Source organism: Megalobrama amblycephala, linkage group LG18, assembly GCF_018812025.1.
Source record: "Megalobrama amblycephala isolate DHTTF-2021 linkage group LG18, ASM1881202v1, whole genome shotgun sequence".
Taxonomy (NCBI): Eukaryota; Metazoa; Chordata; class Actinopteri; order Cypriniformes; family Xenocyprididae; genus Megalobrama; species Megalobrama amblycephala.
In genome coordinates this window covers 32787783-32857797 of record NC_063061.1, presented here as the reverse complement: position 1 = coordinate 32857797, position 70015 = coordinate 32787783, and the positions used below count along the sequence as shown (strand labels likewise).

General features: G+C 36.1%; 9 protein-coding genes across 25 annotated transcripts in view; 2 read left to right on the top strand and 7 right to left on the bottom strand.

The window, feature by feature from the left end:
* LOC125252636 (gastrula zinc finger protein XlCGF57.1-like) overlaps positions 1 to 18831 on the bottom strand; it is a 23207-nt gene extending 4376 nt beyond the window's left edge. Inside the window, exons 1-2 of one of the 7 annotated variants that reach the window (XM_048166095.1) lie at positions 18746 to 18831; positions 6953 to 7072 (exon numbers count right to left, since the gene is read on the bottom strand). In XM_048166095.1, coding sequence (XP_048022052.1) covers positions 6953 to 7010 — 58 coding nt within the window. In that variant the 5' untranslated portion in view covers positions 7011 to 7072; positions 18746 to 18831. Of the gene's footprint in view, positions 1 to 3042; positions 3744 to 6952; positions 7076 to 7285; positions 9392 to 14394; positions 14506 to 18745 lie in introns of those variants that run through there. The other 6 variants (XM_048166094.1, XM_048166096.1, XM_048166090.1 and 3 more) reach the window with 6 other exon arrangements.
* Positions 10580 to 14514, bottom strand: LOC125252637 (oocyte zinc finger protein XlCOF6.1-like). Its single transcript, XM_048166097.1, has 2 exons — positions 14395 to 14514; positions 10580 to 12702 (listed from the first exon to the last, which is right to left on the bottom strand). The coding sequence occupies exons 1-2, from the start codon at positions 14450 to 14452 to the stop codon at positions 11576 to 11578; spliced, it is 1185 nt and encodes a 394-aa protein (XP_048022054.1). The 5' UTR covers positions 14453 to 14514; the 3' UTR covers positions 10580 to 11575.
* Positions 18832 to 20963: 2132 nt separating the features above from the next.
* Positions 20964 to 24403, bottom strand: LOC125252642 (oocyte zinc finger protein XlCOF26-like). The gene is made up of 3 exons (XM_048166110.1): positions 24234 to 24403; positions 22725 to 22844; positions 20964 to 22064 (listed from the first exon to the last, which is right to left on the bottom strand). The coding sequence occupies exons 2-3, from the start codon at positions 22780 to 22782 to the stop codon at positions 21022 to 21024; spliced, it is 1101 nt and encodes a 366-aa protein (XP_048022067.1). The 5' UTR covers positions 22783 to 22844; positions 24234 to 24403; the 3' UTR covers positions 20964 to 21021.
* A 2603-nt stretch (positions 24404 to 27006) lies between these two features.
* LOC125252640 (gastrula zinc finger protein XlCGF7.1-like) lies at positions 27007 to 35472 on the bottom strand. Of its 9 annotated transcripts, XM_048166104.1 has the most exons (6): positions 35264 to 35396; positions 31646 to 31822; positions 29963 to 30148; positions 29204 to 29312; positions 28954 to 29070; positions 27007 to 27955 (listed from the first exon to the last, which is right to left on the bottom strand). In XM_048166104.1, the coding sequence occupies exons 5-6, from the start codon at positions 29009 to 29011 to the stop codon at positions 27135 to 27137; spliced, it is 879 nt and encodes a 292-aa protein (XP_048022061.1). In that variant the 5' UTR covers positions 29012 to 29070; positions 29204 to 29312; positions 29963 to 30148; positions 31646 to 31822; positions 35264 to 35396; the 3' UTR covers positions 27007 to 27134. The 9 variants fall into 9 exon arrangements, with proteins under 9 accessions (XP_048022061.1, XP_048022064.1, XP_048022062.1 ...); XM_048166107.1 differs by lacking the exon at positions 29204 to 29312; XM_048166105.1 differs by lacking the exon at positions 29963 to 30148.
* A 3412-nt stretch (positions 35473 to 38884) lies between these two features.
* Positions 38885 to 45972, bottom strand: LOC125252635 (gastrula zinc finger protein XlCGF57.1-like). Its single transcript, XM_048166089.1, has 3 exons — positions 45869 to 45972; positions 43457 to 43570; positions 38885 to 40620 (listed from the first exon to the last, which is right to left on the bottom strand). The coding sequence occupies exons 2-3, from the start codon at positions 43512 to 43514 to the stop codon at positions 39134 to 39136; spliced, it is 1545 nt and encodes a 514-aa protein (XP_048022046.1). The 5' UTR covers positions 43515 to 43570; positions 45869 to 45972; the 3' UTR covers positions 38885 to 39133.
* A 5716-nt stretch (positions 45973 to 51688) lies between these two features.
* On the top strand, positions 51689 to 53900 carry LOC125252641 (gastrula zinc finger protein XlCGF52.1-like). Its single transcript, XM_048166109.1, has 2 exons — positions 51689 to 52356; positions 52549 to 53900. Exons 1-2 carry the CDS (start codon positions 52299 to 52301, stop codon positions 53637 to 53639), a joined length of 1149 nt encoding a protein of 382 aa, XP_048022066.1. The 5' UTR covers positions 51689 to 52298; the 3' UTR covers positions 53640 to 53900.
* A 2872-nt stretch (positions 53901 to 56772) lies between these two features.
* LOC125252645 (gastrula zinc finger protein XlCGF8.2DB-like) lies at positions 56773 to 59053 on the bottom strand. Of its 2 annotated transcripts, none has more exons than XM_048166113.1 (3): positions 58944 to 59053; positions 58375 to 58542; positions 56773 to 58193 (listed from the first exon to the last, which is right to left on the bottom strand). In XM_048166113.1, exons 2-3 carry the CDS (start codon positions 58430 to 58432, stop codon positions 57211 to 57213), a joined length of 1041 nt encoding a protein of 346 aa, XP_048022070.1. In that variant the 5' UTR covers positions 58433 to 58542; positions 58944 to 59053; the 3' UTR covers positions 56773 to 57210. The 2 variants fall into 2 exon arrangements, with proteins under 2 accessions (XP_048022070.1, XP_048022071.1); XM_048166114.1 differs by having other exon boundaries at positions 58375 to 58494.
* A 1090-nt stretch (positions 59054 to 60143) lies between these two features.
* LOC125252643 (gastrula zinc finger protein XlCGF7.1-like) lies at positions 60144 to 62228 on the bottom strand. 2 transcript variants are annotated; one of them, XM_048166112.1, is made up of 2 exons: positions 61825 to 62228; positions 60144 to 61577 (listed from the first exon to the last, which is right to left on the bottom strand). In XM_048166112.1, the coding sequence occupies exons 1-2, from the start codon at positions 61880 to 61882 to the stop codon at positions 60652 to 60654; spliced, it is 984 nt and encodes a 327-aa protein (XP_048022069.1). In that variant the 5' UTR covers positions 61883 to 62228; the 3' UTR covers positions 60144 to 60651. The 2 variants fall into 2 exon arrangements, with proteins under 2 accessions (XP_048022069.1, XP_048022068.1); XM_048166111.1 differs by having other exon boundaries at positions 60144 to 61643; positions 61825 to 62218.
* Positions 62229 to 64880: 2652 nt separating this feature from the next.
* Positions 64881 to 69186, top strand: LOC125252638 (gastrula zinc finger protein XlCGF57.1-like). Its single transcript, XM_048166098.1, has 3 exons — positions 64881 to 65101; positions 65548 to 65667; positions 67106 to 69186. The coding sequence occupies exons 2-3, from the start codon at positions 65610 to 65612 to the stop codon at positions 68227 to 68229; spliced, it is 1182 nt and encodes a 393-aa protein (XP_048022055.1). The 5' UTR covers positions 64881 to 65101; positions 65548 to 65609; the 3' UTR covers positions 68230 to 69186.
* The last annotated feature ends 829 nt before the right edge of the window (positions 69187 to 70015 follow it).

Below are 70015 nucleotides of genomic sequence, written 5' to 3'. Positions count from 1 at the left end.
ATGCGTCCATTTAAACAACTGTGAAATTAGTCAAAGTGCGCATCCCTAATAAATTCCAGTCACGAACCACTCTGAGTATAACGTCAATGGTTTTCATCCCTTCCAAATTAAAGTAATTATGGCATGAACGCAGCATATCCTTGTTGTTTTGGTTCAGGAGGATTGTAAATGGTGGCTGCTGTTTGTTTTTGGCGCTCTGTGACTGATGTCTGTCTACACCTCTGCATAGCCTTCTGCCAAGTTCACACTGCACGATTTTCAAAGTCGTCAGATCACTGTACTTTTCACACTGCATGACTATCTGGGGTAGCATTCAGATACCACTGTCTGGTTCGCAAACTATGTTTCACAACCAAACACATGCGAGAAGTGGACACCGTTTACATTGGTGCCGTGTAAATGAAAACAGTCCTCGTCTACACTGGCGTTCCAGAAACGATCTCCGTCTACAGCTGAAAACGTGCGTACAAGTGTAAACAGATGCCTCTTGTGCATGTAGGCAGCTGCAGTATTAAAAAAAATGCACAATGCCTGCTATGACATGATCGTAAGGGTAGGCAAAGCGAACGTGTAGAATTATTTTTACATGCTATATTCATACTCAGGGGCGGAGCCAGACGTTGTGAACATTCGGGGCTTAGCCCAAATATTTTGCCCAGTGACATTTTAATTTTCTGTTAACAGCTTTACTGTCATTAAAGGAACTTTGTTGTAGAAAATGTTCATTATTTCCCATAATAATTTGTAAAACTATGTTTGGTGTACCTCCTCTAGGGTGGTCTGGGGGCATGCTCCCCCAGAAGAAAATTTTGTACATTTTAAGGTTAAATGCATCAATCTGGTGCACTTTGAGAGCTCAAAAGTAAGAGCTTCAACCCTATGTACAGTATGCAAATTGACCAAAGAAACAGCATTGACTTGTACCTGGACATGAAAGAAGGTTCAAACATCTTTTTAGTTGTGATATTGTCTCAGTCTACATTGTGTTTTAGGATGCCAAACAATTATTACAATAATATAAAAATAATAATATAATAGTGTTTTAGGCCTATATAATTATTCATATGACAGTTATATCCACATATTGTAACAAATGCACTCTAAATTCAATTTAAAAATAAAAAATTACACAACAGTAGACAAAAATTATTTTACACAAAAGTTACTTTGCACAACAGAATAGGGAATATATACAATAACCTACTTTTGTAGTAATTAATAAGATAAATCCTTGCGCTTTTATTTTGATCACCAGATCACCAGTTTGATCTCGAGCAAATGTGCGCACTTCTCTTTAAAACACGCAGCACAAACAGACTGTATACTTAATCGCTGTATTTTGCTGTTTTATAAAGGCACAAAGCCATATCACGGTTTCGATTTTAGTTCGTTGGCAAAATACAACGTTACAGACCAGCTATGTATATTTTAAATTTTCGGTTGATTATGAAACAATGGCGGCAGCACAGGGTCATTGATGGGAAACAATGAAATGAATATTTAGCTGGCATATGTGCTAAAGTTGTCATATTAGTTATATCATAACAAAAACCCTTCAACCGTACCGAACGAGCGTCTCGAGGCCTGCCGCTGCTCTGAGTGAGTGACAGGAGGCGTGTCTGTGTTCAGCTGCGGTGTGCGTGAACTCGCTGTCGGAGAGAAGAGAGAAAGCGCTGCCGGTGTATGGATACTGTAGAAAAGCGGTATTGAACTGCTTAACGTATTTTAATAGAGAGATATGTTTAGAAAATTATATTTTGACAGCACTGTTAAGAAACCTCAAACCTGAAAGATTCGGGGCTTTTGGAAAAACATTCGGGGCTCCAGCCCCCTTAGCCCACCCCTAGCGCCGCCCCTGTTCATACTTATTGGTTATAAAAATTTGGTCAATCTTTACAAAAACTGTTTCTGGAACAAATCGCCTACCCTGCCTTTAAAGGTACAATATGTAATAATTTTGGCCACTAGAGGTCGCTAGAAGCCTATTCAAAACAAAGGCGTAGCTTGATGATGCCACGTTTTGGGACATGTGGTCTCCATCTCAATGGACGGTGCAAAAGAATAGGGATAGGACTCGGGAACAAATCATGTTCATGGATGAGGTTATTTGAAGTAGAGCAGGACCGAGTGTTGTGGGAGCTGGAGCGATTGCGCAACACACGCCTCACGAGCAGCGGAACATTTATTATGATACAGTCATCGTTTCCGCGCTGTTTCCGCTTTTCTGGTCATGAGTATGAGCAAAGAATATACTCTTTGGTATGAGGTAACGTTAACGTAGCTCTGTTTATTATTAGATGCATTTGAGTGTGTTGAAAATTATGTTATAACGTTACTCTGTGCGTTCGCTCAGGTGGCTGCTGTGCAACACTGTTACACACTGCAGTAAGATAGATCAATTTTAGAATATTATATTAAATGCTGGATGGCTTGTGTTGATAAATGGCATGGAATTAATTTTAAAACTTATTGTATGATGGAGAAAATTATGTATTACTGTTAATTCCGTCTTTGGTGTTTCCATGGTTTCTACAAAATAAAACCGGAAACCGAGGGTAACGCGGGTATGATGCAATTGACAGGTGACTCCTCACACGTCACGGAGCCTTGGTTAAAATTGCAATTTTCTCATGATTTACAAATAGTTAGAAACATTTATTGTAAGTACTCAAGTGAACAAAATATATAACACTGGCCTAGTGGTTTTTGGATATTTTACTGCAAAAATATTACATATTGCACCTTTAAGTGTTTTGCCCAAACAACTCCTCTAGCTGATTTGTATGTTGCTTACATTAGATATGATTTACATGAATTGAAAACTGTTTATTGAGTTTCATTCGTTCATTACATAAAATGAAAACAAATCATAATATTCACAAACTGTAATATGAAAAACCAGTCAGTAGCGAGTTTCACGAGCGTTTACAATATCAGTCGGTTCATTTTGATTAATTTCTAAATGATTCACTGAATGAACCGACTCGTTTAGTCGCTTGGATTTAGATTTCTCCAAATAAATTATAAAATAAATCTACTCACAGTCTGAAAAACAGCAGATTTAGCGCAGAATGAACGGCTGTGTTCCACTTCTCATGTTTATGTTCCCTTCCCTCGCTCACTTCTCTTCTTCTCCTAGACTCGGATGTGTGTCATTGCTTCGGTTGCACGAGCGCCCTCTACTGGCAGAAACTAATCCCTATTAAACTATCTAACCTTCACAGACTAGTTGCAGATTATACAAGCACTTTTTATCTCCCCAAATATGTTTGATTTGGGATAAAGAATCAAACTTCAAATATCTGCTAAGAAGTTTGCAACTGTATTTACCTTCTGAACTCCTTCGACTGTTGTGTGTTGATGTTCGTTTTAATATAAATCTTGACTTAATTGTAAAGTTAGATGGTACAACTATTAATAATAAAAATGTGAGATATTAAGAGATATTAAGATTTAACTTAAAAGCTCTTAAAATAAAATTAATGTCCTCACAGTCTGATAAACAGTTGTTTAAAGAATCTCAAAATAAGTAAATTTTCATTACTTTTTTGAACTAAATTGTTTGTCAAAATATAACATATAACCAAATAATATAATAAGAGCCTAAATGACCTTAAACCTTATCCCCAGGCACGGTCTTTCAGAGATTTTATTTTCCCATAAAGAACATAAATGCACAAAAAGCTGCCAATAGCCAATATATATATATACATACAGGGAGTGCAGAATTATTAGGCAAGTTGATTTTCTGATCATATTTTTTTTCCAAGTACATTTTACCAATTCCAATCCACATCAATCTTAATAACTACCATTAATATTGTTTTTAATCATTTATAAGTGATACGTAATAGTTCATGAAGGCTGGAAATGAAAAACGCCTATTATTCAGGTGTGCAGAATTATTAGGCAGGTTTTCTTTTACAGGCCAAATGAGCCAAAAAAGAGATTTAACTCAGACTGAAAAGTCAAAAATGATTAAATACTCATGAGAAGGACGCAATACTAATGCAATACTAGAAATTGCAAAGTTAAAGCATGACCAATGGACAGCAAAATGCTCATTGGGTCAGCGGGGTCATACAAAAACAGGTGGAAAAGAAAAGACGCATGTTAACTGCAAAAGAATTAAGAATTAAGGTGAAGAATTAAGTGTGAAACCATCAGGAACCCTTTAGTCTCCAGCGCCACCATTTTCCAGAACTGCAACCTACCTGGAGTCTCCAGAAGTGTGAGGTGTCAGGATCTCAGAGACTTAGGCTAGCTAAAGAATCCTAAAAAATGGCCCGCTCTTAATAAAAATCACAAGCTGAAGTGTTAGAAAATACATGAAGACTGGGTTTTTATAGGCCTTATAGACAGACGGCTTGAGAGTGACTCTTGAAGGACCAGCACCACATCCTCTTGTACCACCGTTTGAAGAATTCATCTTCCAAAATCTGACAGTAAGTTTTAGAAGATCATTTTTAGTCCATATCTGCAAGACGGACATTTCAGGATAAGAGATGGACTAAAAGTGAACTCCCACATCTTACTGCCAGATTCTGGAAGATAAATTCTTCAAACGGTGGTACAAGAGGATGTGGTGCTGGTCCTTCAAGAGTCACTCTCAATCTGTCTGTCTATAAGGCCTATAAAAACCCAGTCTTAATGTATTTTCTAACACTTCAGCTTGTGATTTTTATTAAGAGCAGGTCATTTTTTAGGATTCTTTAGCTAGCCTAAGTCTCTGAGATCCTGATACCTCACACTTCTGGAGACTCCAGGTAGGTTGCAGTTCTGGAAAATGGTGGCGCTGGAGACTAAAGGGTTCCTGATGGTTTCACACTTAATTCTTCACCTTAATTCTTAATTCTTTTGCAGTTAACATGCGTCTTTTCTTTTCCACCTGTTTTTGTATGACCCCGCTGACCCAATGAGCATTTTGCTGTCCATTGGTCATGCTTTAACTTTGCAATTTCTAGTATTGCATTAGTATTGCGTCCTTCTCATGAGTATTTAATCATTTTTGACTTTTCAGTCTGAGTTAAATCTCTTTTTTGGCTCATTTGGCCTGTAAAAGAAAACCTGCCTAATAATTCTGCACACCTGAATATAAGGCATTTTTCATTTCCAGCCTTCATGAACAATTATGTATCACTTATAAATGATTAAAAACAATATTAATAGTAGTTATTATGATTGATGTGGATTGGAATTGGTAAAATGTACTTGGAAAAAAAATATGATCAAAAAATCAACTTGCCTAATAATTCTGCACTCCCTGTATATAGTGTGTGTGTGATGTGATATATATATATAAAAATCACTCACAAACATGAGGCAAAGTCCTGTTTTTTTTTTTTTTTTTTTTACATTTCTTTATGTATCAATTATAAATTTGTCTCTGTTACACTTAAATGGTTAGTTCAACTAAAAATCTTTTTTTTTTTTTTTTTTTAAATCATTAATTATGTAATGAAGGTCTTCCCACAGTCAGAGCACATATAAGGTTTTACACCAGTATGAATACTTTCATGCTCTTTTAAATGTTGCAGTCGTGTAAAACACTTTCCACAAAAATAACAAATGTGAGGCTTCACAGCAGCATGGAGTCTAAGGTGTCTTCTTAAGCCTAATTCCACAACAAATGTTTTATCACACTGATCGCAGCTGAATGACTTCACTCCAGAATGAACGTGCAGATGGTCATTAAGAGCGGTTTTGGATGTGAAACTGTTTCCACACTGAGAGCACGTAAAGGCCTCTCTACAGTGTGAATTCTCATGTGTCTTAAAAGGTTTGATTTTTGTCCGCAACTCTTTCCACATTGAGTGCATGTGAACATTTTTTCTATAGTGTGAATTCTCGTGTGTCTCTTAAGCTCTGATTTAGTCATGTAACTCTTTCCACACTCAGAGCAGGTGACTGGTTTGTCTCCAGTGTGAATTCTCATGTGTCTGTTAAAGTGTGATTTATATGTGAAAATCTTTCCACACTCAGAACAGGTTAAAGATTTTTTGACTCGAGATTTCCCAGCTAGTTTTTGTGTAAAATTCTCTTCAGTCTTTGAAACGGTCGCATTTCCATCTTCATTTTTTGTTTTTTGAAGCAGATGTTGTTTGTCTTCATTTTTATCTGTCAGTTTTCCATCTTCATTTTTGAAATGAGGATTTTGAAGCAGATGTTCATCTTCATTTTTATATGTCAGTTTTCCATCTTCATTTGTGAAATGATGCTGTTTGTCTTCATTTAATTCCATCAGGTCTAAAATAAACATATTCAATTAAATTTAAAATAGACAAATGAGAAACAAAGAAATAAAGTTCATTCTTAATTTAACACAAATCTAATTTACTTCTGTCTACTACTGTAGTATCTAGTTCTAGATGTATTCTTATGTCAGTTTTCATCTAAAGCCCAAAGTATAATTCACTTTTTACGCATACAGGAGGGTCAGCGTACAGTGCATGTGACACAAATTTCATCATCAGAAGAGTATGAGTGTACTGTACGCGCACCGCCTGATTTTTGTAACTGTGCATATGATTTGTTTTGAAGTCATTAATTTACCCACAAGGTGGCAACCGTGCCCTGGGGGCGTCGATTCACAAGGTAGTCAAAGAAAAACTGCATTAACAAAACAGACCGGACCGCATGCAAGCTACAGCAACAATGGAGGTCTACTTAGACAAGAGATTGTGCGAAGAAGTTAGAAAGTAGCCTCATTTGTACAACTCTAGCATGAAAGAATACAAAGATATTTACATGAGTTGTAACTCATACTGACAGATTGATCAAAACTGCGCATGTCGAATGCCTGTGTATGCGTACGAGTCAAATGAAGTATACTTTGCAAGGTTGTGCATTCGACTGTCCACGTTCATTAGCATACGCATAAAAAAAACCTAAGTATTCCCAGGGCTTTAATGTTCCTCATCAGTCATTAAAGAGAAGAAAGGAAAAAACCAACCTATTTGTTCCTCTGTATCTTCTTCTTTTATTCTGCAGGGTTCTTCCTTAAACTCCATCTTTACAATAGTATGTCAGTAGTTTCTCCTGGAGTAATTCCTCCTGATTGCTACTGCTTCTTCTCCTGTGGGAAGATGGGAATGAGTCTCGCACCGGCCGGGTATACAATCTAATATACACAAACTCGTCAGTCTTGGTGATTATTCAGAGGCGATGCCTAATACTTTTAGACGCCGCACCATACGGCTCATTTTGATTCATTGCTGATCACTAAATCAACCAAGTCGCTTGGATTTGAATTTCTCCAAATAAATTATAAAATAAATGTACTCACAGTCTGAAAAACAGCAGATTTAGATCAGAATGAACGGCTGTGTTTCACTTCTAATGTTTATGTTCCCTTCCCTCGCTCACTTCTCTTCTTCTCCTAGACTCGGATGTGTGTTATTGCTTCGGATGCACGAGCGCCCTCTACTGGCGGAAACCAATCCCTATTAAACTATCTAACCTTCAAAGACTAGTTGCAGAGGTTGTGAGTGGGGTGCAAGCTTTAACTCACTTAGAAACATATATTGTGCCCTTATAAGATCTGCAGTAGACTATGGTTGCATAGCATATGGGTCAGCATGTGAAACACTTTTAAAGAAAATTGATGCAGTACAAACTCAGGCACTTAGAATATGTTGTGGGGCGTTTAAAACATCCCCAGCTGCAGCGCTGCAAGTGGAAGTGGGTGAAATGCCTTTGTGAGAGCAGTGAGATGTCAACAGTTGTGTATACTGGGTAACATTGAAAGGGCATAAGGAATCACACCCTACTAGATATGTATTTCATGAGTGCTGGGAACATACTCAAGGAAATAATTGCAGTATAGGATAGATAGGTACGCAATTATTTCAAAATATCAGAGTACCATCAAAAAGAGAACAACAGATAATTTATCAGTATTCACTGTTGAATTAGTTGCAATTCTCCTTGCTTTACAGTGGGTGGGGGAAAAGAATATTGAGATGGCAGTTATGTACTGATTCTATGGCAGCCTTGGAAAGTTTACAATCTGGTCATTCTGATGGTAGACAAGATATTGTATTTGAAATTTTACAGTCATTATACAGGCTAAATAATAAAGGAAATGACAAAAGATTTCTTTGGGTTCCGGCACATGTAGCGGTGGAGGGCAATGAGGTGGTAAATATTCTGGCAAAGAACTAACTTAAAAGCAGAAATGTAGAGATTCACATTGATATGAGTAAATCAGAAGCAAAAACATGTATTCGTAAGGCGGCACATGACATCTGGCAGAAGTGATGGGAAAGAGAGATGAAGGGGTGACACCTGTTTCAGATTCAGAAAAAAAGTGGGGAAAGGATATTGGAATTCAAAATTAAGAAGGAAAGAATCATTAATTTTTAGACTTCACATAGGACACACAGGGTTAAATTATAGTTTACATAAAATCAATAAACATCCTACAGGGAAGTGCAATAAGTGTAATGAACCAGAAACAGTTGAACGTTCTCATAAATTGCATAGCATATAAAAATAAAAGACAAGAGTTAAAGGATAAGATGAAGGAAATGGAGCATAATACAATATCATTAAAAAATATTCTGGCAAAAAAAAATTGGACGAATTCCTATGCAATATGCAATATTAAGGTTTTTAAAGGAAACAGGAATTGATTTAAGAATATAGGGTTTTTTTTGTTTGGTTTTTTTTCTCATTTCCCATCGATGCTCCACACTCCAGTTCAGTTGGTGGCGGTAATGCACTGAAAGCTGGTCTGCCAACCGCCAATAAATTAAGAAGAAGAAGAAGAAGATGATGATGATGATGATGAAGACTAGTTGCAGATTATACAATTACTATTTATCTCCCCAAATATGTTTGATTTGTGATAAACAGTCAAACTTCAAATATCTGCTAAGAAGTTTGTAATTGTGTTAACTGATGTTCATTTTAATATAAATCTTGACTTCATTTTAAAGTTAGATGGTACAACTATTAATAATAAAAATGTGAGAGATATTAAGAGATATGAAGATTTAACTTAAAAACTCTAAAAATAAAATGTCCTCACAGTCTGATAAACAAATTGTTTCAAGAATCAGGATGGATTCAACTAGTACCCAAAATCTCAAAATAAGTTAATTTTCATTACTTTTTTGGACTAAATTGTTTGTTAAAATAACATATAACCATATAATATAAGAGCCTAAATGACCTTAAACCTTATCCCCAGGCAAGGTCTTTCAGAGTTTGTTGGCATTTCTGCTGTTTGCTTGGTAAAAACTAGTTTTTTGAATAAAAGATTTGATGATGCATACTATACTAGCAAGAAAATGCGACCAGAATATGAATCCAATGAGATTAATTGCATAAGCATTTTCCCATAAAGAACATAAATGCACAAAAAGCTGCCGATAACCAGTATATTATATATTATATATACATATACACACACACACACACATTAGGTCCAGAAGACGTCTTTTTGAGGTCTTGTCTCAGGTTGAAAAGACGTCCACTGAGGGGCCAGAATGAAAGTTTTTATGACGTCTTTTTTTGACGTCTTCTGAACATCCGATATAGACGAACACACAGAATCCTTCCAAGGAGAAAATCACAATTTTTAAGCCACCATCGTGGAGATGAGTGTTTGCTTTAGTTGGGCTCTTGACCCTTGACTTTTTATATTAGATTTTGTTTGGGCTGTTGTAACAGCTAGTCAAGCAAAGAAAAAAGATTATCAGGTGGTGGTTATGTTTTCACATAATCATTATTTTATCTGAATCCCTGAGCTCATTTAGAGCCCAATCTCTGAGTTGGATTTACAGTTATTGATTACAGCAGCACTGTGACTCTACAGCAGAGGACCTGCTTTTACAATATGATTAAAAAAAAATCAGAAAAGGTGTGCTGAACAAATAAGAAAAAAGTTTTTTTTTATTTTAGGCACACACAAACATCAAGGATCATCCTGTGAATCTCAACAGTGGTGACCATCAAAAAGCATGTTGCAGTGCATTCTGGGAGCCACCAATCAAAATTCACACATGGCTCCCATCATGCATTGCTTCATGAATAAATTATGAGCTTAATTGTCTTAGTAATTTCCTTTCCTTTGTCACCGTCATTGAGATTCACAGGCTGATTCTTGATGTCTGTGTGTGCCTAAAAGAAAGATTTTTTTTTTAATCAGAACACCTTATGTGAAATCTTTCAGATTATATTGATAAAGCTGATCTTCTGCTGTAGAATCACAGTGCTGCTGTAATCAATAATGTAAATCTAACTCAGAGAATGGGCTCTAAATGAGTTCAGTGATTCAGATCAAATAATGATTATATAAAAACATAACCAACATCTGATCATCTTTTCTCTTTACTTGTCTGGCTGTTATGACTCAGTTAACTGCCCAAACAAAATCTAATATAAAAAGTCAAGGGTCAAGAGCTCAACTAAAGCAAACACTCATCTCCACGATGGTGGCTTAAAAATTGTGATTTTCTCCTTGGAAGGATTCTGTATGTTCGTCTATATCGGATGTTCAGAAGACGTCAAAAAAAGACGTCATAAAAACTTTCATTCTGGCCCCTCAGTGGACGTCTTTTCAACCTGAGACAAGACCTCAAAAAGACGTCTTCTGGACCTAATTTGCTCAGTGGGAAGAGGCAAAGTCCTGGGTTTTTTTTACATTTCTTTATGTATCAATTGTAAATTTGTCTCTGTTACACTTAAACAGTTAGTTCACCTAAAAATCTTTTTTAAAAAGTCATTAATTACTCACCCTTATGTCATTCCAAACCTGTAAGACTTTCGCCTTTCACAAATTAAGATATTTTTTATGAAATCTGAGAGGTTTCTCTCGATAAAGGGAAATTATACATAACGTTATATCTTTATGACATGAAAGATTCAAAAATATTTTACGTTATTTTGCTGAAAAAATTTAAGTATTTTTACATTTTAGTGCTATAAATACGTCAAAATTGGATGTTTCAGCACCTTTCTGAACATACAAAAATTTACATTTTGTGTCTTTGAAAGTTACGTATTTATAGCGACGTATTAACAATGAGACCAGGCTGGAATGCACAACCAAACACACGGAACCAATATGATGAAACACATCTGACAAGTTTTCTCAACTGTTTAGGTTCACTTAAGACTTTATAACCAACTGTATAAGAATACTTAAGTTGCCTCTGCAGCACATGTGCTTTGAGTGTGTGTGCACAGAAAACAACGTGTGATTGTGAAATTTGCCTCTTCTTTTTGCATTTGAATTGTTTAAAAAAGCTTGAGTGTTTTAAATTGGTAAGACACAATTACGTGCAAACAATAAACTTTCACTATATAATGGCTAAATGCTGTTAATCCATGAATCACATGCGTTCTGAACCATGGGGCCTGTTCGTACGGATCACGGATCAACTGTGATCAGTTACACCCCTACTTAGAATGCAAAACACTACAATTTTGACCTTCCCCAAAGATTCCCCTTGTCAAACAATCAAATGTCACTACTAATTATAAATTACTCTATTTAAGGTAATTCCTTCTTTTGCTTAATCTAAATATAAAATTATTTAAAAGTCATGGATCTAAACATGAACATTTGCTAATTAGACAACTTTGGGCAACACTTTTTCTTATGAGTCCATAGATTAAATAATCGGGTGAAACTCTTCCTACATGAAGAGCACTGGTGTGGTTTCTCTCCAGTATGAACTCTCATATGATCTTTCACGTGTCCTGAATGAGCGAAACTCTTTCCACAATGTGAGCACTTGTACGGCTTCTCTCCAGTATGAATTCTCTGGTGTTTTTTTAATGCACCTGATGTAATGAAGGTCTTCCCACAGTCCGAGCACATATAAGGTTTTACACCAGTATGAATACTTTCATGCTCTTTTAAATGTTGCAGTCGTGTAAAACACTTTCCACAAAAATAACAAATGTGAGGCTTCACAGCAGCATGAAGTCTAAGGTGTCTTCTTAAGCCTGATTCCACAACAAATGTTTTATCACACTGATCGCAGCTGAATGACTTTACTCCAGAGTGAAAGTGCAGATGATCATTGAGAGCGGTTTTGGATGTGAAACTGTTTCCACACTGAGAGCACGCATAAGGCCTCTCTCCAGTGTGAATTCTCATGTGTCTTAAAAGGTTTGATTTTTGTACACAACTCTTTCCACATTGAGTGCATGTAAATAGTTTTTCTCCAGTGTGAATTCTTGTGTGTCTGTTAAGCTCTGATTTAGTCATGTAACTCTTTCCACACTCAGAGCATGTGAAAGTTTTTTCTCCATTGTGATTCCTCGTATGTACATTTAAGTCCTCTTTGCGACAGAAACTCTTTCCACACTGAGCGCATGTATAAGGCCTCTCTTCAGTGTGAATTATCATGTGTACCTTAAGGTGTCCTTCATGTTTGTAACTCTTTCCACACTCAGAGCAGGTGAAAGGTTTTTCTCCAGTGTGAATTCTCATGTGTCTGTTAAAGTGTGATTTATATGTGAAAATCTTTCCACACTCAGAACAGGTTAAAGATTTTTTGACTCCAGATTTTCCAGCTTGTTTCTGTGTAAAATTCTCTTCAGTCTTTGAAACGGCTGCATTTCCATCTTCATTTTTGAAATGATGAGTATTTTGAAGCAGATGTTGTTCATCTTCATTTTTATATGTCAGTTTTCCATCTTCATTTGTGAAATGATGCTGTTTGTCTTCATTTACTTCCATAAAGTCTAAAATCAGCATATTAAATTAAATTAAAAAAAGGACAAATGAGAAACAAAGAAATAAAGTTCATTCTTAATTAGCACAAATCTAATTTACTTCTGTCTACTAGTATATAGTTCTAGATGTATTCTTGTCAGTTTTCACCTAAAGCCCAAAGTATAATTCACTTTTTACGCATACAGGAGGGTCAGCGTACAGTGCACGTGACATGAATTTCATCATCAGAAGAGTATGAGTGTACTGTACGCGCACCGCCTGATTTTTGTAACCATGCATTCTTGTACGCCCAGGTAGTATATAATTTGTTTTGCAGTAAATAGTTTACCCACAAGGTGGCAACCATGCCCTAGGGGCGTCAATTCACAAGGCAGTCAAAGAAAAACTGTATTAAAGGTGCCCTAGAATGCTTTTTCACAAGATGTAATATAAGTCTAAGGTGTCCTCTGAATGTGTCTGTGAAGTTTCAGCTTAAAATACCTCATAGATTTATTTTTATTCAGGTTTTTTTTACTGCCTATTTTGGGGCATAATTATAAATGCGCCGATTCAGCGCGGGTCCCCTTTAAATGCCTGCGCTCCCCGCCCCCAAGCTCGGAACTCTATAATACATAGCATAAACAAAGTTCACACAGCTAATATAACCCTCAAAATGGATCTTTACAAAGTGTTCGTCATGCATACTTCATGCATGCGTTGGATCATGTGAGTATGGTATTTATTTGGATGTTTACATTTGATTCTGAATGAGTTTGATAGTGCTCCGTGGCTAAAGCTAACATTACACACTGTTGGAGAGATTTATAAAGAATGAAGTTGTGTTTATGAATTATACAGACTGCAAGTGTTTAATAATGAAAATAATGACGGCTCTTGTCTCTGTGAATACAGTAAGAAACGATGGTAACTTTAACTACATTTAAAAGTACATTAGCAACATGCTAACGAAATATTTAGAAAGACAGTTTACAAATATCACTAAAAATATGATATCATGGATCATGTCAGTTATTATTGCTCCATCTGCCATTTTTCGCTGTTGTCCTTGCTTGCTTACCTGCATAAAGTCTGTTGATTCGGCTCTGTGCAGCTCCAGACATTAATACTGGCTTGTCTAATGCCTTGAACATGGACTGGCATATGCAAAATTTGGGGGCGTACATATTAATGATCCTGACTGTTGCGTCACTGTCGGTGTTATGATGAGATTCGCCTGTTCTACAGAGGTCTTTTGCACAAATCAAATTTACATAAGAAGGACTAAACAATGGTGTTTGAGACTCACTGTATGTCATTTCCATGTACAGAACTCTAATTATTTAACTATGCCAAGGTAAATTAAATTTTCAATTCTAGGGCACCTTTAACAGAACAGACCGGAACGCATGCAAGCTACAGCGACAATGGAGGCCTACATAGACGAGAGATTGTGCGAAGAGGTTAGAAAGTAGCCTAATTTGTACAACTCTAGAATGAAAGAATACAAAGATATTTACATGAGTTGTAATTCATACTGACAGATTGATCAAAACAGCGCATGTCGAATGCCTGTGTATGCGGATGAGTCAAATGAAGTATACTTTGCAAGGCTGTGCATTCGACTGTCCACGTTCATTAGCATATGCATAAAAAAACCTAAGTATTCCCAGGGCTTTATTGTTCCTCATCAGTCATTAAAGAGAAGGAAGGAAAACACCAACCTATCCTTTCCTCTGTATCTTCTTCTTTTATTCTGCAGGGTTCTTCCTTTAACTCCATCTTTACAATAGTATGTCAGTAGTTTCTTCTGCAGTAATTCCTCCTGCTTGCTGCTTCTTCTCCTGTGGGAAGAATATTCCCCAGCATTTAAACTCATGAACGGCTGTGGGAGTGGCTTCATTGACTGAAGGTGTGAATTATGGTCGCTGTTGCTCATCACACTTACAATCACTCTCAATTATCCAGCTTTAAAAGTAGGGTAGGCAATTTTCGGAGAGTCTAGCAAATTAACAAATTACACCCCCTACCTTAAGTAACGCCCTATAAAGAAACAGACATTCGCATGTCATCAGAGCCCCTCCCTCTGGATTCGCTGACGTCACCACTACTACACTTTCTGCTTCACTTTCCTAGCTTTTTATGCTTCACTATCGCCACCTAGTGTTAAGGTCATATAACATTTCACCAGACCGTTTTCCTCAGCTTTTAAAGCATTTTAAATATTAAACTCTACAGTGAATCTTGATTTTATGGAAGGGTAGGTTTAGGGTAAGGTCTGGGGTTGGGGCTTAGGTTTTTAGCTAGAATTACTATGTGAATGTCCAGTGTATTAATCTGATTGTACAAACCCGATTCCAAAAAAGTTGGGACACTGTACAAATTGTGAATAAAAAAAGAATGCAATAATTTACAAATCTCATAAACTTAGATTTTATTCACAATAGAATACAGATAAGATATCAAATGTTGAAAGTGAGACATTTTAAAATGTCATGCCAAATATTGGCTCATTTTGGATTTCATGAGAGCTACACATTCCAAAAAAGTTGGGACAGGTAGCAATAAGAGGCCGGAAAAGTTAAATGTACATATAAGGAACAGCTGGAGGACCAATTTGCAACTTATTAGGTCAATTGGCAACATGATTGAGTATAAAAAGAGCCTCTCAGAGTGGCAGTGTCTCTCAGAAGTCAAGATGGGCAGAGGATCACCAATTCCCCCAATAATGCAGCAAAAAATAGTGGAGCAAAACCAGAAAGGAGTTTCTCAGAGAAAAATTGCAAAGAGTTTGAAGTTATCATCATCTACAGTGCATAATATCATCCAAAGATTCAGAGAATCTGGAACAATCTCTGTGCGTAAGGGTCAAGGCCAGAAAACCATACTGGATGCCCATGATCTTCGGGCCCTTAGACGGCACTGCATCACATACAGGAATGCTACTGTAATGGAAATCACAACATGGGCTCAGGAATACTTCCAGAAAACGGTGTCGGTGAACGCAATCCACCGTGCCATTCGCCGTTGCCAGCTAAAACTCTATAGATCAAAAAAGAAGCCATATCTAAACATGATCCAGAAGCGCAGGCATTTTCTCTGGGACAAGGCTCATTTAAAATGGACTGTGGCAAAGTGGAAAACTGTTCTGTGGTCAGACGAATCAAAGTTTGAAGTTCTTTTTGGAAAACTGGGACGCCACGTCATCCGGACTAAAGAGGACAAGGGCAACCCAAGTTGTTATCAGCGCTCAGTTCAGAAGCCTGCATCTCTGATGGTATGGGGTTGCATGAGTGCATGTGGCATGGGCAGCTTACACATCTGGAAAGGCACCATCAATGCTGACAGGTATATCCAAGTTCTAGAACAACATATGCTCCCATCCACACGTCGTCTCTTTCAGGGAAGACCTTGCATTTTCCAACATGACAATGCCAGACCACATACTGCATCAATTACAACATCATGGCTGCGTAGAAGGATCCGGGTACTGAAATGGCCAGTCTGCAGTCCAGATCTTTCACCCACAGAAAACATTTGGCGCATCATAAAGAGGAAGATGCGACAAAGAAGACCTAAGACAGTTGAGCAACTAGAAGCCTGTATTAGACAAGAATGGGACAACATTCCTATTCCTAAACTTGAGCAACTTGTCTCCTCAGTCCCCAGACGTTTGCAGACTGTTATAAAAAGAAGAGGGGATGCCACACAGTGGTAAACATGGCCTTGTCCCAACTTTTTTGATATGTGTTGATGCCATGAAATGTAAAATCAACTTATTTTGCCCTTAAAATGATACGACTTTTTTCTTGTAATTTAACAAGTTTTTTTCTTGTAATTTAACGAGTCTATTCTCAACATTTTATCTTGACTTTTTTCTCGAAATTTAACAAGTTTTTTCTCAACATTTAACAAGATTTTTTCTCGAAATTTAACAACTTTAATCTCGAGATGGTTTTATTATTTTATTATTGCTTGGCACTAATCCTCTTCCATATGGCCATGATGCACCTGCCATTTAATTTTGTTTTATTTATTTTGTCAATAAAACCTACATTTACAGTTTGCTGGTTCCCCCTTCTTCCCTGAGCCCTGAACTTTGTTACATTTATATTTAAAAGCTTTTTAATTAACACATTAAAATAAAACACTACAGAAAATAATACCTTAGGCTAAGAGATACTCTTTTAATTTTACCTCTGATCTCCCATGCATTTTCTTCATGTCAGTCAGGGCGAGCTTACATGCAAGTCTTTAGGGCGTTTCTTAGACTAGTCGACTAGTCAGTTACAAAACTTCCATTTAAACGACTGTCAAATTAACCACTCTGAGTATAACGTCAAGGGTTTTCATCTCTTCCAAATTACAGTAGTTATGGCATGAACGCAGCATATCCTTGTTGTTTTGGTCCAGGGGGATTGTAAATGGTGGCTGCTGTTTATTGTTGGTGCTCTGAGACTGATGTCAGTCTATACCTCTGCATAGCCTTCTGCCGAGTTCACACTGCACGATTTTCAAAGTGGTCAGATCACTGTACTTTTCACACTGCATTACTATCTGGGGTATCCCAGACTATCTAAAATATTTAAAATATCACAAATGTTTACACTGACAGGACATAAACAAAACAAACGCTCATCCTACATGTGTGTAGCATCTTTGTTTGGATCATGATTAAAATTCAGCGGTTGCCTCTATTTTCAAATGGCTACGGATGTTTTTTGTAAGACCAGTTTGGCCTGTTATAGAGCAAATAAACAACAAATAAATTTGCTTAAAGAAAAAAAAAAACAGCCACAGTATAAGATTTTGCTAATTTAATTAAAAAAAAAAAAAATCGGAATCGGAATCGGCCATGATTGTTGCATCAGTAACATTTTAATTTCTCTACAAACAGTGGTGTTGTTTTAAAATAGTTGGGTGCTCCTAAATTTTGCAAATATACATGCAAATAAGGGGTCATGACATGAGAAATCAAATTTTCCTTGAGCTTTTGACATATAAGAGGTCATCATACTTTAAGAATATCATGTAAATTTTAGAGCTGAAAACTTCCTGGTTAGTCCAATAAAAGCTTTAATTGACACCAGACTCAGCAAACGACAGGATTTACTAAGTGGGGATCTATGACGTCAAAGGGCAGCAAGCACCGCCTCTGCAGAAGATGATCAACGCCTACTTCATTACTGCTTGTTTAGCCCTGCCCACCAATTTGCGCATGACATGCAAAAGTAACATAGGCCTATGTGGTGCTAAACCAGATTGAGCTACCAAGCAATAAACATGCTGTTGAGGATTACAAAATATTGTGCAGTGCCTGGACTCGACAGTAACGCAACAACATGTAAGTAACAGTGTTAATTCTATTGGCTACAATGTTCATCTCTGCAACCTTTCATGCCACAATCTAAATATAATGCCATAGATCTAAATGTAATGCAACACTTTTCACGATTAGTGAACCTTAGAGCTGTAATAGTAAAAACGTGCTAAAAGAGAGAGTAATACTTGGATATTTTCATATGCAAAGATGTTAGCCAATCACAGCAGTGGGCGTTTACACTAAAGTCTCACAGCAGACACGCCCCTGAAAACAGAGCGTTCAAATCAGAGGTTAAAATCAGGGTAGGAAAAATGCCTTTTATTCATGAATTATGACAATTTTGGATGTAAAAAGCACCCCAGGAAACATTACAAAACAATAAACCAACACAGTTCATGACCTCTTTAACAAAAACTGTTTGTGGAACAAATCGCCTACCCTGCCTTTAAGTGTTTTGCCCAAACAACTCCTCTAGCTGATTTGTATGTTGCTTACATTAGATATGATTGACATTAACTGAAAACTGTTTACTAAGATTTCATTCATTCATTACATAAAATGAAAACACAAATCATAATATTCACAAACTGTAATATGAAAAACCAGTCAGTAGCGAGTTTACGTTTCACGAGCGTTTACAACATGAGTCGGTTCATTTTGATTCATTTCTAAATGATTCATTGAATGAACCGACTCGTTTAATCGTTTGGATTTAGATTTCTCCAAATAAATGATAAAATAAATCTACTCACAGTCTTAAAAACAGCAGATTTAGAGCAGAATGAACGGCTGTGTTCCACTTCACATGTTTATGTTCCCTTCCCTCGCTCACTTCTCTTCTTCTCCTAGACTCGGATGTGTCATTGCTTCAGTTGCACGAGCGCCCTCTACTGGTGGAAACTAATCCCTATTAAACTATCTGACCTTCAAAGACTAGTTGCAGATTATACAAACACTATTTATTTCCCCCAAATATGTTTGATTTGAAATACAGAATCAAACTTCAAATATCTGCTAAGAAGTTTGTAATTGTGTTATTGATGTTCATTTTAATATAAATCTTGACTTCATTTTAAAGTTAGATGGTACAACAATTAATAATAAAAAATGTGAGAGATATTAAGAGATATGAAGATTTAACTTAAAAACTCTAAAAATAAAATTAATGTCCTCGCAGTCTGATTAAAAAAAAAAATGGTTTCAAGAATCAGGATAGATTCAACTAGTACCCAAAATCTCAAAATAAGTTAATTTTCATTACTTTTTGGACTAAATTGTTTCAGCACCTTTCTTCAACAAAAATGTATATTTTGTGTCTTTGAAAGTTAACAATGAGACTAGGCTGGAATGCACAACCGATTGCACGGAACCAATATGATGAAACACATCTGATTTCTTCCTCAAGTTTTCTCAACTGTTTAGGTTCACTTAAGACTTTATAACCAACTGTATACAAGAATACGTAAATTGCCTCTGCAGCGCACGTGCTTTGAGTGTGTGTGCACAGAAAACAACGTGTGATTGTGAAATTTGCCTCTTCTTCTTGCGTTTGAATTGTTTAAAAAAGCTTGAGTGTTTTAAATTTACTTAACTTAAAATAAACTTTCACTATTTAAATGGCTAAATGCCGTTAATCCATGAATCACATGCGTTCCGAACCATTGGGCCAGGTTCGTACGGTCGTAGTTTGTGGGGGGATGGGGGGAGCCACCATGAAAATCACAGTAGACCAAATGAAAAATATGTAGAATTCATTTATTTTGTAACAATAATTTTGTTTCTAATCAAACATGAGTTTGTCATAATAAATTAGACAAAAAATACTTCCCCTCCATTGAACCGATTGGTAAAGGCTGATTTATACTTCTGCGCCGTAGGCTATGCGTTTTTTTTTCCATTTATACTTCAGCGTCGTTGTCCGCATCGATGTGCATGCAGACCACTAGGAGGCAGTGTCCGCGGTAATGTTGAGTATCAAAACAAAAACCAAAGAAGAAGCAGCTTGTCATGTAAGTTGTCAGAGAAGCTTACAAATAGAAACAGCAGAAAATCGGCAAATAGGTAATGACTTGTGTTGCAGTATGACTGCATGTGTCCCCTGAAACAGAGCGTTTTTCATCCCTATGGAAGTTGAATGCACTCGCTCTTTTCCGAGTGCTCCGCGCCAATTTTTTGACCCGAGGGAGTGGTTCTAGCAGACCAATCACAGCGCTTGCGGTCCCTGTAGAATTGACGCGTTGGTAAATTTTTGGAAGAGGTGCACGTCAGGCTACGTCATAGGCTACGCGTGGTACAAACAGCCTATGCCGTAGCTATGGCGTACAGTCGACGTAGAAGTATAAATCAGCCTTAACGCCCAACCAAAGCGTCGCACTTTCACCAAAACAACGCGAGTGGTGCTGTACTGTTTGAATGAGAGAGCACGGGTAGCACCAAAAATGAAGAGAACCGCTGCCCAGCCAACTATATTAAACTGCTGGTCAAAGAGGGACATTAAAAAGAATAAAGCATACTGAGAAGTAGGTATGAGAATATTGTGTAAGTAACACTCCACATATATTTTAGCTAGCTAATCCATTGCAATTTAGCCATAACTATCAGTGTAACTGTAACCAGTTAGGCTACCAAAACAGCCGTCTATTTTGTTAGTTCATTTTTCAATAGTGTCTGTAATTATCAATGACAAAAGTATTCACATCAGTGTTTGTTTTCTTCCTAAATGAATCTGACTTTCCAACGAATTGGCTGAATAAACGATTTAAGTGATCACTCAATAAAAAAGCGAATCGCTGCCGCCTACTGGCGGTTTCAATATTTAACATAATTTCTTTCTTTTTAGAATCACTGTTATGTTAGAATTTGATGAATTATACATACATTTCATAAAGTTATGAAGTACAGATAGATAGATAGATAGATAGATAGATAGATAGATAAGAAATACATTATCCAATAACACTACACATAAAACAGATTATTATTATTTTTAATTAAAAAAATAATAACAGCATACCAACGTGAACATTTGCTAATTAGACAACTTTGGGCAACACTTTTTCTTATGAGTCCATAGATTAAATAATCGGGTGTAACTCTTCTCACATGAAGAGCACTTGTACGGTTTCTCTCCAGTATGAACTCTCTGGTGTTTTTTTAATGCACCTGATGTAATGAAGGTCTTCCCACAGTCCGAGCACATATAAGGTTTTACACCAGTATGAATACTTTCATGCTCTTTTAAATGTTGCAGTCGTGTAAAACACTTTCCACAAAAATAACAAATGTGAGGCTTCACAGCTGCATGGAGTTTAAGGTGTCTTCTTAAGCCTAATTTTGCAAAAAATGTTTTATCACACTGATCGCAGCTGAATGACTTCACTCCAGAGTGAACGTGCAGATGGTCATTGAGAGCGGTTTTGGATGTGAAACTGTTTCCACACTGAGAGCACGCATAAGGCCTCTCTCCAGTGTGAATTCTCATGTGTCTTATAAGGTTTGCTTTTTGTACACAACTCTTTCCACATTGAGTGCATGTAAATAGTTTTTCTCCAGTGTGAATTCTCGTGTGTATGTTAAGCTTTGATTTAGTCTTGCAACTCTTTCCACACTCAGAGCATGTGAACTTTTTTTCTCCATTGTGATTCTTCGTATGGACATTTAAGTCCTTTTTGCGACAGAAACTCTTTCCACACTGAGCGCATGTATAAGGCCTCTCTTCAGTGTGAATTATCATGTGTACCTTAAGGTGTCCTTTATGTTTGTAACTCTTTCCACACTCAGAGCAGGTGACTGGTTTTTCTCCAGTGTGAATTCTCATGTGTCTGTTAAAGTGTGATTTATATGTGAAAATCATTCCACACTCAGAACAGGTTAAAGATTTTTTGACTCCAGATTTTCCAGCTTGTTTCTGTGTAAAATTCTCTTCAGTCTTGGAAACGGCTGCATTTCCATCTTCATTTTTGAAATGATGAGGATTTTGAAGCAGATGTTGTTCATCTTCATTTTTATATGTCAGTTTTCCATCTTCATTTGTGAAATGATGCTGTTTGTCTTCATTTACTTCCATCAGGTCTAAAATAAACATATTAAATTAAATTAACAAAGAACAAATGAGAAACAAAGAAATAAAGTTCATTCTTAATTTAGCACAAATCTAATTTACTTCTGTCTACTAGTATATAGTTCTAGATGTATTCTTATGTCAGTTTTCAGCTAAAGCCCAAAGTATAATTCACTTTTTACGCGTACACGAGGGTCAGCGTACAGTGCACGTGACACGAATTTCATCATCAGAAGAGTATGAGTGTACTGTACGCGCACCGCCTGATTTTTGTTACTGTGCATTCTTGTACGCCCAGGTAGCATATAATTTGTTTTGCAGTAATTAGTTTACCCACAAGGTGGCAACCGTGCCCTGGGGGCGTCAATTCACAAGGTAGTCAAAGAAAAACTGCATTAACAAAACAGACCGGAACGCATGCAAGCTACAGCAACAGAGGAGGCCTACATAGATGAGAGATTGTGCAAAGAAGTTAGAAAGTAGCCTCATTTGTACAACTCTAGCATGAAAGAACACAAAGATATTTAACATGGGTTGTAACAAGTCAAATGAAGTATACTTTGCAAGGTTGTGCATTTTACTGTGTGCATTCACTAGCATACACGTAAAAATATTCCTAGGGCTTTAATGTTCCTCATCGGTCATTAAAGAGAACGAAGGAAAACACTAACCTATTTGTTCCTCTGTATCTTCATCCTTTATTTTGCAGGGTTCTTCCTGAAACTCCATCTTTACAATAGTATGTCAGTAGTTTCTCCTGGAGTAATTCCTCCTGCTTGCTTCTTCTTCTCCTGTGGGAAGATGGGAATATTCCCCAACATTTAAACTCTCATGAATAGCTGTGGGAGTGGCTTCACTGACTGAAGGTGTGAATTATGGTCGCTGTTGCTCATTTAGCAGATTATCATCACACTCACAATCACTCTGGATTATCCAGCTTTAAAGGTAGGGTAGATCATTTTCACAAAGGTTATCCACCCTCCCTTCAGAGCGTCTCCAAAGCCACACCTCCTCCAAAACACATGAACGCGTACAGCAGGGAGCAAAAACAGCAAGTGTTTCCGACTGCGTCCCTCAGTGCTACAAACCACGCACCAACAAATTACACCCCCTACCTCAAGTTATGCCCCCATAATGAAACAGCCATTCACAATGTCATCAGATCCCCTCCCTCTAGATTTGTTGACATCATTACTACTACTACTCTTCTTGCTTCACATTTAACATATTGCGCAGCTAGCAACGACATAAGTTGACCATACCTGGCTGGCACATCGGTCAGGGGTGCGTTTCCCAAAGCGAACTATGATCGCAAGTTCCATCGTTACCAAGAGAGTTCAGTGGGACTTAAGACCATAGTTGACTAACGATGCTTTCAGGAAACACACCCCAGAGCTGAGCGCATGTTTTCATCAGCTGTACATTGTCAAAAAAAAAAAAAAAAAAAAAGAAACAAAAAAACACCTCCTGGTGTTTTGACGAGCAATATGTAGATGTGTATTGAGCAGAATGTTTCTGAATGGCAGGTCGCTATTTTGTGTTCATGTAGTACAAACATTACGCTGTCTGTTGACGCGTTTTTTCTCAGGTTAGTGATGTACTTACAGTTTTTATGCACTTTTTTGTTACCTTGCATGCACATTAATGACATCTTTTATTTAAAAACAGTTGTTTGAAAAAAAAAAAAAAAGTGAATGTCATTTCATTTCAATAAAAGATGCGATGCTCGATTTGGTGTATATTTGCTTATTGCGCTCGCGTGCGCTCTCTTTGTTTAAAAAAATTTGGTCGATCTTTACATTCAACCAGCTTAACAAAAACTGGTTCTGGAACAATTCGCCTACTCTGCCTTTAAGTGTTTTGCCCAAACAAGTTTCTTTTTTAGAAACAATTCAACTCCTCTAGCTGATTTGTATGTTGCTTACATTCGATATGATTTACATGAATTGAAAACTGTTTACTAGGTTTCATTCGTTCATTGCATAAGATGAAAACACAAATCACAATCTTCAGGAATTGTAATATGAAAAACCAGCCAGAGTTTACGTTTCACGAGCGTAATGAAGCCTGGAGTCGGTTCATTTCGATTCATTTTTTAAATTATTCACTAAATGAACTGACTCGTTTAGTCGATTGGATTAGATTGGATTTTATCCTAATGATAAAATAAAGGTACTCACAGTCTAAAAAACAGCAGATTTAGATCAGAATCAACGGCTGTGTTCCACTTCACATGTTTATGTTCCCTTCCCTCGCTGGCTCGCTTACTTCTCTTCTTCTCTTGGACTCGTGTGTAATTGCTTCGGTTGAGCGCCCTCTACTGGCGGAAATCTAACCTTCATAGACTAGTTGCAGGTGTACTCTGCAAGCACTATTTATCTGAAATTTAAAATAAAAATAGGTAAATAGATAAAAAAAAAGAAAAGAAAAGAAAAAAAACTAATAATAACATAAATGTACACATATTTAAATCCACAAGCATACATAATGCACATCAATGACAGACATTTTTAGAACAGGAAATATAATAAATTGTGACTATTGTATTTCATTAGAACATCAATCTTATAATTTAATCAAATCTAGTTTGCACATACTTTATAATATATCATATAGTTTAAAGTTTAACATATAAGTTTAATTATATAACAATATTAACTAAACTTGAAATGGTTACAAATAGTATGTATAAATAATTTAATTGTTCCCAGAATGTTATACCTACAAAAACAAAAAAACAGATTTTTGTTCAAACACTTTCTAGACTCTAAATAATGACAAACAAATGAATTTATCTCCTCAAAAGCTGTTAATATTAGAAATTAGCTTTATATTTTCAGCAATTAGCAATTCCCACAGCAGTTCAGAGAGAAGCTGAAAGAATACTGATGAAGCCTGATTGCAAAGATTTAACTTAAAGACTATATCATCATTTACAGCAGTACAATTAAACTTTATTGTATGTTATGTCTGAAATAAATGATTCAGTTGTTTGTGCGTCTTACATTGTGTTTGCCAGGTTTCATTTATTCATTATGGGGAATTAGTTAGACCCCATAAAGGGATCAACCAGCTCAATAAAGACCAGGAGTCAAAGTTAAAGTCCAACAAGCTAAAAGAGAGTTTACTAAAGACCAAGTTCTCCGCACTTCCATAGGCCATAGAAAATTAGCAAGAGGATGCAGCTTCTAACTAACTTAGACATAATCTTTGATGTCCTATATACAAAAGAAACTTTAGTAAGGGTCACAGGTGAGTCAATGTTTTGAAGAACTCTTCTCATCTTGGCTGCTGTTGAATTCTCCTGGGGACTATTACTTTGGCATGGTCACATGCCTCTACTTTAAATCTGAGTTCACTGGAACAGAACATCCAAGAAACATTAGCATTTCATTATATAATACAAGAATAAATCCACACCCCTTCAATTGCTATGACCCTGCCAAAATGTCCATGTCAAAATGGACATGATGAAACTGATTTTAGCAAATTACCCTCTTAGATTAAATAACTCTCTGGAAACTAATTGTAGATTTTGCTAAAAGGTACACTTTAACACTAACTTTTGAAAAAACTGCATGCATTTTGCAGAATAACACTGTTTTGGTTGCGCTTAGGCTCCACTTGACCATGCGGATGAATATGATTATCCAACTGCTTATAAAACATTCACTACTACCCTTAAGAGAAATAACCATCTTAAATGAAAAGGATCTCGAGCTGACTAGCTGAAGACATTAGCTTTACCCATTAATAAACGGTACTTTCTTTAAAATAAATTCCAGCACAGCGCTACAATAACCATAATGAGAATTCACAATAGATGATGCTTTACAATGAACTCTTTTAGAGTTACATATGGCAATTTATATGTTTAATGAAATACCTTACTCACCTTTTCCACATCACTTTTACAATGTTAGGGATTAACAGTTAAGGACACGAGACCAGATATGATGAAAGAAGAGATCAGGAGTCAGAAGTGCAATCAATTGGAAGAAAATTTTACTGAAGAATAGTTTGCCATTTCATCAGCAGAAGACAGCTTCAAGTCTCACAGGTTCGTAGGCCACTCTGCGTATATTCACATTTCCACAGCAATTATACTCTAACAAAGTCTACTAACTACATTATTACTTGGGTTAAACAATTCTGATTGGCTTAGGAAAATAGATAAAATTAGTAATCTCCAACACATGGACAGATAGTCAGATATATCATATCTGCATATCTCCATCCATCACGATGCTGACGTTCGGACCTGAATTTAGGTACAGGATGTCCTACATCATGACAAGGCATCTACAGGTCTCAGGCAGAATGCCAGTTGTCATCAGTACCAATACAAGACCTGGACACAGAACACTAGCACACATAAAAAGACACACAGGATTCACAGCTTCTTCAAGGCTGAAGTTGGCCCGAGCTTTAACTATTACAGGAAATATTCCCAAAACATATTGAAGTTGTACTTTCCTCTCAGTGAGTGGTACAGACAATATTCATCATTATTACCTAGTTTTTGAAAATGAAAATAAATGCTTTAACATACGTTGAAGAAGTCATTCAAACAATTTAATATTTAGAAGGATAAATGTTGATTAATAGGCAGTAGATTCCAGAATCCAACATTTCAAATCCCTCAGTTCTCGCCATCTCCGAAAAGCTAGTTTTGATTCTTGTCTTATTGCTCTTATAGCTCTGTCACATTCTCTTTTTGTCAGCAGAATCTCCTTTCTATTTGTTTAAAATGGGTGATTTCCCAGAGGTTTGAGATTTAACTGCTCAACCTCTCTGGCTCATAGTGACAACTAACCTATGCCACTCCCACAAGTAGCTGGAGCAACTTTTCTCTATTTACAGATATGACAAGATACAGTTTAATATATAAACACAACGGGCTTACCATAGTGAATAAAGGTAGGACAAAATCATGTTTTAAAAGAAGGATTTATGGTGTATTGACTCTTTATTTAAATTTTGTTCACTTTAAACAAAAAAAGGATACATAGTGCATCTTTAATCTGAATGTTAAATTATTCACTTGAAAGTGAGAGATTGATCTGAACATGAACATTTGCTTATTGAGGCAACTTCGGGCAATGCTTTTTCTTATGAGTCTGTAGATGAGAGATTTGGGTGAAACTCTTCCCACATGAAGAGCACTGGTGCGGCTTCTCTCCAGTATGAACTCTCTCATGATCTTTCAAAGATTTTGAATAAGAGAACTTCTTTCCACAGTGTGAGCACTTGTATGGCTTCTCTCCAGTATGAATTCTCTGGTGTGATTTTAAGGCACTGGATGTAGTGTAGGTCTTCCCACAGTCAGAGCACATATGAGGTCTCTCACCAGTATGTACACGCTCATGCTGTTTTAAAGAGTGCAGTTCTGAAAAACTCTTTCCACAGAGAGAACAAATGTGTGGCTTCGCATCTACATGAACTTTAAGGTGTGCTCTTAAGCTTGATGCCAAAACAAATGTTTTATCACACTGATCACAGCTGAATGATTTTACTCCAGAGTGAGAGTGCATATGACTGTTGAGAACGCTTTTGCGTTTGAAACTCTTTCCACACTGAGTGCATGTGAATGGTCTTTCTCCAGTGTGAACTCTCATGTGCTCATTTAGGTGTCTTTTATGTATGAAACTCTTTCCACACTGAATACATGTGAAGAGATTTTCTCCAGTGTGAATTCTCATGTGTCGCTGAAGGTCTGATTTATGCATGTAACATTTTCCACACTCATTGCAGATGAAAAATTCTTTGACTCCAGATTTTCCAGCTTGTTTTTGTGTGACATTCTCTTCAGTCTTTGAAACAACTGCATTTCCATCTTCATTTTTGAAATGATGAGGTTTATGAAACCCATGGTGTTTGTCTCCATTCACTTTCATCAAGTCTAAAACCAATATTTTAAATGCCCACAATCAATTCATCTTAATTCAGCAGTCATTAAAGAGAATTAAGGAATACATCTCAGGTTACGACTGTAACTATGTTTCCCATAGAGGGGGAATGAGACACTGCAACTTGGATTGATGCTATGGGGAAAGTCATCAACATGACCGGTGTCTGAACCACGTGTGAACACACTGCAATTTCATTGGCTGGCAACGTCTGTGACATCATTAGCGGAGCACCCGGAAATATAAGAGGGTGCCTGTACATAGGCTGAACGATTCTGGAAAATAATCCAGAATATTATCTGTAAAATAATCTGCTCTTAATATCCATACTCTGGTGCCTATCACTAAGGTCTATGAAAGCAGACCTCAGCATTTTTCTAGGATGGATTTCCGTGACAACTATAGCAACCATTAAACACCCAATTTCTTTGGCCATGTGCTTTGTGGGATGGATGGCTAGATCTGCCTCAGGCACAAACATTAAAGAGTAGGTGCCCAACTCTCATCCCTCAATAGAGCCGAGCATGGGTGGAGCTCCTCAGAGCAACAGCATCACAAAAAATACATTCAACTCCCTTGAGAGCCGAACACACTCCAATCAAACGTTAGATTATCACTCTATTTAGTGTCAAGCGAGAACAGAGTCTGCTATTATGAGTGCATTGCTATGAGTGCCTCCAACTCCCTCGAGAGCCAAACACACCCATGCAAACACTAAATTATTGTCCCTTGGGAGGAATCGAAGAACAATGCTCCTTACCACGAATGCATCATGATGAGCATATCGAGCTTCCTCGCCAGTCAGACGTGCTGCACCGCAGTGTTTGTCTTAAACACCCAAAAGAGATTATACTTCCACTAATGACTGTTGTCAGCCAATGAAATTGGAGTGTGTTCAAACATGTTTCAGAGATTGGTCACGCTGATGACTTTCCCCATAGTGTCAATCCAAGACACATTGTTGATTTCCACTTCGAAAGGGAACACCAACCTGTCTGTTCCTCAGTATCTTCATCTCTCATTCTGCAGGGTTCTTCCTCATTCTCCATCTTTACAATAATATGCAAGTTGTTCCTCCTGGAGCAATTCCTCTTGCTTTCCTCTTCACCTGTAGGAAGATGGGAATGGGGATTAATCAAAACAAACTTCCATATTCTGTAAAACAGGTTGCATCATTACTAGTTCAGGTCTTTTGTAGTGCTTCGTTAAATATACAGTTTTTTGTGCTGACTTAATTTTACCTGCATTCAAATGGTCCCATGCATATTCGTGTTTGAGCTCTGAAGAGTGTGTAAAACAACGTTTTTATTTGCAGAGTTGAACATTGTAGCCAATCACAGAGAAGTTTTTCTGCACATAAAATGTAGTGATGATCCAACCGCTAAATTGAAGCACTTTAAAGATGATCACAGATAAACTGAAGCACTTTATTACATTGATAATTATCTTAAACAAACACATCCTATATGTGATAAACCAGATATATATAAACAAAACCTACATAATATTACGACTTACAACTGCACAAAAGGCTGCGAATGCACAAGCGAACTTGACTGTGCTAGTCATGAAGGAGCAAGTTCTGTTGTAGTATTTACTACTTCTCTGGACCTTGAATGTGGTAATTTCATTGCTTTCTATGGGAGATAAAAAACCTTCGGATTTTGATTTGTTTTCCGAAGATGGTGGTGATGAGGGTGAGTACTTAATGACTGAATTTTTGAGTGAACTAACCCTTTAATGTGAACACCTCTATTGTTCAGTCAGATGGTTTTTCACCAATTGCAATCTCTGAGGTGTGCCAAGCCCTTAAATCTTTACATGTTTCAAAATTGGCAGGTCCTGAAAAACTGGAACCTTATTTTTTAAAGCTAGCATCCAATTTTATTGCCCTGCCTCTAACTCATATTTTTAACCTTTCTCTTGACATTAATGAAATTCCACTTAGATGGAAATTAGCCTTCATTCTTCTCCTGTTTAAAGTAGGAGATCCTACACACCTGTCTGTCTGTCCTGGCCAAAGTCCTCGAAAGCTTTGTCAGCATTTAAATGAAGGGGCTTTCTTTCTTTAACTTGTTTGTGTTTTATGTATGGATGGATGTTATCTTCCCATTTGAGTTGTATTGCTGACAATCTTGGCCAGGATGCTCTTGCAAAAGAGATTTTTAGTCTCAAAGTGCTTTTTCCTAGTAAAATAAAGATAATAATAATATTATTAATAATAATAAATTTCAATAGAATGTCAATCTTGACATTTAATCAAAACTAGGTTATAACATAGTTTAAAGTTCAATACAAAGTTAAAACATCATATTAGGTAAACTTGAAATGGTTACAATAATAAATGTTTAATGTTTTTGAATTCATGGGTTAAATAACGCCTGTGATATATTACCTGACAATACTTTGATGTTTTACCCACACCCATAGGCTATTCACACCAAACAAACAGTTGTTAAAGGTGCAATATGTAAAATTTTCTGCCCACTAGAGGTCGCTAGAGGCCTATTCAAAACAAAGGCGTAGCTTGATGACGCCAAGTTTGTGCACAGAATCTTGGGACATGTGGTCTTCACCTCACAGCCGGTGGAAAAGAATTGGGATAGGATTCTGGAAGAAATCATGTTAATGGATGCGATTATTAATGTTACCATAGTATGAAGCAGAGCAGGACCAAGCATTGTGGGAGCGGAACGAGGCCGCTGGAGCGACTGAGCCTCACGAGCAGCAGAACTTTTATTATGCCACAATCGCCGGCGCTGCTTCCGCTTTTCCGGTCATGAGTATGAGGTAACGCAGCTCTGTTTATCATATTAAATACATTACTGTTGAAAATGTTAGAACATTACTCTGTGTGTTCGCTCAGTGGCTGCTATGAGACACATTTTACACACACTGCTGTATGATAGATCGATTTTAGAATATTAATAAATGCTGGATGGCTTGTGTTGATAAATGGTAATTAATTTTAAAACAAACTGTATGATGGAGAAAATGCTGTATTACTCAATAAAAATAAAGCTGCATCTGATTATGCTATGTTATCTACTTGACAAAATAGTGTTTTTCTCTGAGGCATGGTAAAGCATGGTACTCGCGGAAAAAAAAAATCAAGAACCTTAGATTTGAACAATAAGACTAAGCGTGTTGAGCTATAAATAGTTTTCTGTCAATAAATATATCAAAACAGTTGTTCTCTTGCCTATTAAAATATGTAAATATTAAAGCGTCTTTGGTGTTTCCATGGTTTCGACAATATAAACCGGAAACCGAGGGTAACGCGGGTATGACGCAATTGACAGGCGACTCCTCACATGTCCCTTGGTTAAAATTGCAAATTTACAAATAGTTGGAAACATTTGGGATATTGTAAGTACTCAAGTGAACAAAATATATAACACTGGCCTAGTGGTTTTTGGATATTTTAATGAAAAATTCGTACATATTGCACATAGGTAAAGAATTTTAATATTTCATTTTCATGAGAAGTTTTACATAACAGCTACTCAACACTGTTAATCTAATAGGGATGGTAACGGGGTTGGTTTTACAGAGATATGCTTTCTGTCATTTTCTCAACAAGGGTGTCATCGAGCTCTGCTTACATTAGATATGATTTATGATTAAATACTCTGTTTCATTTGTTCATTTTTCCTAATAAAGAATAAAATAAATGTACTCACAGTATGAAAAAACATCCGATTTGGAGCGAATGAACGAATGGCTGTGTTCCACTTCACATGTTTATGTTCCCTTCCCTCGCTCACTTCTCTTCTTCTCATAAACTCGGATGTGTGTCATTGCTTCGTTGCACGAGCGCCCTCTACTGGCGAAAACCAATCCCTATTAAACTACGTAACCTACAAGACAATCAAGATATCTTGTTTGAGATTATACAAACAATATTTATCTCCCCAAATATGTTGATTTGAGATAAAGATTCAAACTTCAAATATCTGCAAAAGAATTTTGCAATTGCATTTACTTTATCCTTCAACTGTTGCATGTTACAGATGCTGTTGATTTTAATATAAATCTTGGCTTCTTTTTAGATTGTATTATTACTAAAAATGTGAGATATTATAGTGGTACGAGATATAAAAATGTACCTCCAGAACTGCAGTTCTCTCCAAGCAGCTCTATGCAAGTTGTCTGATTTGGATTTCCAATAATAAAAATAAAACCACAGTCTGATAAACAGTGAATTAAATCAGTTAAAGGAACACTATTTAATTTTTGGCACTTAATGAACAAAATGTAATGCCTCTTGCAAAAGAACACTGTGGCTGGAGCTACTTTCCATCTGTTTCTGATGACAAGTAACACAGGTACTCGGTTACTCTAAAATAGTCAGAATATAAACACTTATTAGGTGCCTAGGTGTACCATAGTGATAAGACAACAACATGGTTTAGAAGATTGATTCATAATGTACTCGCAAAAAATATAAATATTTGTACATTTTGAACAAAAAACATGTACATAGTGTACATTTAATTCATGAAGGATTCAACAGATTGAAATGAAAGCAAGTGGCACCATAGAGGAACATCTGTGGCGCTGCCAAACTACTGCCATAACTACATATAGAGAGAAGCTCATGCAAATTATTCAGAGAATTGAGACGACATAAATTCTGCTTGAAACATGAGTTCCATTTTATGACTTTTTTAACCAAATTGCTTGTCAAAATAATTCAATTCAATTCAAATTTATTTGTATAACGCTTTTCACGATACATATTGTTTCAAAGCAGCTTTACAGAGAATGCATGTTAACATTACAAAATACAAGGTGTAAACCACAGTGTAAGAACTTATCTTTCATACTAAATAGCAGCTGTAAAAACAAGTACGTCACTGCTTGAATTGCCACAGACACAGAACACATTCATTTTTCCTGAGCAATTTTATCTTCTCTCAGTGATGTATATGTCAGAGTCCATATGATGAGAGGAATTGCCTCTTCAAATATACATAGAAAAACAGAATGAGCTGTTACTACTGTTGGTTCATTAGCAATGCTGAATACAATGTTAAACCCCTTGATTTAATTTAAACCACTATATCAGCTCTGGAAAAAAGAGAGACCACTCCAAGTTCAGAAATCAATGTTAAGTGGTCTCTTAATTTTTTCCAGAGCTGTTTATAACCACATTTTGTTAATTCTATTATCATACTTTCAGTGTGCAGTGATTTCAATGCAAAAAGGTCTTTAATATCTCAATGCATCACACCTAAAACAAGTTGTTTGAAATATGATTTAATAGACTGTTGTTGCCACTTTTACACAAATGCCTCATATGCAAAATTAATGAAAATAACTGAACTCAACAAAGAAACAAAACAAATTCCTTCACAAATCATTGAATTTTAAGACAACACACTAGTTTTCTTTACTCTTATTTTGACCTTCCCCAAAAGCTCTTCTTGACAATCAAACTCCACTACTAATTTTAGCGAAATATAGAGCTTTTGATTAATCTGTATGTCAATTTATTTACTTGTAAGAGCATTATTTGTAAGTGATGGATCTGAAAATGAACTTTCCCCATTAGACAACTTCGGACAACATTTTTTCTTATGATTCTGTAGATTGGTTAATTGGGTGAATCTCTTTTCACAGTGTAAGCACTGGTATGGTTTCTCTCCAGTATGAATTCTCTGGTGTTGTTTTAAGACACTGGGTTTAGTGAAGCTCTTCCCGCAGTCAAAGCACATATAAGGTCTCACACCAGTATGAATACGCTCATGCTCTTTTAAAATCTGCAGTCGCGAAAAACTCTTTCCACAGAGAGAGCAAAAGTGAGGCCTCACACCAGTATGAACTATAAGGTGTTCTCTTAAGTTTTGTTTAAAAACAAATGTTTTATCACACTGATCACAGCTGAATGATCTCACTCCAGCGTGACGGCGCAGATGATTTTTCAGAAGGTTTTTGGATCTGAAACTCTTTCCACACTGAGTGCATGTGAACGGTTTTTCTCCAGTGTGAATTCTCATGTGATCATTAAATTTTCCCTTCTGAATGAAACTCTTTCCACACTGAGCACATGTATGAGGCTTCTCTCCAGTGTGAGATCTCATGTGTCTTATAAGATTTGATTTGTGAATGCACCTCTTTTCACACTGTGTGCATGTTAAAGTTTTTTCTCCTGTGTGAATTCTTGTGTGCACATTTAAGTCCACTTTGTGAATGAAAGTCTTTCCACACTGAGTGCATGTATAAGGCCTTTCTCCAGTGTGAATTATCATGTGTACCTTAAGGTGTGCTTCATGTTTGTAACTCTTTCCACACTCAGAGCAGGTGAATGGTTTTTCTCCAGTGTGCATTCTCATGTGTCTGTCAAGGTAAGATTTATATATGAAACTCTTTCCACACTCAGAGCAGGTTAAAGTTCTTTTGACTCCAGATTTCCCAGCTTGATTTTGTGTGATATTCTCTTCAGTCTTTGAAAAAATTAAATTTCCATCTTCATTTTTGAAATGATGAGGTTTTTGAAACAGATGTTTGTCTTCATTTTCATGTGTCAGTTTTCCATCTTCATTTGTCAAATGATGCTGTTTGTCTTCATTCACTTCCATCAAGTCTAAAATCAACATTTTAAATTCAAATAAAAAAGGACAAATGAGAAACAAAGAATTTGTTATTTAGTTATTAATTAGTTAAGAGTTATTAATTTAGCACAAATCTTGTTTACTACTGTGTCTAATAATATCTAATATTAGATGTATTGTTACATGTCAGTTTTCATCTAAATGTTCCTCATCAGTTTTTAAAGAGAATGAAGGAAAACACAAACCTATTTGTTCCTCTGTATCTTCATCTTTTATTCTGCAGGGTTCTTCTTTAAACTCCATCTTTACAATAGTATGTCAGCAGTTTCTCCAGCTTGCTGCTGCTTCTCTTGTGGGAATATTCCCCAGAATTTAAACTCCAATGAATGGCTGTTGCTCATTTAGCAGATGCTCATCACACTCACAATCGCTCAACTTTTGTTTTTTTGACGGTAGAAACAATAAGATTATTTTTTTTTACTTACTTTACATTCTAACTCATCTGGCTGATGTTGCTCTTACATTACATTTGATTCATCATTTAAAATTCAGTTTACTAGGTTTAATTTTTTCATTACTTGTAAATGAAAACAACTTATAATCTTCCCAAATTGTATGAAAAACATTCAGTAACAAGTTTACGTTTCACGACCGTCATGCACAACATTATTCTTAATTCTTAACTGACTCGTTTAGTCGTTTGGATTTAGATTTTCTCCTAAAAAATAAAATAAATGTACTCACAGTATGAAAAACAGCAATTTAGCGCAGAATGAACGGCTGTGTTCTACTTCACATGTTTATGTTCCCTTCCCTCGCTCACTTCTCTTCTTCTCCTAGACTCGGATGTGTGTCATTACTTCAGTTACACAAGCGCCCTCTACTGGCGGAAAACAATATCTAACCATCATATATTAGATACAACCTTTGTATAATCTGTTTGAGATTATACAACCAATATCTATCTCCCCAGATATGTTTGATTTAGGAAAAAGATTCAAACTTAAAATAATTGCTAAGGAGTTAGTAATTGTATTTACCTTCTGGACTCCAACTCTTCTGTGTAACTGATGTTGCTGACTTAATATAAATATTGACTTCATTTTAATTAAGTTTGAGCAAAAACTGACAATACTGTGTCTAAAAATAAACAAAATATTAACGTCTGATTTATTGATTAATTGATTTATTCGTTGAATAATATCACATTTGCACTTGTGCTATTTGGGACAAAACAGCACTTGTGTGATATACGTTGCTCATGTGATATTGCTTATTGTTGAAACCTTTTTTTCATAACTGTTCATGAAAAAAATGTGCTCATGACATAAGCCACTCAAAAAGTACTAGTTTTGTTTCTTTATTCTTGTAACAAAGTCTACATACAAAGTATGTAGTGATGGTGCAGATGATTGCTATGAGTGTATTTGTGAGCAAAACTCTTTTCACACTGAGTACATGTGAACGGTATTTCTCCAGTGTGAATTCTCATGTGTATCTTAAGCTCTGATATATATGTGTAACTCTTTCCACACTCCGAGCAGGTGAAAGATCCTTTGACTCCAGTTTTTCCAGCTTGTTTTTGAGTGAAATTCTTTTCAGTCTTTGAAATGAATGTTTCCATTTTAATTTGTGAAATGATGAGGCTTTTGCTTTTTGTCTTCATTCACTTCCACTGGGTCTAAAATATGGTTCAATCTCACTTTAGCACAAATCCAGTTTACTACTAGTATTAGATGTATTGTTATGTCAATATTCATCTTAATGTTTCTCATCAGTCATTAAAGAGAATGAAGTAAATCACCAACCTATTTGTTCCTCTGTATCTTCATCTTTCATTCTGCAGGGTTCTTCCTTAGTCTCCATCTTTACAATATATGTCAGTACTTTCTCCTGGAGTAATTCATCCTGCTTGCTTTTTCTGTAGGAAGATGGGAATATTCCCCAGCATTTAAACTCTCATGAACGGCTGTGGGAGCGGCTTCACTGACTGAAGGTGTGAATTGTGGTTGTTGTTGCTCATTTAGCAGATGATCATCACTCTTACAATCACTCCCAATTATTTAGGTACAAATGTTTGCTCAAATCATTTAGAGACAATCAGTACTCATCTGCCTGTCCTGTTTCTGTCAACTGATTCAGAATGCAGCAGCAAGTGTGGTCTTTAATGAGCCAAAGAGAGCACTTCATACCTCTCTAAATAAACCTGTACTGGTTGCTAATTGCCGCTCACTTAAAATTCAACACACTGATGTTTTCCTACAGAACAACCACTGGCTCTGCACCGCTATACCTAATCTAATACTTCAGAATTATGTGCCCTTCAGAAGCTTGCGTTCTGCAAGTGAACCTTGTGGTGCCACCGCAAAGAGGCACAAAATCACTTTCACTGACCTTTACCTGGACTGTTCCCTGCTGGTGGAATGACCTGCTTAACTCAACCCGAGTCTTTAGCCATCTTAAAGAAATGGCTGCAAGACACATCTTTTTCATCAACATATGACCCAATTAATTCTAACATACACAGGTACCCCTTTTCCACCAGCATGAACCGGGTGCTAGTTTAGAGCCAATTCGGAGCAAGTTGAGTCTAATTCTAAGAACCGGTTTGCTATTCCATAGACTAGAGAGCCAGCACAGAGCCAGGTCTTACATCACTGTATATGTCTCATCTTTCCCAGCAATGTTAGTGCAGCAGCGGCAAACACAAAGACACCAAGCTTGTTCGAGGAGCACCGGCTTCTCACAGACCTATCGGCGCATGACATCAAAGCACAGTGAGAGTGATCCAAAAGCACACAGAGTCGTATGATCTACAAACGCTCCCACAGAACTCCGATGTCACACGCTGATTGGTCCGCACAGATCCAATGCATCTCGAACAAGGCTTCCATCAACAACTATTGATGCTCATGGTTTTGTGAACCTGCATCGGCATCCAAACTTGGTGAATACAATGCGTTCGTGCAGCTCACCTTAATTGTATACATAGATTACAAGATTACAGCTGCTATTAGCTCGATTAGCTGCTATTTCAAAAATGGCGGTCACAAGTTTCTGTTCGTCTTGTTGGTCACATCTTCTCTCAGTGATGTGTTTGTCACAGTCCATATTATGAGATGGATCGCCTATTTAAACATGCATAGAAAAACATTTGGTGCCATGCAGAGAGCGATTTCAATGAAAAAGTCTTCAATATTTCAATGTAATTTAGTCTTCTACACATAAAGTGCATTGTGTTCACGTGTATCCCGTGCCTATAGAAGCTCACACAAACGAAGATGAACAGCAACCAGGATCTTTAATAACATAACTCAGATAACTCTTAAAAACACTATAATGTTGATGCATACATTGACAAGAAGGGAAAAAGACTAAGCCAGAAATAAACTGACCAAGCAAAGGAACTAATGAGGGAGTATATAAACACAGGTGGAAACTAATTACATAATTAACAGACTGACAGACAGAAACTAAGAAACACAACACAGCAGACATGTGACACACATGGGCTTTGAATTGTTTTTGCACTACTTTAGTTTGTCCACAAGGTGTCAACTGTGAACCGGCAAATGTTTCACATTCTGAAAAGAAACAGAGAAGACGGAACAAGTGTAACAACAAACACAGACATTTTTTTGTCCATAACATTTTGAGAGAAAAAGCAGAGAAACTGAACAAGGATGAATCTCTCTAGTGCGCATGTGTCATATCTGTATCTGATTTAGACTGAACAAAAAACTGTAATAAATATAATGACCTATAGACAAAAAAAAAAAAAAAAAAAAAAAAAAATCATTGTCGACCTGACATTAATCACATAACAGCTGACTTAAAAATCTCAGGTCATTCAACCCCTACTAACTACTGGCCTGGCATGCATAATATATATATATATATATATGAATTAAAAAAGGTTAAAACATTCACTGATGCTCCAGAAGGAAACACAATGCATTAAGAGCCTGGAGCATTAGTGAATGTTACAACATTTTTTAATAGTTGCGTTTGAGTCCCTCAGTTGTCATCAGTGTGAAAAGACGGAACTCAAAATTGTTCAGTCACTGTTGTAAAGGGTTCAAATATGCAAAAGATGGTGGAAAACTGAAGAATCTGCAGGACCTGGAGGATTATTCTAAAGAACGTTGGGTAGTTTAACTGTTCAAGACAAACAAAAGACTCATAAACAATCATCACAAAACAAACAGTCGTGTATCATCCAGGTAATGACACACAGTATTAAGAACCAATGGTTCACAAACTTTTGAACTGGGTGATTTTAATAAATTCAGCTATTTTTTTTTTTTGTCTTGTTGAATGTATGTAATCTTTTATGTAAATTATTTTACTGAGGACAGTACTAAATAAAAAATAACATGCATGTAGTATGATCTCTCATTTTGTTAAAATTATTCACATTTTCACAGATTCTGCAAGTGGTTCACATACTTTTTCTTGCAACAGTATTGCATAATTCATGTGATTACCACCTCAGAATTAACAAAGCACATCCATTCATAAATTGTTGCATTTAACTCACACACTTGTTTTCTGAACTATTACTTTGACCTTCCTAAATTTTTCTTCGTCAAATGACCAAACTTCACTATTATTTTAGCACTGGTGCGGCTTCTCTCTAGAATGAATTCTCTCATGCTTTTTCATGTTTCCTGACTGAGTGAAACTCTTCCCACAGTGTGAGCACTTGTACGGTTTCTCTCCAGTATGAATTCTCTGGTGTTTTTTTAAGATGCTTGGTGTAGTGAAGGTCTTCCCACAGTCAAAGCATATATAAGGTCTCACGCCAGTATGAATACTCTCATGCACTTTTAAAGAGGTCAGTAGTGAAAACCTCTTCCCACATGAAGAGCACTGGTGCGGCTTCTCTCCAGTATGAATTCTCTCATGCACTTTCAAGGATTCTGAACGAGCAAAACTCTTTCCACATTGTGAGCACTTGTATGGTTTTTCTCCAGTATGAATTCTCTGGTGTGTTTTTAAGACGTCTGACGTAATGAAGGTCTTTCCACAGTCAAAGCACATATGAGGTCTCACTCCAGTATGAACTTTAAGGTGTCTTCTTAGGTTAGATGAAAAAACAAATGTTTTATCACACTGATCACAGTTAAATGACCTCAGTCCAGAGTGAGAGCGCAGATGATCTTTGAGAGAGCTTTTGTGAGTGAAACTCTTTCTACATTGAGTGCACGTGAACGGCTTTTCTCCAGTGTGAATCCTCATGTGATCATTAAAGTGTTCTTTCTGGGTGAAACTCTTTCCACACTGAGTGCATGTGAATGGTTTTTCTCTAGTGTGAATTCTTGAATGCACATCTAAGTGTTTTTTCTGAATGAAACTCTTTCCACACTGAGTGCATGTGAATGGTTTTTCTCCAGTATGAATTCTCATGTGCACATTTAAGTTTTTTTTCTGAATGAAACTCTTTGCACACTGAGTGCACGAGAATGGTTTTTCTCCAGTGTGAGTTCTCGTGTGCACATTTAGGTGCCCTTTATGTACAAAACGCTTTCCACACTGAGTGCATGTGAATGGTTTTTCTCCAGTATGAATTCTCATGTGCACATTTAAGTCTTTATTCTGAATAAATCTCTTTCCACACTGAGTGCATGTGAATGGTTTTTCTCCAGTATGAATTCTAATGTGCATATTTAAGTCTTTTTTCTGAATGAAACTCTTTCCACAATGCATGCATGTGAATGGTTTTTCTCCAGTGTGAATTCTCATGTGCACATTGAGGTGTCCTTTATGTATGAAACTCTTTCCACACTGACTGCATGTGAATGGTTTTTCTCCAGTATGAATTCTCATGTGCACAATTAAGTCTTTTTTCTGAATGAATCTCTTTTCACACTGTGTGCATGTAAATATTTTTTCTCTAGTGTGAATTCTCATGTGTACAATAAAGTTTTTTTTGTGCATATAAGTCTTTTCACACTCAGAGCAGGCAAAAGATCCTTTGACACCAGATTTTCCAGCATGTTTTTGTGTGAAATCCTTTTCAGTCTGTGAAATGACTGTGTTTCCACCTTCATTTGTGAAATGATCAGGATGCTGTTTGTCTTCATTCACTTCCATCAGATCTAAAATCAACATAATAAATTGTCAAAATTCAAATAAAGACAGAAAAATGATTACAAACAGAAGTATAGGTGACACAATTTAAAAAAAAAAGTTCTGTCATGACAACTCAAGTGCTAATATGTTTGGTCTTGGCAGAATAGCTGCGCTGTTGCTGTTGACTTTTCTGCTGCTGTTGCTGCAGAGCAAGCACAGGACTTTCTACTGCCAATACATACGTATACATACAATACATACACAGACACGCTGCTGTGAGCATTAACCTGTTAGCCAGCACCCCCGCTTTTGGAAAATCCCAAAAAATGACATACCCAAACTAAAACAGATACAGTTCATGAACCCTTTGCACTAAAAGCATAAGTAAGGTCTCATTTGAAAGCAGACACTTTGCAGTTTATGGTAAACTCATAATTAATTATTGTCACAAAGAAGAAAATAGTTTAAAATAGCTTTGAAATTTTGAAAAGTTATTAGAAATTTATTTTTATGAAATATATTTATGAAAATGAAAGTGAAGTTGGCCTTGTGGCAATCTAGAAATGCACTGCAGCTAATGTTATATTTCAAATCTGAAGATGATAGGTTTAAAACTCTGAGTTTTATTACATGTTTTTCAAGACCATGTCATGAGACTTTATTTAGAAAGGACTCTAAAATGTTAACTGATGTTTATTGTCATCTATTCAAGGGTATTGTCGATATTGTGTTTGTGGTGCTAACAGCCCCATTCAGTTTCAGTCTCCCCTGAACACATTCACACCTCTCCAGCCAGTTTATGGCTCTTATTATTCTTTTCTTTTGTCTCTATTATAATTACTGATGTTCTATTCAAGATGATTTAATCCCTCATTTCATTCACCAAACTTCTCACTTCACCTTCTTTCAAACTGTATCTAATGCCCTTCTTGGAAAAAAAAAGAGAGAAAAAAAGTGAGCTTTACTATTAAGAATTATTTATTTGCATTAGCTTTAGATTAGAACAGGTGCATATCTGGGCTCGTTAGCATATTAGCTTAGCACACCAACAAAACATGACAATTTATAAGATTAAAACCAAGTTTTTTCTCCAAACTTACTAGTCGATTGTTTTAAATAACCTTCTTTGATGTGATGTGGCTTTGGATCAAAAATCAGACAGAAAATATATCATTTTAGGCTATTCTGCACAATGAGAAAAGCTATCTCGATTAGCATTGCATTATAAATATAATCTACTATTATGAATACCTGACATGGCGTGAAGAACACAGATAAACCACATATCGTCACAATCGTGTATTTATTACTTTCAAAAGTGACGTTCTGTATGTTTATATCAATGATTATAGCGATGTCTGGTAGCCTCTGTTAGTCCCGTGTATGTCACATGATTGCCTCTTGTTCATGCTGTGTTATTTGTGGACTAAAGGTGCACAGAGCGCCCTCCGGCTTCGGGTATGATTTGGACACACAGTAGTCAGTGTATACAGCGCTCATATGATGAAAACAGCGCGTTTTGGGTAAAAATTGAATAAATATGACTCCTCTGTATAGAAAATTGACATAAACGTATGACAGTGGATCAATATTTCTCCAAATGTGCATGCTTTTAAGCTAAAAGCCCCGAGGGATGTTATTTTGTGGAGTTTTTTTCTTGATGATCGTACAGAGTTTTTTTCTCAATGGCTGAAGCTGACGCTCATATTTCAATGAAAAGGTAACGACTCCGTTTCTCATATTCATAACTCCCGACGCATATTAACAAATAACGGTCACTATACGATGTTGAGAGTAAAATAAAGATTAAAAATTGAAGCTCGAGTCTTAGATCTTTTTAATGATGTATAGTTTGTCAAGGTAATTTTATTAAATCTAACAGTAAATTTGAGCTAATTTAAACAAAGAAGCTTTGGTGCGTCGGCGTGCCAGTGCTGGTTAACAGGTTAAAGACATTCTGCTGCTGCACAACATAACATACATGAATTACATGTGGCAGATCTATACAAGAGATCTATACAAGTGGTGCTGGGGAAGGTGGCGGGTTTCTGAAAGCAACTGCTATAGCTGCTGTGCAAATGCTGACCACTATTTGTAAGTTAAGCAGCAAGTTCATTGCCTGCTGATGCAGCAGGAAACAATCAGAATGATGTGGTTGTTAACAGATTGAGTTATGGACTTGTCTGGCTTTCACCAGACCAAGCTCAATTTAAAATTGAACATTGGTCTGGGGAGTCTGTATGTATGTTCTACTGCACAAGAGGCGTGATCAACGAGCATTATTCACGCAATTAGATAGTCCTTCAACCAATCAGATCAACGATCCGGGTTACGTACTTTGCAGAGCGACGTGAAAACTCCAGACAGGTTTAGTTTGTATTGGTTTGTAGCATTGATCAGCGGTTTGCAGAAGCAGCAATGGCATCGAGCGATTTTTGCAGGTTGTGCAAAAAAAAACATGAAAGTGAGTGGTATTTACACCCACTCAAGCAATTTGTTTGCTAAACTAAAGAAGTCATTCAGCATCGTCGAGAGGTTAAAAGGAATTGGATTGACGGTCGTGCTTGCCGTCGCTTCTCTATCGTCATCGTGTTATACCCGCCAATAGCGAGCTAGGTGGATAAGCCAGTCTGTGATTGGTTCCCGCAAAAGTGTAACAGAAGCAGTAGAAATGAATGTATGGGTTTCCAGACTGAGTTGCCGGGCGAAATCAAATCCAAAAAAAAAATCAAATCAGTCTAGTTATGGACCGATCAGCCAGCTCCATCTAGAGTTTCATGACAGAAATTTGTTTGTATAGATTATTGTTCTTGCCTTAATGTTCCTCAGCAGTTGTTAAAGAAAATTAAGGGACACACCAACCTATTTTTTCCTCTGTATCTTCATCTTTAATTCTACAGGGTTCTTCCTTAATCTCCATCTTTACAATAGTATGTCAGTAGTTTTTCCTGGAGTAATTGCTTACTTCTTCTTCAGCTGTGGGAAGAGAGGAATATTCTTCAGGATTTAAACTCTCATGAGATGTGAATTGTAGTCGCTGTTGCTGTATCTGGACTGGACTAGATTTCCAGAGAGGCATTATGAGACAAATTTGTGTTTCACAGACGTACTTTGCAATTTTAATCCTCATCTTGCTGGATCTGTCAGCTGCTTTCGACAAGTTCAAGTCTTACCTCTTAGGTAGGTCCTTCAGGCTATCATGGAGGGTCCTTGATATCAAGTCGCAACATCTAGATACTGGAGTGCCTCAGGGCTCAGTGCTTGGACCACTTTTCTTTTCTACCTACATGTCATCACTAAGATGTGTCATTCAGATGTTTGCTGCTCGCATCTCAACCTGATATTTTTTCTTGCTGGATGAAGGACTACCACCTTTAACCTTGCGAAGACAGAACTGCTTGGGTCTCAGCCAAACCAACACTTCATCACGATTTCTCCATTCAGCTCGGACTGCCAACCATAACATCCAGGACAGCCAGGTCAGCTTTATACAACACTAGGAAGATCAGGCCCTTCCTATCGGAGCATCCTACACAACTTCTTGTTCTAATCAGACTTGACTATTGTAATGGTCTCTTTGCAGGCATTTAAGCATACACTGTCAAACATCTGCAACTGATCCAGAATGCTGCAGTAAGAGAGGTCTATAATGAGCTGAAGGGAGCGCACATCACACCTCTCTTCATAAACTTGCACTGGTTGCCAATTTCCACTCACATCATAGTCAATGCACTGATGTTTGCCTACAAAACAACCACTGCCTCTGCACCCCTAAACAACTCACTACTTGAGACGTATGTGCCCTCCTGAAGCTTGTGTTCTGCAGGTGAATGCCGCCTTGCAGTGCCATCACAAAATCAAATTTCACTGACCTTTACCTGCACTGTTCACTGCTGTTTGAATGACCCGCCTAACTCAACCTGAGACAGTTTTTATTTTTTGTCAGCACTTGACACATTAATACTAACACTTACTATTCTATATACCTAAAAAAATAACTTGTTATGTGTATTTTCCTAGACTAACTGGGACTAGTCACAGCACTTGCATATTGTTGCACTTGCATATTGTTGGTTTGATTGCTTCTGTTGTTCCCCTTATTTGTATGTCGATTTGGATTAAAGCATCTGCTTAATGAGTAAATGTAAATGTAAATCTAAACCCATCCGAAACTGCCACGTCTGTTTTTCTCAGGCTAAGACAGGACCATAAACCCATATGTATGGTTAAACTGTGTAATGTCACTTTTATATTGTTAGAAACTATTAATTAACATAGTTGATTTCTTATGTTACATCTAACTGTGAAAATATACTTCACATTTATACAGTCTAAATTAGAAGTACTTTAGATTTGTATTTAACTCCACTTTAAAGAAGCAAATATTTTACTTTTTATGAAAAACTGGCATTTTGCACATCATGGTTATTACAGTTTTAGGCTATTTAGATATTACATATTGGTTAAAAATTATGAACACTATATAATAGAAACACAAAAAATATGGTCTTATGATGCATTGTTGTATATTAAACTACCCAGAAGTATATAAATTAATAAAAGATAATAAAAGCTCAAATACATAGCTAATGTTTTGAACATGCCTTCTAGTAATTTTACAGTGTTTTACACAATTATTTAATGAATTAAGCACACACACAAAAAAAATTAATGACAAAGCCCTAAAATATAAATTTAATTTGGCATAATCGCCAAAGCCCTAAAACTGACAATTAATCGGCATAATCACAACTATTTCACATCACTAAAGGAAGCTCAAAGGTCCTTGCTTGACATTAATTATGGTGAGTAATTAAATGAGTTTTCATTTTGGATTAACTATCTATACATTGTTTTGCTCAAACAACTGTTCAGGAACAAGGGGGAGTAATTAATGACATTATTTATGGTGAGTAATTACATTAATTTTCATTTTTGGATGAACTATCCTCTTAAGTGTTTTGCGCAAACAACTTTAAAAACAATTCAACTCCTCTTTTTTTTTATGTTGCTCCTACATTAGATACGATTTACATGCATTAAAAAAACTCTGTTTACCAGGTTTCATTTGTTCATTACATAAAATAAACACAACTCATAATCTTCACAAATTGTAATGTGAAAAACCAGTCAGTAACGAGCTTACGCTCCACGAGCTTAATGTAGTCGTGTAGACATCAGTCGGTTCATTTCTGAGTGATTCACTAAATTAACTGATTCGTTTAGTCGTTTGGACTTAGATTTCTCTTAATAAATGAAAACGAATGTACTCACAGTCTGTAAAACATCAGATCTAGCGCAGATTGAACGGCTGTGTTCCACTTCGCATGTTTATGTTACCTTCCCTTGCTCACTTCTCTTCGTCTCCTAGACTCGGATGGGTGTCATTGCTTCGGTTGCACGAGCGCCCTCTACTGGCGGAACTACAGTGATGAGAATTCTTTAAATTTAGATAACAGGCAATGCGTCGCGGTAAAGTGAAAGTTGCTCATTTAAAGAGATGCCAATACATTCTGGCCTATCTTTTCTAAACTCCGGAGTGAAACAGAATAGTGTGATCTCACACATTATTCCTTTATGAAACTCTTTACACATTTTCCATGAAATTCTTTTTAGTCTGTGAAATTCCTTCTTCATTTGAGAAATAATAAGGTTTTTGAAACGAATCCTGCTTGTCTTCATTCACTTCCACTGGGTATCGAATCATTTCCCATAATTCAATTAAATAAAGGGCAAATTAAAAACAAAACGAAAGAGCCGACTTTTGGCCTACTGAGTATTTCTTTATGGTATTTTAGTCTTTTTCTTCTGAAGTGAGAAATTCAAAAGAAATGAGCTCTATATTTCCAGCACAGTTAAAGGATTAGTTCACTTTCAAATAAAATTTTCCTGATAATTTACTCACCCCCATGTCATCCAAGATGTTCATGTCTTTCTTTCATCAGTCGAAAAGAAATTAAGGTTTTTGATGAAAACATTCCAGGATTATTCTCCCTATAGTGGACTTCAATGGCCTCCAAATGGTTGAAGGTCAAAATTACAGTTTCAGTGCAGCTTCAAATGGCTTTAAACGATACCAGTCGAGGAATAACAGGGCTCGACAATAAGGACTGCCCGATGGCCCCAGGCCAGTGTGAACGACGCTCGGGACAGTAGACGCACCAGTTGAGGGAATAGGGAATTCTCTAACCCACACTTTACAAAAACCAAACAAAAACACACCCATTAAGTACACGCATAGTCTAGTAGGTTAGAGTAGTGTGTGCACATATTAAAGTGTACGCTTTCACTGTGTGATTTAGTCTATTAAAATGCCTTTAAAATGCCCCCAAAATTCAAGATAAGGGGCAAAAATGCCCCTGTATATATTTCATATTTATATAATTTAACATCTATGTTAACCAATATTACACAAAGAGTGCCGTTTTTCTCCAAATATTAGCAAGATTACAAATGTGATATTGATTTTATTCAGCATACAGTTTAATGAACAAGAACTTAATATCAAGTGACTTACATTTTAGACACCTAATCGTCTGTTTCGCTGTATTTCGCCAATGAAAATAGTTCCAAAGTCCACAGAATTGTTTTGCGTCTCTGAGCAACACTTCCTGAATGAATCAGCCGCTTGAATGAATCGGTTGAATCTCAATGATTCGCTCATTAACAGTGATTCGCTGCCACCTACTGGCCGGTTTAATTTCACATTTAAAGTGTCTTCATTTTTAAAAAAATTTCAAATAACAGTATTTAACGTTTTATATTTTGAACATTAAAACATTTTTATGCATCTGTAACTGCTCTTGATTAACTTTAATAAAGTTATCTATTCTATACCCAGATAGCAACTTTGTGTCGGCCCAAATCCGGCCCACATCTGGCATATGCGGGATGATGATCTGGGCCACATGTGGCAGGAATGATGGCACTTGGGCGGACCGCTCCTGTTTGCCAGATCTAGACCACAAGCAGTCCATAGAAATGCCAAATGTCAGCTAAGAGCAAAGAACTGGACCTTATCTGATCCACAAAATATTTATATATTATTTATAGAGTCATCTCAGCATTAACAGTCCTGTTATCAAGCAGAATCACTGAAGGAAAGAAGGAAACAGAAAAAAAGAGATGAGCAGAAACACAAGAACTACAACTGACTTCAGTCACAGCCTTAGAGGAAATCAACTGAAGATAAAAGACATTAAATCTCTGAAGATCTGATTAAACAACTCCACAAACAGCATTACCAGCTTCACTTATTACTAACCTGACTGACTTTATTTCTGTCACACATCTACAGAAGTTCCTGCTGAGAATTAACAGAAGTTTAACTCTCATGTTTGTTTCATGTCAGGTTACCATGATGGTGATTGATGTTTCCATTAGTTGGCCTCTTAACTTTTAACATATATATTTGTCTTCTCTGGCTGCTGTGGTAGTGTGTTTACCAAACAGCAGCAATAAAAATTAAAATTAGATCAGGTGTTGGCTGTTGGTGATTTTAGATGAAAAAAAAATGTTTTGCACCATTAATACACTAACATTACAAACCCTGTGTTTCTGTGACATGAGCTTGAGCTGTATTGCAGAAATATATATATATATTTTTAAAAAAAGGTACTTTGAGATGACACACTAAGACATCAAGAATCAGCACATGAATCTCAACTATGGTGACAATCAAAAGCATCATGTAGCCGCAATGCATGCTGGGTACTATAGTACAAAACTCCCAGAATGCATCAGAGCATTATGCAGCTGATCTGATTGTCTAAATATTTTGTTTATTGTCACCATCATTGAGATTCATATGCTGATTACTGATATCTGTGTTTGTCAACATAGTTTTTCCTTCTTGTGTTTTTATTTATTTTCGTCTTCTAAGTGATTTCTGCAAATCATCTTGGTTTCATTTTGCAGTAACATTTATATTCAATTATGACTTAAGTGAAGCAGGCTATTTGATAGCTAATTGTTGGACACAGTGTTGTTCATAGGCTATATGATGATTACAAAATCATCAATAGTTAACAATGATCACATGATCATGCTTCAGTTTTCTTTGCTACTGCTAATGTGTTTGACAGAAACACTACCACAGCAGCCAGAGAAGACAAATATATGTTAAAAGTTAAGAGGCCAACTAATGGAAACATCAATCACCATTGAAATGAAACCAACATGAGAGTTAAACTTCTGTTAATTCTCAGCAGGAACTTCTGTAGATGTGTGACAGAAATAAAGTCAGGTTAGTAATAAGTGAAGCTGGTAATGCTGTTTGTGGAGTTGTTTAATCAGATCTTCAGAGATTTCATGTCTTTTATCTTCAGTTGATTTCCTCTAAGGCTGTGACTGAAGTCAGTTGTAGTTCTTGTGTTTCTGCTCATCTCTTTTTTCTGTTTCCTTCTTTCCTTCAGTGATTCTGCTTGATAACAGGATTGTTAATGCTGAGATGACTCTATAAAAAATATATATAAATATTTTGTGGATCAGATAAGGTCCAGTTCTTTGCTCTTGGCTGACATTTGGCATTTCTATGGACTGCTTGTGGTCTAGATCTGGCAAACAGGAGCGGTCCGCCCAAGTGCCATCATTCCTGCCACATGTGGCCCAGATCATCATCCCGCATGTGCCAGATGTGGGCCGGATTTGGGCCGACACAGTGTTGCTATCTGGGTAGTTATACATTAGATTACAATTTCTGTGCCTGAAAATCTTCTGTTTAAACCTACATGAAAAACTTGAAAAGCACCATTTATTTAATTTATATGTTTATTCTGTTGTATTTATTTGTGCTATTACTCGTAATTTGATTATTTGTTACTATTTTACTACTTACTGTTTATTTGTCTAACAATATTTAAAATATTTAATCTAGTAGCTTTTGGTGTCATAACCTTATTTATTGAGGTTAAATGTATCAAAAACAATGAAAACAATAACTATGCTTATTTTATAGGCCCATTTTCTTGTCTTTTACTTTTATTAATTTTTTGTTGTGGGGCCCGGAAAATTTCGGCGGGGCAAGTAAAAATTTGTACCACTGGCCCAACTGGGCCAGCAGAAAAAATCCTTAGCGTTGAGCCCCGAATAAGGGTCTTATCTAGCGAAATGATCGGTCATTGTCGAAAAAAATACAACTGTAAACAGATGATCGCCTTGCACATGCTTTCGCTTTCCGTATTCTTCAAAACGCTTACGCTGTATGTCCTATGCCTTCCCTATTCTACTTATGGAAAAAAACGAAACTGGCGCAGTGTTCATTCCATAAGTTGAATAGGATATCTGTGAAACGGTTTCTTGAACAAGAAAATATGTAGGACAGGACTTGATTCCCATTGGGAATTGACTGGATCATTGTGGTTTGCTATAGTTGGATCTCATGTGAGTGAAAGGTTGTTCCGCCCTCGTGCCAGTAAACAGGGCATCAGAGAAGAGATGTTGTTTCAGTGGGGAGGGGGATGTAATTTTGTTTAAAGTTTAGTTAGTGAGCTGATGACATCAATATCAGACAAACGCATGAGCAAACTGAACTCATGTTGATGATTTGGGAGAACAGACTCAGAATAACCAAAAGATATTGTGACAGGCTCCTTATAACTTTCACATTAACAAACAGTACAGAGTTCTGAGAACATATTATAACATCAAAATAATATTATTTTGATATTATTTTAATATAATATTTATAATATTCAATATTATAAAAAGATCTTTCCAACATGCGAGATGATGACCGATGCTGACTGATGCATTCAGCTGACTGACACCTCATCCCTGTATATTGTATTGCATTTGCTTTTCACGCAAAAAATGTGTAAAGAGTTTCATAAAGGAAACATCATTGTGCACGGTTTGCTAGAATGTCTTGGCATCTCTTTGAATGATAAACCTTCACTTTTGGGGAGACATTGAGAATAAGCATAATTGCACAGTCTCCATGCTACACTAACAATAAATAGTAGTAAGGCTTTCCTCTGTGTACATACAGTACAGTCCAAAAGTTTGGAACCACTAAGATTTTTAATGTTTTTAAAAGAAGTTTTGTCTGCTCACCAAGGCTACATTTATTTAATTAAAAATACAGTAAAAAACAGTAATATTGTGAAATATTATTACAATTTAAAATAACTGTTTTCTATTTGAATATATTTCACAAAGTAATTTATTCCTGTGATGCAAAGCTGAATTTTCAGCATCATTACTCCAGTCTTCAGTGTCACATGATCCTTCAGAAATCATTCTAATATGCTGATCTGCTGCTCAAGCAACATTTAATGTGTACAATTGTACAAAATATTTGTGTACAATATTTTTTTTCAGGATTATTTGATGAATAGAAAGTTCAAAAGAACAGTGTTCATCTGAAATCTAATCTTTTGTAACATTATAAATGTCTTTACTGCCACTTTTGATTGATTTAATGCATCCTTGCTGAATAAAAGTATTCATTTCTTTAATTTCTTTTCAAACAAATAAAAATAAAAATTCTTACTGACCCCAAACTTTTGAACGGTAGTGTATAATGCTACAGAAGCTTTGTATTTCAGATAAATGCTGTTCTTTTGAACTTTCTATTCATCAAGGAATCCTGAAAAAAAAAGTACACAACTGTTTTCAACATTGAAAATAATCATAAATGTTTATTGAGCAGCAAATCAGCATATTAGAATGATTTCTGAAGGATCATGTGACACTGAAGACTGGAGTAACGATGCTGAAAATTCAGCTTTGCATCACAGGAATAAATTACTTTGTCAAATATATATAAATAGTACACAGTTATTTTAAATTGTAATAATATTTCACAATATTACTGTTTTTTACTGTATTTTTAATTAAATAAATGTAGCCTTGGTGAGCAGACGAAACTTCTTTTAAAAACATTAAAAATCTTAGTGGTTCCAAACTTTTGGACTGTACTGTATATCCTTATATATCCAAATAATTCTGGCTGTATTATCTGTGTCCCCTTCAAAAATTGCTCTTGAGAAATTTATGTTAGATGTTAGATGGAATTTACGACCCTGCCATCACTGTATTTCCGCCAGTAGAGGGCGCTCGTGCAACCGAAACAATGACACACATCCAAGTCTAGCAGACGAAGAGAAGTGATCGAGTGAAGGGAACATAAACATGTCAAGTGGATCATCATTCACAGCCGTTCATTCTGCGCTAAATCTGCTGTTTTTCAGACCGTGTGAATACATTCATTTTTTTTTTCATTTAATAAGACAAATCTAAATCCAAACTACAAAAAGAGTCAGTTTTTTCTTTCAGTTTTTTTTTCATTTAGTGAATTACTAAATTAAAATCAAATCAAAATGAATCGACTTGTTGTTGTACATTACGCTCGAGAAACGTGAACTCGTTACTGACTTATTTTTTTCACATTACATTTCATTTGTGAAGGTTATGAGTTGTGCTTTCATTTCATGTAATGTACAAATGAAACCAGGTAAACAGTTTTAATGCATGTAAATCATATCTAATGTAAGAGCAACATAAATATAAGCCAGGTGAGTTGAATTGTTTCTAGATGAAAACAAAATTGAGAGTGATTGTAAGTGTGACGATCATCTGCTAAATGAGCAACAGTGACCACAATTCACATCTTCATTCACTGAAGCCGCTCACACTGCTGTTCATGAGAGATTAAATTCTTGGAATATACTCTCAGGAGAACTACTGACATACTGTTGTACAGATGGAGTTTGAGGAAGAACCCTGCAGAATGAGAGATGAAGATACAGAGGAACAAACAGGTTGGTGTTTTCTCTTTAATCATTGATGAGGAACATTGATGAAAACTCGACATATAACAATACATCGAAACCTAGATGTTAGAGATTAAGTAGTGAACTAGATTTTTACTATGTTTAGAGTTAACTTAAGTTTCGCTTTGTTTATAATTTTTACTTTAATTGAAGTATGAGAATTTAATATTTTGATTTTAGACTCAATGGAAGTGAATGGAGACAAACAGAATTTCACACAGGAGAAAACTGGAGTTAAAGGATCTTCCACCTGCTCTGAGTGTGGAAAGAGTTTCAGAAGAAAAGGAAACCTTAATGATCACATGAGAATTCACACTGGAGAAAGACCGTTCACCTGCACTCAGTGTGGAGAGAGTTACACATGTACATCAAATCTCAAAAGACACATGAGAATTCACACTGGAGAGAGGCCTTATACATGTACGCAGTGTGGAAAGAGTTTCAGCTCAAAAGGACATCTAAATGTGCACATGATGATTCACACTGGAGAAAAACCGTTTACATGCACTCAGTGTGGAAAGAGTTTTAGGTGCAAAAGCTTTCTCAACAGTCATCTGCCCTCTCACACTGGAATGAAGTCATTCAGCTGTGATCAGTGTGATAAAACATTCACTGTGGCATCGACCTTAAGAGAACATCTTAAGGTTCACACTGGTGTGAAGCCTCACTTTTGTTCTTTTTGTGGAAAATGTTTTACACAATTGCATACTTTAAAAGAGCATGAGCGTATTCATACTGGTGTGAGACCTTATATGTGCTTTGACTGTGGGAAGACCTTCACTACGTCCAGCATCTTAAAAACACACGAGAGAGTTCATACTGGAGAGAAACCGTACAAGTGCTCACAATGTGGAAAGTGTTTCCCTTGGTTAGAATCCTTGAAAGTGCATGAGAGAGTTCATAATGGTGTGAAACCTTATAAATGCTTTGACTGTGGAAAGGCATTTGCCAAATCGAGTGCCTTAAAAACACACCAGAGAATTCATACTGGAGAGAAACCTTACAAGTGCTCTTCATGTGGGAAGAGATTCTCTCACTCAGGAAGCCTGAAAAATCATGAGACAGTTCATACTAGAGAGAAGCCGTTCAAGTGCTCTTCTTGTGGAAAGAGTTTCTCTCAGTCAGGATCCTTGAAAAGACATGAGAGAATTGTTCATGCTGGAGAGAAGCCACACCAGTGCTCTTCATGTGGCAAGAGTTTCAGCCACTTATCAAATCTACGTGTTCATATGAAAAAGCGTTGCTTATCAGCAAAAGCAAGCAAAAAGTGAGCAAAAATGTTTAATGTCTAAGTGTTTATTTTGAGAACCTAATAAAAAGACTTTCTTGTATTGAAATCACTGAAAGACTCTTAATGTACATGAGCTGTTCTGTTAGCTCAATTTGTGAACGACTTACAGTGTAGAAAAAGCTTATGGCTGAATGGAGTTTGCTAACAATGGTGTCATTTATTGTGTGTATGGTTAATAATGTTGCATCTTATGTCCTGATTGTGCATTTTAATCTATGACAAATAAAAGGAACAAAACTTATTACATGGCTCATTTAATGAATAAACATACTTTATTTGACACGTAATCAAAGTGTTTCAACATTGCTAACTCTATAGTAATGAATTGTTTTAAACAAAATCTGCACATTTTCATTTTATATTAGAACATGAAAGATTGTTTAGAAGCCTGAATTAAATGCATGTTTTGTGTCTGTGACAATTCAGCAGTGAAATGCCTGTTTTGCAGCTGCCATCCAGTGTTTATGTGATGAGCTAGCATCTGAGGTCATAAAATCTTACCTTATTCAAGTTATGCCTTTGACAAACTATTTTGAAAAAAAACAACTTATTTTAAGTAGATATTGAGTAGTGTTGAACCCCAGAATAACTGGCATGAGTTTCAATTTGAAATTATCAGGCCAAGTACACGTAAATTTGGTTGTCAACCTTTTAGTGCTTAATCTCATTCTGTACACGCGTAGTTCAGCAAATTATGGAGTGACAACCAAATTAACTCCCGTGAAATACTGGCATGCTCACATTAACCAAGTTTCCATCCAGTTTTGAGATGTTTTGTTATCGACAAAGCAAATGTGTGCATAAAAATCTTTGTGAAATTTGCTGTCTCGAGGCTGTTTCCATCCAGTTGTCCTTTTACCGATAAAATGGTGTGCAAGATGACGTCATTCCTAAAAAAAAAAAAAAAAAAATGCAATGTCACATAAGTTTTGTTATATCACTAAAAAGAGCTGCCCTTAAAGGGATAGTTCACCTGAATATAAAACTTCTGTCATCATTTACTCTCCCTCAGGTTGTTCCAAACCTGTATACATTTTTTTTTTTTTTTTTATGTTAAACACAAAGGAAGATATTTTAAAGAATGTGGGAAACTGAACAGTTCTGGGGCACCATTGACTTCCATAGTATTTTTTTTTTCTACTATGGAAGTCAATGGTGCTAGCAGCGGCCTGGTTACAAACTTTCTTCAAAATATCTTTCTTTGTGTTCAACAGAACAAAGACATTTTTACAAGTTTGGAACAACTTGAGGCTGAGTAAATGATGACAGAATTTTCATTTTTGGGTGAACTATCCCTTTAAGCCGTTTCCATACATAATTTTGCGTATATAGCAATACTTATCTTTGCATCTCAAATATTTGTAAAATGTACAGAGTAATGAGACAATTGAAATTCGCTAGTTCTGCTTATTTTCACATAATGTTATTTAATAGCTCGTCTGCCAGGACTTTACTGTGATTATTTGATAAAGTGCTGGTTTGGACATAGAGCAGCTTATTTGTCCGGTATGCAAGATTTTTTAGGGTTCATAAAAAGACGAAAGTGAAATATTAGTTATTTCTATTCATTATTTCTAACAATCTAACGCTTTTTGCAGTCAAGACAGTGACGGTCGCGTGGCCGGGAATGCATTCAAAGCAAAAGAGTTCTCGTTCTGGTTTCAGAGTTCAATAACATCAAACCGATCAAAAACATCAAATCACTGTTGCAAGACAGATGCAGCTGTGAAATTGAAATTGAAACAGACCGATGATTTTATGACAGTACTTTTATTCATTCAGATACAGAAGTAACTTTTTGTCAGTGTTGAAAACTCCAACAGTCTTCCTTAATTTGACAGACACCCTGCTTATTTTTGTCGAGCTGCAGAGATTTTCAAGACACTATTTTCCTCATCTTTGAACTACAGAGAAAGGGTGCTTTAACAGGAGCAACACCACAAACACGGACGCTGCGTATAGGCTAATTCTGTCATGTGACCCCACATTTATTTGCGATAAAGCCCTTTTCTCAACAAAGTATTTCCAAACCAATTTTTGCAACATTTGAAGTGTCAACATAGAATTTCTGCGCTGAAGATAAACACCGCTAACCACCAAATCCTCCTGTCAACCCTCATGATGAAAGGCATCTCAGGAATGACACTCCAGTGGTTCAAGTCCTACCTCTCAGGTAGGTCCTTCAGGGTGTCGTGTAAGGTTGAGGTATCGCAACATCTAGCTACTGGAGTGCCTCAGGGTTCAGTGCTACGTGTACTCCACACGGCTCCAGGGGGGTTAATAAAGGCCTGCTGAAAATATGGATTTTATTTTTTCTTTTTCTTTTTAACAAGTTATGAAGTAAAATATCTAGCTTCCGCCAGACCGCCTTCAGTATTCAAGTTACGAAGAAAGTGTAAACTGATGTCACGCCAGTTACACTTTTTCCGTAAGTTGAATAGGGAAGGTGTAGGACATACCGCAAGCTTTTTGAACTGCAAGAGTTTTACACATTCTTCGTTCTGGTGGAAGCTAGATATTTTACTTCATAACTTGTTAAATATGGATACATTTTTTACATTGATTAGTCTTTTACACTGGTCTCTCGAATGAGAAAAGCATCCTCACAGAGCATGCATTCTCCCAACCCAGAGTCTGTTTCGACTGTCACTATTGAAGATTGAGCCATTCATAAACTGCTCCGTGACTGGCGATTGGTGGCACGAACCCCGAAATCAGAACCTTACGTCAGCAGATTAACAGGTGGATCCTCCAATCGAAATTCATACCTGAAACAGACAAAGTACACACAGACACAAAATTTCGTAGCACAGCGCAAGTAACAACACAAACACATTGCTTCGATTCAGAAGGCCTTGAGTAACCCCCCTGGAGACGTGTGTACACGTTTATGATGGATGGATGTGGATGGAATCACTTTCTTCAGCTCATACTCGTGGGTCCCGTTCACTGCCATTATAAAGCTTGGATGCATCAGTGTATTTATTAAAATATCTCCAAGAGTGTTTCTGAGAAAGAAGGAAGTTATATACACCTAGGATGGCTTTAGGGTCAGTAAAGCTTGGGCTAATTTTCATTTGAAAGTGAACTAATACTTTAAGAATAATACAGAATGAATCAACAAAAACATTTTATTTGTCAGGTTAAAATGCATTGCCGATTACACAATTAGAAACCAGTTCAGAAATAATAAATACATAACATTAATTGGTCAAAGATGACTCTAACAGTAATAAATGCATACACACAGTGGTGTGTGAGTGTTTTTAAGACACTCACCCATCACTGCATGGGGGTCTTCTGGCTACAGAATTTCCCAAATGGCTGCTATGCTATATTCCCTTAAATACCCAGACCAGAACAAAAGAATTGTAAATCTTTACAATCCTAAAAAGTGAGAAGAGAATTTGGGGCAAGGTGGTGTTGTTGAGATCTTCTCTCCAAATTAATGAGTTTTATTGTTTTATTTCAGGGTGTCTGATTTCAGCTTTTGTTTTAGCAGGAAAACCAAGCCTTACAATCTTTGGCTTAATCTAAATTTCAAATTAGACTCACTTAGACACTTTCGAGCAACACTTTTTCTTATGAGTCAGTAGATAAGAGGAGCAGGTGAATCTCTTCCCACATGAGGAGCACTGGTGCGGTTTCTCTCCCGTATGAATTCTCTCATGATCTTTCTTGTATCCAGACTGAGTGAAACTCTTTCCACAGTGTGAGCACTTGAAAGGTTTCTCTCCAGTATGACTTCTCTGATGTATTTTTAAGGCACCGGATGTAATGAAGGTCTTCCCACAGTCAAAGCACATATAAGGTTTCACACCAGTATGAATACTCTCATGCACTTTTAAAGAGTTCATTTGTGAAAAACTCTTTCCACAATAAGAGCAATTGTGAGGCTTCACAGCAGCATGAATTTTGAGGTGTTGTCTCAAGTTTGATGAAACAACAAATGTTTTATCACACTGATCACAGCTGAATGATCTCACTCCAGAGTGAGAGCGTAGATGATCTTTGAAAGAGCTTTTCTGAGCGAAACTCTTTCCACACTGAGTACATGTGAATGGTTTTTCTCCAGTGTGAATTCTCATGTGCTTATTTAATTCTATTTTCTGAATGAAACCCTTTCCACACTGAGTGCATGTTAACGGTTTTTCTTCATTGTGAACTCTCAGGTGCACATTTAGGTGTCCCTTCTGAATGAAACTCTTTCCACACTGATTACATGAATAAGGCCTCTCTCCAGTGTGAGATCTTAAGTGAACTTTGAGCTTTGATTTATGTAAGAATCTCACTCCGCACTGAGTGCACGTGAACGGTTTTTCTCCAGTGTGAGATGTCATGTGCACAGTAAGCTTTCCTTTCTGTCTGAAACTCCTTCCACACTCAGAGCAGGTGAAAGCTCCTTTGACTCCAGTTTTTACAGCTTGTTTCTGTGTAGAACTATTCCATCTGTGTGAAACTAAACCATCTTCATCTTTGAAAATTTGAGTTTTTTGAAACATCTGCTGTTTGTCTTCATTCACTTCCATTGGGTCTAAAATCAACATATTAAACTTCAGTAATTCAATAAAAGAATGAGAAATGAGAAACAAAAATAAATATTGTTCACAAATCTAGTTTAATGTTAATATCTAGTTTTAGATGTATAGTTATATGACAGTTTTCATCTTAATGTTCCTCATCAGTCAATAAAGAGAATGAAGGAAAACACCAACCTATTTGTTCCTCTGTATCTTCATCTTTTATTCTGCAGGGTTCTTCTTCAAACTCCATCTTTACAATAGTATGTCAGTACTTTCTCCTGCAGTAATTCCTCCTGCTTGTTTCTTCTTCTCCTGTGGGAAGATGGGAATATTCCCCAGCATTTAAACTTTCATAAACGGCTGTTGGAGGAAATGAATAAATGAGTGAATTGTGGTCGTTGTTGCTTATTTAGCAGATGATCATCACATTTACAATCACTCTCAATTATCCAGCTTTGTGTTTTGCTCAAAAATCTGTTTAGAAACAATTCAACCCCTAAAGCTCATTTGTATGTTGCTCTTACATTAGATATGATCTATATGCATTAAAAAAACTGCTTACCAGGTTTCATTACATAAAATGAAAACACAACTCATGAGCTTCACAAATTGTAATGTGAAAATCACATCAGTATAAGTTTACATTTCACGATGTACAACACAGTCGGTTCATTTCGTTTAATTTCTGAGCGATTCGCTAAATAAACTGACTCGTTTGGATTTAGATTTCTCCTATTAAATGATAAAATGAATGTACTCACAGTCTAAAACAGCAGATTTAGAGCAGAATGAATGGCTGTGTTCCACTTCTCATGTTTATGTTCCCTTCCCTCGCTCACTTCTCTTCTTCTCTTAGACTCGGATGTGTGTCATTGCTTCAGTTGCACAAGCGCCCTCTACTGGCGGAAACCAATCCCTATTAAACTATCTAACCTTTATAAAATTAGATACAAGACAGCCAAGATAAGATCTGTTTGAAACAAATATGTTTGTTTTGGGGAACTTCAAATTTCTGCTAAGGAGTTTGCAATTATATTTACCTTCTGGACTCCTTCAACTGTTTTATGTTAATGATGTTGTTGATTTTGATATAAATTTTGATTTCATTTTAAAGTAAGATGGTACAAGTAGTCTATTATTAATAAAATGCGTATTGTTAAGACAGATAAAGATTTACCTTAAAAAACTCCAGAACTCCAGTTCTGTCCGAGCAGCTCAATGCAAGTTGTCAGATTTAGATTTCTCTCAATAAAAATAAAATCACAGTTCTTACAGTTTGATAAACACAGTGAATTTAAATCAGTTAAAGGTACACTGTAGCCTTTGGTGCTTAATAAACAAAATGTAATGTGTCTTGTAGAAGAACATAGACCTTTTTCACAGCAGCGCTATTGTCTAGACTTTTTTTTCTAATGAAATTTCATGGAAAGATTTTTTGCATTGTTTTGTCAGCAGAAAAAAATTATTGGTCAAAATTGTTGTGTATTGCATTTTAAGTGTTGCTTGTTTTACAAAACCCTGTATTGGTCCTCTCTTGTACTGCACATTGTATATGAGGTGAACTGAGCAGTACAGCAACAATGTGAAAATGCTCATGTCAGCATCATCGCTCAAGCAGTGCATGGTCATCTCATACAGATGTAAGAAAATAATAGTTCAGAAAACTAGTGTGTTGCCATAAAACTATGATTTATGAAGGAATGTTTTATTTCTTTGTAGAGTTTAACTATTTTCATTGCACATATGATGCATTTGTGAAACAATGGCAATAAATATTCATATCACATGCAACTTGTTTTTAGTCTTGCTGTTTAGAGGTGATGCATTGAAATCACACTCTACATTGTATAAATGTGAGAAATATTAATAAAATGAACTTGTGATTTATTTAGATGTAATGAATAGATTTAGCAGAAATAAAATAAATAAATAAATAAATAAATAAAAATACACTAAATGAGTCAGGTGAACTAAAATTTTTATTTCACATATTTTCAAAATGCGCAATCATTACATTACACAAAACATTTAAGATGCCATAGATACAACAAACAACTATTAATAAACCCCATTCAACCATAAGCTAGCCTACCCCATACCACAACTTGAATGATTTTGATATATTTTGTTCACAGTTTCAAACACCATAAATCAGCTCATGAACATTCATATAGTCTCTTGAGTGATTTCAACACAAGAACGCATTTCCAATATGTTCTCAATGCTTCACTGAACAGCTAAGCTAAAAAAAAAAAACTTTTTTTTGTGATATAGATGATAATTTAATGAACTAATGTTCAAGATGTTTTAGAAATGATCAAGATAAATTTAAAATAAAATTTTCCTTTGTCAAAAGATCAAACTTCACTTGTTAATTTTTAACTAATTATCTTCTTAGATGAAATCGGTCTAATTCCAGTTTATGCTTATTCTTAAGCATTTACTTGCGAGTGTTAAACATGAAACTCATCATTTGGACAACTTTGGGCAACGCTTCTTCCTAATATGTAACTGCAGATTAGGTAAGTAGTTGAAACTCTTCCCACATGAAGAGCACTGGTGTGGCTTTTCTCCAGTATGAATTTTCTCATGAGATTTCAAGTATGAAGAGGAAGAGAAACCCTTTCCACAGTGTGAGCATTTGTACGGCTTCTCTCCAGTATGAATTCTCTGGTGCACTTTTAAGCCACTGGATGTAGTGAAGGTCTTGTCACAGTCAGAGCAAACATAAGGTTTCACACCAGTATGTATCCGCTCATGGTCTTTTAACTTTTGTAGATCTATAAAACCCTTTTCGCAAAAAGAACAAATGTGAGGCTTCACACCAGTATGAACTTTAAGGTGCCTTCTTAAGTATGTTGACAAAACAAATGTTTTATCACACTGATCACAGCTGAATGATCTCACTCCAGAGTGAGAGCGCAGATGATTGTGGAGAACTCTTTTCTGAGTGAAACTCTTTCCACACTGAGTGCATGTGAACGGTTTTTCTCCAGTGTGAACTGTCATGTGCTCTTTTAAGCATGCTTTGTCAACGAAACTATTTCCACACTGAGTGCATGCGAATGGTCTTTCTCCAGTGTGAATTCTCATGTGTCTCTTAAGGTCTGCTTCATGTGCGTAACTCTGTCCACACTGAGTGCATGCGAACGGTCTTTCTCCTGTGTGAACTCTCATGTGTACATCCAACTTTCCTTTCTCTGTGAAATCCTTTCCACATTGAGTGCATGTTAACAGATTCTCTCCAGTGTGAAATCTCATGTGTCTGTTAAGGTCTGGTTTATGTGTGTAACTCTTTCCACACTCAGAGCAGGTGAAAGGTCCTTTGACTCCAGATTTCCCACCTTTTTTGTGTGTGAATTTCTTTTTAGTCTTGGGAATGACCGTGTTTCCATCTGCAATTGTGAAATGATGTGATTTTTGAGATCGATGTTGTTTGTTTTCATTCACTTCCATTGGGTCTAAAATCAACATATTTAATTCTCAATATTCATTTAAAGAAAGACAATGGTACAACAAGAAGGAATGTAAGTGAACCTCTATTTAGCAAAAATCTATCTAGTTTCAGATGTATTGTTATATATCAGTTTTCTTCTTAACGTTCCTTATCAGTCAATAAAGAGAATAAAGGAAAACACCAACCTGTTTGTTCCTCTGTCTCTTCATCTCTCATACTGCAGGGTTCTTCCTCAAACTCCATCTTTACAATAGTATGTCAGTAGTTTCTCCTGGAGTAATTCCTCCTGCTTGCTCCTTCTTCTCCTGTAGGAAGTTGGGAATATTCCCCAGCATTTAAACTCTCATCAACGGCTGTGGGAGTGGCTTCACTGACTGAAGGTGTGAATTGTGGTCGCTGTTGCTCATTTAGCAGATGATCATCACTTACAATCAATCTGGATTATTCAGGTGAAAATGTTTTCTCAAATGGTCATTTAGCATCAATTTCTTTATTTGAGTTTTTACAGTATAAGGCTGGAAGATTAAGATGCAAAAAGCAATTGAAGGATGACATGCATAATTCAGTAGTTCATCTGACTCCAATATAATTAATTAAGTTATTTTTTAACCTCTTAAAAGTAAAAATATTTTTTGGAACTGATAGATAAACACAGGATTTAACCTGAACATTTAGATAATATAAGTTACAGCTTTCAACATTAACAGTTCTCAAAGCATTTAAAACATGCAAATGTATTTATTAAGTTACATAATTAGATATAGCGACAGTAGAAAGGAACAACATACTGTATAGAAAAACTGCTGTAAAAAATAATGCACTGCTGTGCAGAAGATGCCGTAAAAGCCTTTCTTGTCTATGAGGTTATGCTCCGGTGTGCAAGAGTGGCAGAGTTAAAACCTTTCACCAAGATCACCAGTTTACCTTGAGCATTGTTAAACATGAGTGGAATAGAGATGTTAAAACCAACTGACAGGAAACCAAAAGACCATAAACTTGAAGGCAAATGGGTGGTGATGAAGAGGGGGAGAAGTATGTTAACATATTCTCCTCAATGCATGTTTCTGTGATGGTACTACACATTAGAATACTTTAATATCTCTATTAAGTACACCACACTTCAGTTCATTTTATAAGCCACCAGATGAGACCAAACATGGCATAGTTACATGTTAGAACACAAGATAAACAGTATGTAGTGGAAAGCACATGTGTTTTGTGAAGCAAATGGTACAGATGTGTCGTTGAGGTGCAAATGACTCCATTTCAACAAACAGAGCCATCCTGTGTCTGGAGTGTCCCAACAGTCATCAGTCAGCATATCAATGAATCATTGGCATTAGGATACAAGTGATGAATAAGGTCATTGTCCCACATTCAAGTCATTTGTTCAGCAAACCATACACTGGTTGTGCTCAATGAATGTATAAGTTGTCAGCTTTAGATTTATTCTAGTTAATGAAATTAATAAACTTAATGTACTAACGGAGTGATCAACAGCAGATTTTGAGTCATTTCATGAACCACAATGGACTCGAAAAGATCACACCAGTAACTAGTGACATAACTAGATAACTAGAAACTACACATAATCATAATGACTCGTCTGGTCAAAAGCTGGATAATTTACTGAAATTAGTATGGAAGTTTGATTGTTTGACAAGAGGAACCTTTCAGAAAGGTCAAATAATAGTTTAGAAAAACAACTGTCAACTGGCACTCTGCTTGAGACCTGCAGATGCCTTGTCATGATCTATAAGGACATCCTGTACCTAAATCCACAGTTCCAGCATCAGCATCGTGATGGATGGAGATGCGCTTCTGACTATCTGACCATTTATGGAAAATTACTAATTTTAAAAATTTTCGTAGCCAATCAGAATTGTTTAACCTAAGTAATGATGTAGTTAGTAGACTTTGTTAGAGTATAATTGTTGTGGAAATGTTAATGTACGAACTACGAACTCCTTGTGAGATTTGAAGTTGGCTTCTGCTGATGAAACTGCAAACTATTCTTTAATAAAAGTTTCTTCAATTTATTTTTTTAAACTCTGACTCTGTGGCTTCATTCATCAGTCAAATTTTATCGAGGTTGTTAAGGGAGTCCCCCAAAGATCTGTTCTGGGGCCATTTTAATTAACTTTATACATAAATTGTCTTGATTCCAATATTGTTAATGCAAGGTTTCATTTGTACGCAAACAATACTGTTATTCAGTATATTACATTTTGATACTCACTTTAATCATTTGAAACAAAAATGAAAGAACAAGTCTTGTTTTTCATTTATTGTAATGAGAAAACTTGTTTCTGCATCCTTACCAGTTCTTGACACTGGGGATGTAGTGAATCAACATGCTTTTACCTTCTTGCCTCTCTGGATGCTCGGTATGGTGCCTTAAGATTTATTTCAACACATCACTGTACATTGTGCAAAAGAGTTGCTTGGTCTCCGTTAGCAATTTGAAGAACAATGCACTGGTATTTATTAATATATAAAGCTGTACTGGGTCACTTAACGGTCATATGATATATCTCTTACTTTATCCAAAAGAAATCAGCTCGTAATAGTTTATAATATCTCAAACCTGTTATAATATCTGTGTGCCTCCTGTCAGAACTGAGCTTGGTGAAACTGCCCTTAAATATGCTGCAAACTTGGACTGGAATTTTCTTCAAAATAAACTGAGGCTACACAATTTAGTAGTCACATTAAAACTGTAATACATTATTTAGAGAATGAATGTTTTTTAATAGTTGTATGTTTTGTTTTTAATTATATGTTGCTATAGGTCTATATGCAAATTAGGGCTGCTTATCTTGGCAGGACATGCCTGTTAAAAATATCTCAGTGAGATTTTCCTGACTAAAGGTATTGAAATCACTCTCTGCACAATGTGAAAATATGAGAAATAAAAATGAACAAAATGTGATCGTAATAAAATTATAGGCTAAATTGAAGTTTTCATTAAATCAGGGGTTTAATTTTCTATTCAGCATTGCTAAACAGTAATGGCACCAGATGTTTTTCTATGTAAATGTAAAGAGGCGATTCATCCTTAAAAATGGACTCTGACAAACACAAATATAAACTAATAATTTAGCAATAAATTTATTTTTTTCATATGGGGTTGAAGGAGTCTAGAAGGTAAATGCAAATGCAAACTCCAGCAGATATTTGAAGTTTGAATCTTTGTTTCAAAGCAAACATATTTGGGGAGATAAATAGTGTTGGTATAATCTCAAACAAGATAGCAGATCTTATCTTGGTTGTCTTGTTTATTCTAATCTATGAAGGTTAGATAGTTTAATAGCGATTGTTTTCGCCAGTAGAGGGTGTTCGTGCAACCGAAGCAATGACACACGAGTCCTGGAGAAGAAGAGCGAGGGAAGGGAACATAAACATATGAAGTGGAACACAGCCGTTCATTCTATTATATTAATTTCTGCTGTTTTTCAGACTGTGAGTACATTCATTGTATCATTTATTAGGAGAAATCTAAATCCAAACGACATTTTAGTGAATCAAAATAAACCGTTGTACATTATTGAAACGTAAACTCATTTTCTGACTGTTTTTTCACATTAGAATTTGTGAATATATGATTTGATTTGTTTTCATTTTCTACAATAAACAGGTGAACCCTATTAAACAGAGTTTTAATGCATGTAAATCATATCTAATGTAAGTCAAGAACAACATAAAAACCAGCTAGAGGAGTTGAATTGTTTCTAAATATTTATTTTAGCAAAACACTTAAAGCTGGATAATTGAGAGTGATTGTAAGTGTGTTGATAATCTGCTAAGTGAGCAACAGCGATCACAATTCACACCTTCAGTCAGTGAAGCTGCTCTGACAGCCGTTCATGAGAGTTTAGATGTTGGGGAATATTCCCATCTTCCCACAGGAGAAGAAGAATCAAGCAGGAGGAATTACTCCAGGAGAAACTGCTGACATACTATTGTAAAGATGGAGTTTAAAGAAGAACCCTGCAGAATAAAAGATGAAGATACAGAGGAACTAATAGGTTGGTGTTTTCCTTCATTCTCTTTAATGACTGATGAGGAACGTTAAGATGAAAACTGACATATCCTCCTGAGACCCAGGCATAGACTTTTTTTTTCCTCTGTAGAGGACATTATATTTTAGACCATACATGTCCCAGTTTTGTATAGAGCACATTCAGGGCTTTTCAGAGATACTAAATGTTTGGAGGTTTTACCATGAAAACTCTCCTTTTTATTTTTAAAATTAACTGACATTGACTGAATGATCAGATTTAGCACTCACTCACTTACGGAAATATGATAATATTTTGTAATTATCATTTGAATCTGACTAATTTTCAAATTGTCATAAATAAACATCTAAGGAAAACGTTATGGGGTTTCGAATCATAATATGTCTTTCTGTTATGAATGAGGGCATTGATTTCATACCTTCTATAGAAGACACCAGGACTTACAGCATGTTTATTAGGCATTTTGAGGGGAAAGGCAAGGCAAGTTAATAGGGAAAGAATTCTTATGAAAATGTTGCCAAGTTATTACTCCCATTATTATACATCTTTTTTTCATGACATGTTGCCTCAAGAACAGATTAATATGCAAATTAGATACATTGTATAGAATTTGACTACCCATTACTACTACCTTTATGGCAATTTTACACATATTGCATAGAGTAAATAAATAGTATATCAAATCATTCTTTTACATCTTTCATAACAGTTAAGAATCATCTTTATACAAATGTAGCAAATTGGCTCAAAAGGGAAATGTAAATAATTAATAACTTATAATTATGAATATTTGGATCAGTTAATAGAATTAACTTTGTGTAACTGAAATAATATTACAATCAGTTAATCTATTTGCCCAGGTGAAAAAAGTACACTTCCATATAATGTACTTAAAGTGCTCTATTTTCATGCACTAATTTTGTACTTAATTCTAATGCCCAGTTTCACAGACAGGGTTTAGCCTAAACCAGGATTAGGCCTTAGTTCAATTAGGATATTTAAGTAACTTTTATAAACGTACACTTGAAAAAAACATTACTGGTGTTGAGCATCTTGAGATAAAACAATGGCAGTGACATATTTTAAGATGTGTCAGTACAAGTTGCTTTCAGTTAAAGCAGCTCAAACATGCATTCTAGTCTAGGACTAGATCAAGCCTTGTCTGTAAATCCAGGAGAATAAATTCTTCTTTAGTACTTCTTAAGATAATCTTAAGAACATCTAAGTGTACTCAATTGTGCTATTTTGAGACATTTTAAATCATTTTGTTTCTTATGTTTCAAACAATGTAATAACATTAAAAAATAAATTCACATAAAAACTGGTTCTCATGAGGATATAACAATACATAAGAATTTTGCTAAATTAAAAATGAACTTTATTTCTTTGTTTCCCATTTGTCTTTCTTTAATTGAATTTTGGCAATTTAATATGTTGAACTTAGACCCGTTGGAAGTGAATGAAGACAAACCTCATAATTTCACAAATGAAGATGGAAAACTGACATATAAAAATGAAGAAAAACAACATCTATTTCAAAACACTCATTTAAAAAATGAAGATGGAAATGCAGCCGTTTCAAAGAAGGAAGAGAATTTCACACAAAAACAAGCTGGAAAATCTGGAGTCAAAGGATCTTTCACCTGCTCTGAGTGTGGAAAGAGTTTCACACAGAAATCAAACCTGAAGAGACACATGAGAATTCACACTGAAGAAAGACCGTTCACATGCTCTCAGTGTGGAAAGAGTTTCCTTCATAAAAGACATCTAAATGACCACATGAGAATTCACACTGGAGAAAAACCGTTCACATGCACTCAGTGTGGAAAGAGTTTCATTCAGAAAGAACACCTAAATGAGCACATGAGAATTCACACTGGAGAAAATCTGTTCACATGCACTCAATGTGGAAAAAGTTTTATTAAGAAAGGAGCCTTAAAAGAACACATGAGAATTCACACTGGAGAAAAACCGTTCATATGCACTCAGTGTGGAAAACGTTTCACTTACAAAAGCGCTCTCACTTCTCATCTGCGCTCTCACTCTGGATTGAGATCATTCAGCTGTGATCAGTGTGACAAAACATTCATTGCGGCATCAAGCTTAAAAATACATCTTAAAATTCATACTGGTGTAAAGCCTCATTTTTGTTCTTTTTGTGGGAAGGGTTTTTCAGTACGGCACACATTAAAACTGCATGAGCGTGTTCATACTGGTGTGAGACCTCATGTGTGCTCTGACTGTGGGAAGACCTACACTACATTGGGTGCCTTAAAAATACACCAGAGAGTTCATACTGGAGAGAAACCGTTTAAGTGCTCACACTGTGGAAAGAGTTTTGCTCGGGCAGATTACTTAAAACACCATGAGAGAATTCATACTGGAGAGAAACTGTACCAGTGCTTACACTGTGGAAAGAAATTCACTTATTCAAAATCCTTGAAAGATCATGGGAGAGTTCATACTGGAGAGAAGCCGCATCAGTGCTCTTTATGTGGGAAGAATTTCACCCAAACATCTAGTCTACACACTCATAAGAAAAAATGTTGTCTGAAGTTGCCTCAATGAGCAAAAATCAGATCCATCACTGGCAAAAATAAATAAATATATATATATATATATATATATATGCTTGCAAGTAAATAATTTGACATTCAGATTAAGCAAAAGCTGGATAATTAGTAATGAGGTTTGATTGTTTGACAAGAGGAACCTTTGGAAAGGTCAAAATAATAGTTTAGAAAACTAGTGTAGCGACTTGTGAAGGGATGTGTTTTGTTTCTTATAATTATTTTCATTAATTGTGCATATAATGCATTTGTATAATACATATTTAAAAACAACTTGTTTTAGCTGTTTAGACATGATGCATTAATATATTTAAGATTTTTTTCTTTCATTGAAATTAAATTTGATTAAAGATTAAGATTAGAATCGCAGACAAACAGCAAATGGTTAACAGCTTTAATAGTCATTTTATTGCATCTGGGCCTACATTCCAAATAAATAATTATAATCATTTAAATTCAGAATTTCTGGGTGCAGAATGCCATCTATGGACTAGAGAGTTAGCTCTAAAAGATGTAAATGTGAATAAATCTTCAGGTCCTGACCATGTTGCTTCTCTGTTCTTAAAAATAGCATCTGATATTATGTCACCTCTGTTTACATATTTGTTTAATCTCTCCTTTAATCCAAAAAAATGATAATTCTGTCATTATTTACTTCATTTACAATATTATATCTAAAGTATTATTATGACAGTGAGTGGGTCCTGACACATTGTCTAACTCCAGTAGATTATAGAGCAGGGGTGTCCAAACCCAGTCCTGGAGGGCCAAAGTCCTGCAGAATTTAGCCCAACCCCAATTGACCCTTCGCAAAGACCCGCTCCCCTTAGTTACTGTTGCTTTGTCCAACAAGCCATGGCTCTGTCTCAGAGTGAAAAATACATCACGGAGCAAAGAGGACACTGACAACACGTCGACAGACAAGACAGAGCAGGTTACTTATGGCATTAAACAAAGTCCCAGCTTTCAAACTGTGTAATTTTTTGAGAAATTCAAACAATAAAAACCGTTTTGTGGTTCTTTAATGAGTCGTGACAGATTGCTGTAGCGCCTCAGCTCAAGAGGCTCGTGAACTGATCATCTCTTCCTACTAGTTAATTTATTGCATCAAATAAACATGAATGAACATGAGAACGAAAGTTCGTCAGTAACCTACACACCATATTTTCAAGTTCAGGTCCACTGAGGTTAATCTTCTAACTCTGCTGACTGCTTTGTCGGACAAAATGGCGGATTTGGCGTTATGATTGGTTAGATCACTTGTCAATCAAACTCCCGGCGAAGGGTCAATTAAACACACCTGAATTAGCTAATTAGGCATACTAAAAACTTATAGGCAGGTGTGTTAAGGCAAGTTGGAGCTTAACCTAGCAGTACAGTGGCCCTCCAGGACAGAGTTTGGAGACCCCTGGTTTAGGATGTCTGTAAATGTGTGTTTTTCATTATCCACATGGATAAAATAAAATCACTAACAATTAGGACTTTATCTGCAGACTTGATAAAGTCTGTATGGTGCCCTGTGGCCTGTATACAATAGCCAGCACAAATGTCAAACAGGATTTATCACTTACACTAGATAGTGTTACATAAAGCGGCATCACTTTGAAGGAATTATATTTGAAACTGGACATTTGAGTAATACTGAAGATATTACTATAAATTACTGGAGCATGATGGATTTGTGGACATATCAGTGTTTTTGGATTTGTGGAGTAAAAGTCATATTTTTTTATTGTAAAAGAGTAAAAAGATAAACCTTGGGGTAATAGGAGTGACCCAGAATT

Coding starts and splice junctions, on each gene's coding strand:
- LOC125252637 (XM_048166097.1), bottom strand. CDS start 14,452: ATGGAGTTAAAGGAAGAACCCTGCAGAATAAAAGAAGAAGATACAGAG. Junction 12,703..14,394: donor AGATACAGAGGAAAGGATAG/GTTGGTGTTTTC, acceptor TGCTGATTTTAG/ACTTTATGGAAGTAAATGAA.
- LOC125252641 (XM_048166109.1), top strand. CDS start 52,299: ATGGAGTTTGAGGAAGAACCCTGCAGAATGAGAGATGAAGATACAGAG. Junction 52,357..52,548: donor AGATACAGAGGAACAAACAG/GTTGGTGTTTTC, acceptor TTTTGATTTTAG/ACTCAATGGAAGTGAATGGA.
- LOC125252640 (XM_048166101.1), bottom strand. CDS start 34,822: ATGGAGTTTAAAGAAGAACCCTGCAGAATAAAAGATGAAGATACAGAG. Junction 34,552..34,764: donor AGATACAGAGGAACAAATAG/GTTTGTGTTTTC, acceptor TGTTGATTTTAG/ACTTGATGGAAGTGAATGAA.
- LOC125252635 (XM_048166089.1), bottom strand. CDS start 43,514: ATGGAGATTAAGGAAGAACCCTGTAGAATTAAAGATGAAGATACAGAG. Junction 40,621..43,456: donor AGATACAGAGGAAAAAATAG/GTTGGTGTGTCC, acceptor TGTTGATTTTAG/ATCTGATGGAAGTGAATGAA.
- LOC125252645 (XM_048166113.1), bottom strand. CDS start 58,432: ATGGAGTTTGAAGAAGAACCCTGCAGAATAAAAGATGAAGATACAGAG. Junction 58,194..58,374: donor AGATACAGAGGAACAAATAG/GTTGGTGTTTTC, acceptor TGTTGATTTTAG/ACCCAATGGAAGTGAATGAA.
- LOC125252643 (XM_048166111.1), bottom strand. CDS start 61,882: ATGGAGTTTGAGGAAGAACCCTGCAGTATGAGAGATGAAGAGACAGAG. Junction 61,644..61,824: donor AGAGACAGAGGAACAAACAG/GTTGGTGTTTTC, acceptor TGTTGATTTTAG/ACCCAATGGAAGTGAATGAA.
- LOC125252642 (XM_048166110.1), bottom strand. CDS start 22,782: ATGGAGTTTCAGGAAGAACCCTGCAAAATAAAGGATGAAGATACAGAG. Junction 22,065..22,724: donor AGATACAGAGGAACAAATAG/GTTAGTGTTTTC, acceptor TGTTTATTTTAG/ACCTGATGGAAGTAAATGAA.
- LOC125252638 (XM_048166098.1), top strand. CDS start 65,610: ATGGAGTTTAAAGAAGAACCCTGCAGAATAAAAGATGAAGATACAGAG. Junction 65,668..67,105: donor AGATACAGAGGAACTAATAG/GTTGGTGTTTTC, acceptor TGTTGAACTTAG/ACCCGTTGGAAGTGAATGAA.